Here is a 63,543-nt window from a genome sequence, read left to right on the forward strand (position 1 = left end):
TAGTGGGAGTCCTCCTAGTTTATTCTTCTTCTTCAACAGTGCTTTACTTATCTGGGGCCTCTTCCCTTTCCATATAAAGTTAGTGATTAGTTTTTCCATCTCTTTAAAGAATGTTGTTTGTATTTGGATTGGGATCGCATTGTATTTGTAGGTTGCTTTGGGTAGAATTGACATTTTCACAATGTTGAGTCTACCTATCCATGAGCATGGTATGTTTTTCCATTTATGTAGATCTTTTTTTGTTTCTTGCAAAGTGTTTTGTAGTTTTCTTTGTATAGCTCTTTTACATCCTTGATTAGATTTATTCCTAAGCATTTTATTTTTTTAGGGGCCATTATAAATGGTATTGTTTTCCTGATTTCCTTTTTGTTGTTCTCTTTATTGGTGTATAGGAATCCAACTGATTTTTGAATGTTTATCTTGTATCCTGCTACTCTACTAAATCTTTCTGCTAGTTCTAGTTGTTTTCTTGTGGAGTCTTTTGGGTTTTCTATTTATAGTATCATATCATCTGAAAATGTGGACAGTTTTATTTCTTCATATCCAATTTAGATGCCATTTATTTCTTTTTTTGTGCTTATTTATGTATCTGACATTCTTTGTTTACAGTTTATTGTTGTAGTTTAAATGAAGTTTACATTTCACTTTAGTCTCCCATACAAAAATTTATACATACATTGTTACGTGACCCTAATTGCTCTCCCCATACTGTGACAGCACACTCCTCTTTTCTACCCCTGATTCCCCGTGTCCATTCAACCAGCTACTAACCCTCTCTGCCTTTCCATCTCACCTCCAGACAGAAGCTGCCTGTTTAGTCTTTTGTATCTACTTGAGCTAAGAGGCACACTCCTCACGAGTATTACTTTATGTCCCACAGTCCAGTCCAATCCCTGTCTGAAGAGTTGGCCTCGGAAATTGTTTTAGTTCTGGAATGATAGAGAATCTGGGGGCCATGCTTTCCGGGGTTCCTCCAGTCTCATTCAGACTATTAAGTCTGGTCTTCTTACTAAAACTTGAGTTCTTCACCCCACCTTTCTCCTGCTCCATCAGGGCCTCTCTGTTTGGATGCCATTTATTTCTTTTTCTTGCCTTATTCCTCTAGCAATATCTCTTTTTTTAGATACTCATAGATTTCTTGAAGTGTTTGCCTTATTTCTTTTAGCTCCTTGTCTATGTTTTAACCCAACTGATTTTTGTGTGTTGACCTTGTATCCTGCAACTTTGCTAAATTTCTTTATTAGTTCTAGAAGTTTTTTAGTAGATTCTTTTGGATTTTCTATATATAAGATCATATTATCTGCGAATAGGTATTGTTTTACCTCTCCCTTTCCAATTTGAATACATTTTATCTCTTTTTCTTGCCTTTTTGTACTGGCTAGAACATCCAGTACAATACTGAGTAGAAGTGGTGAGAGTAAGTATCCTTGTCTAGTTCCCATTTTTAAGGAGAATGTTTTCAATCTTTCTCCATTAAGTATAATTCTGACTATTGGTTTTTCATAAATGCTCTTAATCATGTTGAGCAACTTTCCTTTTATTTCTATCTTGTTAAGTCTTTTGATCAAGAAAGGGTACTGGATTTTATGAAATGCCTTTTCTGCATCAAATGAGATGATCATGTGGTTCTTTTCCTTTGTTCTATTAATGAGTGTATTACATTTACTGATTTCCTAATGTTGAACCAACCTTGCATTTCTGGAGTAAATGCCACTTGATCATGATGTATACTTCTTTTAAAATTCTATTGAATTCTGTTTGCTAGAATTTTGTTGAATATTTTGACATGTATATTCATAAGGGATATTGGTCTGTAGTCTTTTCTTGTGGCGTCTTTGTCTGGTTTTGGTACCAGGATAATGCTGGCTCCACAGAGAGTTAAGGAGTATTTTTAATTCCTCTATTTTTTGGAAGAGTTTGAACAGGATTGGTGCTAATTCTTCCCTAAATGTTTGATGGAATTCCCCAGTGAAGCGATCTGGCCCTGAACTTTTCTCTGGAGGATTTTTATTACTGATTCAATCTCTTTGCTTGTTATATGCCTGTTGAGGTTTTCTGCTCCCTTTTGAGTCAGTTTAGGTAGGTTATGTGTCTCTAGGAATTTGTTCATTTTATCAAACATCAATTTTTTTTGGAGTACATTTGTTCATAGTATTCTGTTATGATCCTTTTTACTTCAATTGGGTCAGTTGTAATGTCTCTGCTTTCATTTATTATTTTGGTTATTTGTGTCTTCTCTCTCTTTTTCTTTGTCAACCTAGCAAGTGGTTTGTCAATTTTATTTAACTTTTCAAAGAACCAACTTCTGGATTTGTTGATTCTCTCTAGTGTTTTCCAGTTCTCTATTTCATTTATTTCTGCTCTGCTCTTCATTATTTCATTTCTTCTAGTAACTTTAGGTTTAGTTTGGGCTTCTTTTTCTAGTTCCTCAAGCTGTAGAGTTAGATTATTATTTATTTGTAATCATTTTTCTTTTTAAATGTAGGCATTTATTGCTATAAATTTTCCTTAAAGGGCCACATTTACTGTATCCCATAAGTTTTGGTATGTGTTTTCATTTTCATTTATCTCCATGTATTTTTTTTAATTTCACTCTTGATTTCTTCCTGGAACCAATAGTTATTTAATAGTACATTGTCTAATTTCCATGAATTTGTGTTTTCTGATTTTGTTTCCACTGTTAATTTCTAATATTATTCCTTTGTGGTCAGAGAAGATACTTTGTGTAATTTCAATCTTTTTAAAATTTGTTGAGACTTATGTTGTTTTCTAGCATATAGTCTATTCTGGAAAATGATCCATGTGCACAGGAGAAAAATGTATACTGTTCTAATGATGGAAGGAGTGTTCTTTATATGTCCATTAGGTCTAGTTGGTTTATAGCATTATTCAAGTCCTCTCTGTCCTTATTGATCTTCCTTTTAGATGTTCTGTCCAGAATTTGAAGTGGTGTATTGAAGTCCCCACTATTATTGTGGAGTTGTCTACTGCTCCTTTCTTATCAGTCAGTGTTTGTTTCATATATTTTGGAGCACTGATGTTAGATGCTTATATATTTATAATTGTTATGTATTCTTGATAAATTGACACTTCTATTATTATATAATGTCCTTCTTTATCTTTTATAAGAGATTCTTATTTAAAGTCTATTTTATCTGATATCAGTGTGGCCACCTCTGCTGTTTTTTGTATACCATTTGCAGAGAATATTCTTTTTCTTCTTTTTACTTTCAGTCTGTTTGTATCATTGTGTCTAAGATGTGCCTCTTGTAGGCAGCATAAGGATGGATCATGCTTTTTTTTTTTTTAATCCATTCTGTCACTGTCTTTTGAATGAGGAGTTTAGACCATTTACATTTAAGTTAATTGTGGAAAATGAAGTACCAGCTTCATTCATTTTGCTTTTTCTTGTGTGTGTGTCTTATGTCTTCTTTGTCCCATTATTTCCATATTCTTTTATTTTTTGTAATTAGCTGCTTTTTTTGTGTTGATCCTTTTTGATATCTTCCTTCTTCCCCTCTGTGTATTTTCTCAAATGATTTTCTTAGTGGTTACCACAAATATTACATTAAACAACTTACAATGGCAGCAACTTATTTCAGCTTGAGGCCAACATTTGGCATACAAATAGCAAGTAACACACAACATTAACATAGTAAAACTTTATTCCTGTTTTGTTCCTCCATCCTCCCTTTCTGTTGTTGAGTCTTCTGTTACATCCTTGTAAGTCTTATACTGGATAGGTTTAATTTGTATTTATTTCTTATGCACTTGATGTTGTATTGCTTGTGGAACCTAACTACTGAGTTTACTCCCTGAGAGTACTGTACACTTAGTCCTGTATTTGCCTATGTTGTTACTTTTATTGGAGGTTTCTCTCTTTTTTTCCCCTCTTTCCCATGTGCAGATTTGAGAATCCTCTAGTGTTCTTTCCTTTCCTTCTGAAGAACTTCCTTAAGTAATACTTGCAGAGCAGGTATGGAGTAAGAAATTCTCATAGCTTCTGTTTATTTAAGAATGTCTTGATTTCCTCCCTTATTTTTCAATAACTTTGCTGGGTAAAGAATTTTTGTTTGACAATTGTTTTCCTTCAATACTTTATATATGTCACTCAATTTTCTTCTGGTCTCCAGGGTTTCTGAGGAGAAATCCTTTATAATTGTTGTGTATTCTTGAGAAACACTTTTATTATTATATAATGTCCTTCTTTATCTTTTATAAGAGATTCTTTTGCTCTGCTCTTTATTATTTCATTTCTCCTAGTAACTTTAGGTTTAGTTTGGGCTTCTTTTTCTAGTTCCTCAAGCTGTAGAGTTAGATTATTATTTATTTGTAATCATTTTTCTTTTTAAATGATTTTAATTTAAATGATTTTAATTTAATGATTTAATTTCAATGATTTAATTTAAATGATTTTAATTCTTATGAAGGGCTATCGATATGTTATATTGTGATTTTTCTCTTGCTGGTTTCAGAATTCTCTCTTTGTCTTTGGTTTTCAACAAGTTTAATACAGTGTGTAGTGGTGTAGCCCTCTTTATATTTCTTCTGCTTGGGATTTGTCTAGCTTCTTGGATTTGCAGACTCGATTCCCTATTCAGGTCTGGGAAATTGTCTGTGATTGTCTCTTGGAAAATTACTTCTATCTCTTTTTTACTATCCTGTTGTTCTGGAATTCCAAAAATCCTAATGTTGGATTTCTTAATTGAATCCCACAATGTCATTTGGCTTTATTTGCTTTTCTCTGTTATTTTCTCTTGTTTCTTTGAAATTAGATAATTTCAGTTACCTTGTCCTCTAGTTCATTTATTCTATCTTTTGTCTGTTCTTTTGGTTATCTTAACATTATTTTTTTTCCCAGGAAGACACGGAAATTTATTTATTTCTTCCTCGAGTATTAATAGTTTTGTGAAATTTAACACGCATTTTTTAAAAAATCACTTTTTCACTTTGAACGTATCCATTTTGTACACATTCATTTTGAACAATAGTGGTAATTATAATTTGAATATATAAGGAGTTTTGGGAATGAATAAAAGGAGAGGGTTTCTCTAAAATTTCTCTATGGTGAAGTTGCTAAAATATATTTATTTTTTGTTTTAGTCTATGGTTCAATGGTGAGGCACTTTATGGAAAGTATTGCTACATTTAGAAATAGAAATCACAAAATGTTTATTGCTGGGTATGACAATGGCAGATTATTTTACTATATCAGACACTCTGGCATCTGGATAGCCTTAGCAAATAAAAAAAAAAGATATTGCACTTACATCTAAGATATGTTCATTTTTATTGTTACCAGCAGACAGGATAGCATGAACTGAGAAGGCAATCTTGAACTGAAGTAGAAAGTGATAACCTAATAACCTTAGATTGTCTTCAGAAGTTATTTGAGTATGGTTTGCATAGTCCATTTGGAATACACTGAAAAGGAGTGTCAAAGGCAAATCAAGTGCAAGACAAAATTAACAAACTCTGTTCATTCATAAACTTGAGGCAAGGGAACCCATCCGCCTTCGTTTTGTTTCAGTAGGAGTTCGGAGGTATTTAAAAGGAGGTAAGTTTTATAGAATAAGAAAGAGGAAATAGTGAGACAGTGTCTGATTGACAAGCATTCTATTGAGGTAGGATTTTCTTAAGTAGGAGAGACTTTCTAATTGGTTTTCAGATACATTTGATTTCTTTGGTTGGCTGCAAGGGGACACATAAGAAGTCTGGGGACATTTCAAAAAAGTGGCTTGTACAATGTTAGGGGCAGAGGGTTTTCTGTTGCCAGCTTTTTCCTGGAACAAGCGGGGTTCAATAGGGGGTGTTTTTATAGAAATGATCCTTATGACAGGAAGTTTCTCAGAGTATCACCTCTCTGCAAGGCTACACTTCCACTATGATTAGGAAGTGATTAATGTTCTTGTACCAATAGCATTGTGAATATTTTCACACTTTCTGGTAAGCATGATATCACAAATTCCACAAAGCCTGGCTAAACTAACACACACACACACAGACACACACACACAGACACACTCTGATATACATTCATGTAGGTGAGAACACACTTACATAAAACCCCTACCCTGATCTCTTGTACTTGAAGAGTTGTCTAACAACAAACAACTGTTTAAGTTGATTACACTGATCAGAAGACATATTTTAATGAATACCAGGCAACAAATCATAACATTATGGGATCACTAGAGTAAATCAAATTAAATAAAGAAAAGAAAAACTAATACCAAATATATCACTATAGTGCAGTCCAAATTCAGAATAACTTTCATAAATTGCAATGTATGTGTATTTTATTTTGAGAACATAGTCGTGAAGATAAAAGCAATAACTGGACTGGGCCTTGTGGGTTAGACTCTCTATTTTATCAAAACTGACCAAAGGATAATGAATAGTGGTTGAAATAGCTATTTTATAACTAGAATTCTGTAGTTATCTCTGGATGGTTATTCAGTATTGTTATCATTCGCTCAGTTTCAGGGATAAATATAATTTCCACTTTTTATTTGTATAGTTATTCTTTGGCCTGGCCAACACCCCACCACTACCACCACCTTCCTTTTATTGATATTTCCTTTTAAATGACAATCTCCTATTTCCTCATTTATTGTGTAGAAAAGTAGTGGACAGGGTCTTCTAATTTTATACAATCATAAAGAGGTTTTTAAAGTTTTTCTTATTTTTTTCATGTGTCTTTTAACATTATTTATGTGTATTTTGCAATGCATTTATTTTATTTTTATGTAGACAGCTTTATCAATATTATATTCTATCTGGATCTTGGGTCATAATTGTGTTTGATAGTCTGTCATTAAAAAAAAAAAGCAGGTCACATAGTTTAACCCGTTTTCTTCCAAGAACTTTATTGTTTTACCTTTAACATTTAGGTCTTTGATCCATTTTGAATTAGTTTTTGTGTATGGTATGAGGTATCAGTCCTGCTTCATTTTTCTGTGTGTGTAAATCCAATTTTTCCAGCACCATTTGTTGAAGAGACTGTTTCTTCCGCATTGAATGAGTTTGGCTCCCTTGCTGAAAATCAATTGGCCGTAGGTATTTGGATTTATTTCTGGATTTTCAATTATATTCCTTCAATCTATCTGTCTGTCATTGAACTAGTACCAACCTGTTTTGATTACTGTAGCAGTGTAATATGTTTTGAAGTCAGGAAGTGTGATACTTCCTATTTTGTTCTTCTTCAAAATTCCTTTGGCTTTTGGCAGTCTCTTTCCTTTCTATATAAAGTTAAGGATTAGTTTTTCCATTTCTGTAAAGAATGATGTTGGAATTTTCATCAAGATTGTGTTGAATCTATAGATTCCTTTGGGTAATATTGATATTTTCACAATATTCATTCTTTAAATCTGTAAGCACGTAGTGTCTTTCCCTTTATTTAGGTATATTTTATTCTCTTGCAGCAGTGCTTTATAATTTTCATTGTATAAATCCTTTACATACCTGGCCACAGCTACAGTAATCAAAACAGCCTGGGCTATTGTGAAAAGTGCTGCAATGAACATTGATGTACATATGTCTGTTCGTGTCACTACTTTTAGGTCCTTTGGATATATACCTAGAAGTGGAATTGCTGGATCATATGGTAACTCTATTTATAATTTTTGAGGAATTACCAAACTACTTTCCACAATAGTTGTACCATTTTACATTCACACCAGCAGTGGATAAAGGCTCTGATCTTCCCACGTCCTCATTACTTCTACTCATTTTTTTGTTGAGACTAAGTTTTGTTTTAAACCTGAAGGTGGGCATCTAAATTTCTTCCTGTGATTAGAAATGAATGACTTTGTCTGCCAGTTAAAGCCAATCAGTAGGAAAATATACCCAAGAACAGCTTTGTTCCAGCATTTATTCTATACAGCTACTTGTATCAGATTTCTAGAAAGTCAGAAGCCCTCTACCACTGGCCCCTCATAAGTAAATAAATAAATGAATAAATAAATAAAGGCAGCCCAAAGAACCTCCACAGAAAATAACTATCAGACTTTAGAGGTTGAGCTTCCTCTGGGCAGATGAAGTCCAGGTCCATCCTGAAAGCCCAATAGGCTCCGTCACTGGAAGTACATAGAGGAGCTGCCTGAGATATGACTTTAAGAAATATGTTGTTGTTGTTGTTAGGTGCTATCAAGTTGGTTTCGACTCATAGTGACCCCATGTACAACAGAAAGAAACACTGTCCTGTCTTGCGCCATCATGACACTCATTATGCTTGAGCCCATTGTTGCAGCCACTGTGTCAATCCATCTCGTTGAGGTTCTTCATCTTTCTCACTGACCCTCTACTTTACCAAGCATGATGTCCTTCTCCAGCGACTGGTCCCTCCTGATAACATGTCCAAAGTACATGAGACGAAGTCTTACCTTCTTTGCTTTCAAGGAGCTGTTGTGGCTGTATTTCTTCCAAGGAAGATTTGTTTGTTCTTCTGGAAGTCCATAGTATATTCAATATTCTTCGCTAACACCATAATTCTAAGGTGTCAATTCTTCTTTGGTCTTCCTTATTCATTGTCCAGCTTTTGCATGCATATGACGTGGTTGAAAATACTATGGCTTGGGTCAGGTGCACCTTAGTTCTCATAGTGACATCTTTGTTTTTTAACACTTGAAAGAGGACTTTTGCAGCAGATTTGCCCAATGCAATAGGTCATTTGATTTATTGACCGCTGCTTCCATGGGAGCCGATTGTGTATGGAAGTAAAAGGAAATCCTTGTCAACTTCAATAATTTCTACATTTATCATGATGTTGCTTATTAGACCAGTTGTGAGGATTTTTGTTTACTTTATGTTGAGGTGTAATCCATATTGAAGGCTGTAGTCTTGATCTGCATCAGCAAATGCTTCAATTCCTCTTCGCTTTCTGCAAGCAAGGTTTTGTCGTCTGCATATCACAGGTTGTTGATGAGTCTTCCTCCAATCCTGATGCCACGTTCTTCTTTACATTGTCCACTTTCTAGGATTATTTGCTCAGCATACAGATTGAATAAGTATTGTGAAAGGATACAACCATAACACACACTTCTCTTGACTTTAAACTATGCAGTATCCCTTTGTTCTGTTTGAACGACTGCCTCTTGGTCTATGTACAGGTTTCTCATAAGCACAATTAAGAAATATATTTAATCTTAACAATAAACACTAAGTGCTTGCTATGAGCCAGACACTGTGCCAAGTACTTAGTATACCTCATCTCATTAAAACCCTTCTAACCTGTGAGATTGGTATTACTAGTCCCATTTCACAGATGAGGGCACTAAGGCATAGGGAGTTAGGTAACTTGCTCAAGGTCGCACAGATAGGTAATGGAATAACTAGTAATTTGAAGTCAGGTTTGCCCATCTTTATAGGCCATACTCTTAAACATTATGCTCTACTGACACCAATATATTCCTCTCCAAGCTAGTGAAGCTTAGTGCTCCACAATTATAATTAGACTTTTTTGCTTTCTTCCATAGAATTTACAAATGCCCCTGGGAGGCATATGACATAGCCTTATCAGTTACTAACATCTCAATTTTTTAGCTTCAAGTACTTTCTTCATTCTTTCTTTACTTCACTCAACATTTACTGAGCACCTACTTGACACTGGGCATTGCATAGGTATTCAGAGTATAAAAATAAAAATAAGATACAAACCTACCCTGTAAGAGCTCAGAGTTTAGTGGTCTTGTGCCAATGAACAGGTTTGATTTATTGGGGGCAAGCAGGAGTATATTGAGAAGAATGACTTTCTTTTTTGTTCATTTCTGTATCCCAGCTCATAGATCAGTGATTTCCATAGAGTAGGTGCTCAGTAAATATTTGTTGAATGAATGAATGAACAAATAAATACACAGAGGTGTTCAAGTTAATGGTCACCACCCTCTCAGTTCTGCAAAGGATAAGTCCTGATAACAGATGACAAGGTAAAGAGTCTAAGGATTTAGGCTCAAGAAAAAGTGCCAAGAAATAAATTTCTTCCACAGGTCATGAGACAAACAGCCAAGCTTCCCCTTGGAGTAGCCTCATACAGTGCTAAAACAAAAAAACGAATAAAGAATTAAAAAAAAATACATTCTGTCATTCAAACACTTCTGAGACCTACATCGTATTTAATTTGCCCCTAAGCTAAGCAGCATGGTCAGTGGCGGAGTAATCGTTTAATTTCCTATCTAGGCAAAGTGATTGGCCACATAGTGGTGTAGTAGGAGATGCTATCACAATGCCAGCCTGCCACCGCATCTACCCAAGGATATGACTGCTGTCTTCCTCCCATTTTAACTTCCAGCACTGGCCTACCTTGTTGCTTGAAATTCCCACTGCTTTGGTTTAGGGTAATGGCTAAAAAGACACTATGGTCGACCAGATCAGTAAGATAGATAGACAAATTAAAAAGGAACTACCTAGATGTATGAAGCATTTGCCAAGGACATTGTGATGGGGTAAGGGTAAGGATAAGACCAGGTTCAAGTATGACATTCTAGTGATTTGGGTGAGAGCTTGGCCTAACTAGCCTCAAACATCCCACCCAGCCCAAGTATTTCAAAGCACTTTTCTTGGAACCTTCCCAGCCTGTTTTATCATCCTCATCTTAATCTCATTTTCTACCTGTAAAGTCCTAGAGCATGTACAACTCACTTTCACAGGTACTCTTATTGAGTGCTCCCAACAATCCTGTGAAGATCATAATCCAATAAATGATCTATAGGAAAAAATATTCCAAGATAAGAAAGTTCTCCAAGACTGTGTGAGTGATAGGATGGATCCTGCCATTGAAGTTTGGGGGAAGCATTATCTCTGATTAGTGTCACACACATGTATCAGGATACTTCTTGGCTACTGAAAAAGTGATTTAGCAAAGAAGTTTCGTATATTCTGCTACAGAGATGAGAATGACTATGAGAGCATCAATGGGACATACAAAATATGTAAACTTTCCCAACTATGTCACAAAGATATGCTTTCTTTCCCAAAATGAAGAAAATTATTTTTATTTCTAGAAACAGAAACACAATCATTTGTATTTAGACTTCTGCTTAACAAGGGCATAAATAAATAAAAATGCTTAATAATATTAATACCTTACATTTCTATAGTCTTGTATAGTTTACTGAGAACATTGACATGCATTATATCATGTAATCCTATTGAACTCCCTCTGAAGTAGTTAATATCCCATTTTACACTTGAGGAAACTGAAAATTAGTCGTTAAGTGACATATTTGATTTCACATAGTAAGTAGCAGGGCAAAAATTGAACCCAGGTCTTCTGACTTTTGTTCCAAAGCTTTAGCCACGACAGTTTACTGTTATTTTGAAAACCCTTTACTTCTATCTATTGGTAACAATTATATTTCCAACTCTTTAGTGAAAAGTCCGGAAAACATTATGCCATGTAACATTTCCATAAATAGCAAATCAAAGAAACTCTGCCTTCTGGAAAATATCATAAAGTGGTTCATTTTCCTATTTAAGTGGCTATTGGAATGATTTGGGAAATGAGGTCAAGGGAGGAGCAATGGTCAGTTTGGTCAATATGTTTGCTAGGACAATAGGAGCCTTTTACTATTTATGCTTTCGAAAATCAAATGCTTTGAACTAACACCAAAGTTAAACAGGTGCCGAGTTGTTGCCAAAGTCTAGTGTATGTAAACATAACATTTGTTTGAGGAGTCTTTTTCCTGAAAAAGAAAATACTTTTTACAGAATCATTAAAGCATTTCAGCAGTCAGAAGTAAGATAAATGTCTTAAACTTTTTCAAGGAATTCACAAGGCAAGACACTGTGTTATAGGTCTATGGGGAGTCATTTTCCTAGAAAATCTCCAGTGGCATTTAGCAAAAAATAATTACAGAAAACCTTGGGCCAGTCTCTTCACCACACAACCTCTGTTTTCCCATCTGTACAATACAGAATGGACTTTATTAATAATATTTAAAGGCCCTTACATCTCTGATATCCTATATTTCTTCAAAATTCAAGTATCAGGCTCACTTTCTTTGAGTATAAAAAGTACCTGGCTTTTATGCCCATCCTAATTCAATCTGAGGAGCCCAGGTGGTGAAGTGGTTAACAGCTCAGCTGCTAACTAAAAGGTCAGGAGTTTGAATCCACCAGCTGCTCCTTAGAAACCCTATGAGGCAGTTCTCCTCAGTCCTATAGGGTCGCTATGAGTTGGAATCGACTCGATGGCAACGGGTTTAATCAATTTGAAAACTCAGAAGACAGGCAGAGCTCTCTTTAGGTAAAGGTGCTGCTAACCTTGTGTCAGTTCAGGCCCTGTAATTTAATGGGGAGCACCTGTACCTTAGCTCGAGCAGCCAGGCAGCCTACCCCTGACTCACTCTTACTAACTCTGGGCAACCTAGACTTTGTTCTTTGATGTTAGTGAGCAAACAATTGGACTCACTTATATGGGACTATCATAAAGGAGAATGAATGAATGACTAGGAAGAGGCGGAAGCTGCTCAAGGGTAAAACTGTTTCAAAAAATAGTGGATTATTAATACAAATGGCTAGATGTGACTGTATGCAAAATGTATTTCATAGTTAATAGCCCTGCATTGTACTTCTGGGGAAATAAGGCTTTTATTGATTGGGTGTGGTTTTTGATATATTTTTCTCAAATGCCACCTTCCACATGGAAGAAGTGTGAATCAAAGGATCCAAGTGAGAGTAGAAGCAGATCATACTTTTTACACCTCACCTCAATATCGGCTTGTGCCTTGAAAAATCACACTCCTTTTTAAAATAGCAATGATAAGGACACTATTTTGTTCTTCTGTAATCTCCTCCATGTCCATATCCATGCTTAATGACCAGCTCATTGTTGTTGTTAAAGACCTGCCATTTCTTCCAAGAGACATAGCACTTACTTAAGCCAATATGATAAATGCTGCCGTATTATATATTTTTAATAAATGTTTTGTATTTTTTATGAAACGTGTAGACCCAGATTTTTATTTTTATGTTTAGCTAACATTTTCTCAATTTCTCTTTTAGAATCTGTATCTAATTTTTTGAGGGTTGCGCTTATTCGTTGTCAATAGCATTTATTACCAATAAAATGGTAGCCATTTGTTGATTAGAAATATATATTTTAGTAAGTATATCTTTTTAAATATTTTTTACATTGAACCACACTAAAAATAGCTTAAAGTAATTTTGCAAGTTCATTAGTTCTTTTCCCTTTAACCTTAAGTCTTGAAAAAAAGGAAAACAAAAACCTGACTCAAAGCAGATGGAGCTGTCAAGCATCACTCACACAGGTGAGCTGAATTGAGCTGATTAGCTGTTAAGTGCTTACAGCTGTTACGTTTGACTTTGAGGAAATTGTATAAAATCAGGCCTCCCTTACCAGACAAGATTTGGAACAATCATCATAAAGAACAGTCGAACTGCTATCAGAGTTATTTTTCTTGGATTTGCAAAGTAAAATTTTAAAAAATGAAATGCAAAAACATAAACTGTCTAAGACTTCTCAAATTAACAAATACAGCAGGAGAGGTTGAACAGCTTCTTGTCTTGAAAACGAGTTTATAGTGGGAAGCAATTCAACTATCTTAAAGTAAACTTAATGAAATATACAATTCCCTGTGAAATTACTAACATTTTTCTGTCTCAAATTTTTGTGACAACCTGAAATTTAAAACATCGCATCCGAAGGTGAAATCTTTCATGTTCTATACAGAATTCTGACTGTGGCAGATAGCTTGGAAAACATCCTCAGTTTAACAGCTCCATAAAGCACGTGAATGGCTAAGTTGAAAAGCAGAAAAATCCTTATAACCTTAGAATTACTTTTCTGATCATACGGTTTCATTGCATAAAAACAGAAACAAGTTTAGCAAAATGATATCTGTGGATTGCTGACTTCTGGAAAGTGACTGTCTATCATCTAAGCCACCTTGTACACCGATTGCCAGATAAACTACCACTATCAGCAGTGTTGTACCCAAATGCTTCCAACGGCTCCCTGTCGTTAGCCATGTTAGAGCGCTAAGGTTTGATTCCATAGGCCAGGCCCTCAAAGATCTAAACCTAACCCACCTAATGTAATTTACTAGCTGTATTACCTTGGGTATGTTACAAAAACTCTTCATGCTTTGCAAGGTATATGTGAGTATTAAATGAGTTAACATATGTAAGTTGCTTGGAACAAAGTAGCTGCTAAGTGTTTGCTCTTATTATTTTTCTCTCTCCCTCCTTCATACGACATTCTTCTTGTTGTTAGGTCCAGTCAAGTCGGTTCCGACTCATAGCGACCCTATGCACAACAGAACGAAACACTGCCCAGTCCTGCGCCATCCTTACAATTGTTGCTATGCTTGAGCCCATTGTTGCAGCCACTGTTTCAATCCATCTCGTTGAGGGTCTTCCTCTTTTTCGCTGACCCTCTACTTTACCAAGCATGATGTCCTTCTCCAGGAACTGAGCCCTCCTGGTAACATATATACCTAATACTATACATTAGGACCCTGGAAGTCTTGGCCCAGACTGAGGGATTTGTCAGGATCCACAGTTTTAGGAATTTAAATTGCAAAGTCAAGGTTACTGACACACTATAGGAAAAGTATAGCACTACATGTCCAAACAGTCAGTTTTCAAACCTAAGAAATCACAGTTAGAGAAAACAGATGATTGATAAATAGGGTTGATAAGCTGTAGTCCTTGGCTACCTGTTGGGTATTGGCAACCCGGGTCCATAGGTATTAATTAAAGCTAGAAGAGGTGAGAGTCCTAACCTAAAAAGAAGCAGAAACAAAGTTACTCAGAACATATCACCTTTCTTACAAACTCAGCCCCATCTTTAGTCTGCTCATTGCTCTTGGTACACCCTACTGTACCTTTGTTCATTTGATTCTGCAGTCTAACACAGACTGCCTGTTGTTTCTGTCCATTGTTTTCTTTTCCTGCCACTGTTTCTGTAATTCTGTCACTTACTAGCTGTATTACCTTGGGAAAGTTACAAAAACTTTGTGTTTCCTAAGGTGTTCTTGGGTATTAAATGAGTTAACATAACGTAAGTTGCTTAGAACAAAGTAGCTGTTTTTAAGTGTTTGCTATTATTATTTTTCTCTCTCCCTCCTACAAGGCTTCATTTAGCACTCTTCTTCTCCAGGAAGCCACATGGATCCCTCAATGCATAATATTCTTGTGCTCCTTTAAACTCCTATCAATTATGATCATTATGACTCCTTTGATGTTTAGTTTTTTGCCACTGTGGGAGATACTTCACACTGTTTTAACATTACTTGAAACTTCTAAAAAATTTATTAAAAACTTGCCTCTGCAAATAGACTATAAAATGCTTGACAACAAGAATCCTGTCTTATACTTTTTGTTCTCCCTCTGAACATATCATTGTGCAGAGTAAATGCTCAAGGAATATTTTCAAATGAATGCATCAGTAACTGGTTGCCACTGGTGGCATATTTCAGAGGTTTCACTATATAACCAAGTATTTTAAATATAAGAAAGAAGAATTTAGTATTTCTCTTTCTTTGAAGTGTAGCAGTAGTAAATGCTGGGCTGTTATGCTTTTGCTTTGAAAAGGGGGTGAGCTTATATTCTAATTACAGGTCCTCAACCTTATTTAGAGCACATTGATTCTATTTTAAACAAGCGAAGATATTTCCTAATAAGAGTAACTATTACATTTTCATGGTTGCACCAAAATTGTAAGACACTTTGATATATTCTATTGAATGAAAATTACACATGAAACAACAAAGATAAAATTTCCAGGAAAGTTCACTAAGATGTTCCATAAGTATACATGAAACCCATAATGCAATTAGAAACTCACAGAACAGGTCTTGATTGAATATTACACATTAAAATATTCATAAGAAATACTCAAAATTATGGAGTTGTCCAGGGGTTACCAATCTCTTCACATCATGGCACATGTAGACTATGATAATGCTTACAGGAGCTAAGCAGACAGGGCTCTATCCATAGTTGACTGGCCCTAGGGCTCTGGTCACTTCAAGCTTTGGCCTATCACTCTAAGGACTGTGATAATACAAATCTCAGCATACCTGTAATCCATCAAGAACACACACACCAGTCGGGAAGCTCTACTGCTTTTATAATATGAAATGTCTCAATCTGTTCTTTTCAGTACCGAATAGGGAAGAATTGTGATAAATGTGTAATGCCAGGTGCAGTTTGCATTTTGTTGTATTCCTAAGTGCAATAATCCCTGAGTCACGTAGTTTTTAAAGATATGTTATCAGATATGATAACAAAAGCACAAGCAGCAAAAGACAAAATAGATAAATGGAACCTCATAAAAATTACTTTTGTTCAAAAGGACTTTATAAAAAAAGTGAAAAGACAACTTAGATAGTGAGATAAATTTTTCAGGAACTGTATATCTGGTAAGGGTCTAATATGCAAAATGTATATAAAACTTCCACAAATTAATGACAAAAAGACAAACACCCCAATCAAAAAATGGGCAAAAGGACTTGAACAGACATTTCACCAAAGAGAATATTCAAATGGTCAACAAGTACATAAAAGTATGCTCAATGTCATCAACCATTAGAAAGATACAAATCAAGACCACAATGATATACCACTTGACTTCCACTAGGATGGTTAAGATTAAACAAGAAATTGAAATTAATAAATGTTAGTAAGAATGTGGGGAAATTGGAACCCTTATTCATTGCTGATAGTGATGCAAAATGGTATAGTCAAGAGGAAAACAGTTGGGAGTTCCTAAAAATGTTAAACATAGAATTACCATATGATCCAGCCATTCCACTCCTGGGTATATACTCAAGAGTCCTTGAAAGCAGTGACATATACTAACACATGCACACCAATGTTCATTTCAGCACTAGTCACAATAGCCAAAATGTGAAAACAACCTCAATGCCCACTAACAAATGAACGAATAAACAAAATGTGGTACATACCGTACAATGGAATACTATTCAGCCATAAAAAGAAGTGCTGATACATGCTACAACATGGAGGAACTCTGAACATTATACTGAGTGATTAAGTCAATCACAAAAGGGCAAATATTGTAAGATCTCATTTATATGAAATAAAAAGAATAGACAAATGTATAGAGACCAAAGTTTATTAGTGGTTACCAGGGGCAGGAGGGAGGTAGGAAGGGGGAACCATTATTTAGCAAGCAGTCAGTTCCTGTTTATGGTGATGGGAAATTTGGCAATGATTATGGGTGATGGTTGCACAACATGATTAATGTAATTGATATCACTAAATTGTACACCTGAAAAATGTTGAATTATATATATGTTATGTTTTATATATATATATATATATATATATTTACAACAATAAAAATAAAAGAAAAAAAAATTGTCCCTGAGTCTTGGATAGCTTTCTACCAAGGTCTGTTCCAACATCAAGAAACTAGAAAAAGAAGAGGAAAATAAATTCAAAGCAAGCAAAATGTGGAAAATAATAAAGGCAAAAGCAAAAATTAATGAAACAGAGAATAGAGAAAAACAACAAAAGCAAGTTTTGGGTCTTTGAAAAATATGAAGAAAAATAGACAAACCTCTAGGAAGACTGGAATAGATAAAAAGAGAGAAGACATAAATCACTAATATTAGGGATATCACTACAGATCCTGCAGCCATTAAAAATATAACAATGGATACTACAAATAACTTTACACTCATAAACTCAACAACTTGGAAGATAAGAACTAATTCCTCCAAAACCACAGAATACCAAAAAAAAAGGAAAACTTAACCAAGATGAAATAGATAGCCTGAATAATCATACAACCATATAGAAACTGGATTTGAAATTGAAAAGATCCCCAATGAGAAGCAACTCTATAATGGTGGAGTAAGGACCTCTAAAAATCCACTCTTTCATAAAAGGAGCAATAAAACTGGCAAAGAATTGTCACAATTAACTTTTACTTAATTCTGGAAAATGACCAAAAGCTTTCAACAATCAGAGTATTATTCAAGAAACATGGCTGAATCACAGGAGGAACAGTGAGGTCTGGAATTTTTTACTTTGCCTTATCTCCATCCCTCTCCCCCTGCTTATAGGTAACCTTGGAAAAAAAAAAAGAACATTTCATCTATGTACATTAATGTTCACAGCAGCATTGTTAATAATAGCCAAAAAGAAGTGGAAAAACCTTAAATGTCTGTCAACTTATGAATGGACAAATAAATATGGCATAGCCATACGATGCAATATTATTATACATCCATTAAAAACATGAAGGATTGACACTTCCTACAACATGAATGAACACTGAAAACATTATGCTAGTTGAAAGAAGACAATCAGAAAAGACCACATATTATGACTCAATTTATTGAAATATCCAGAATAGGCAAATTCATAGATACAGAATATTCATTAGTGTTCGTCACATGTTTGGATGGAGGGAGGGACTGGAAGTGAAGAAAAGTCATATGATCCTATCAATTGATGCAGAAAAAATATTTCACAAAATCCAACACTTATTCTTGATTAAAAAAAAAAAAACTCTCAGAAAAATAGGAATAGAGGGGAACCTCTTCAACTTGATAAAGAAAACCAAAAAAAAAAAAAAAAAAAAAAAAAAATCCAAAATATCCAAACCTGTTGCTGTCAAGTCGATTCTGACTCATAGTGACCCTATAGGACAGAGCAGAACTGCCTCATAGGGTTTCCAAAGAGCAGCTGGTGGATTTGAACTTCCGACCTTTTGGTTAGCAGCTGAGTTCTTAACTACTGTACCACCAGGGCTCCAAAAAACTTGATAAACAGCACCTATACAAACCCTGCAGATAATATCATACTTACTGGTGAAAAACTCTAAGATCATGAACAAGGCAAGGGTGTTCATGCTCACCTCTCTTATTCAGTATAGTACTGGCAGTCCTAGCCAGTGTAATGAGGCAAGAAAATAAAAAGAATAGGGATTGGAAAAGAAGTAATAAAACTGTCTCTACTTGCAGATGACATGGTAGTCTATGTAGAATCTGTAAAAACAAACATAAAGCAGCAACAAAAAACCCTCCCTGAACCAATAAGTGAGCTCAGCAAATTTGCAGGATATAAGATTAACACATAAAAGTCAATCACATTTCTCTGTACTAAAAATGAACATATAGAAACTGCAATCAAAAACACAGTATCATTTACAGTTGCTTCAAAGAAAATAAAATATTTAGGTATAAATCTAACAAGACATGTACAGGATCTGTATGTTGAAATTACAAAATACTGATGAAAGGAATATAAAACGACCTAAATAAATGGATAGACATAACACATTCATGGATTATAGGACTCAGCATATTATAAATGTCAATTATCCACTTTGGTCTGTAGGTTTAATGCAATTTCTACTTAATCTCAGCAATTTTTTTCAGATACCATAGTAAAACTCATTCTAAAATTTATACAGACAGGCAAAGAAACTAGAATAGCTAAAACTATTTTGAAAAACAATAAAGTGGGAGAAATCACTCTACCTGATGTTATGAATTAATATATAGCTGCCATAATAAGACAGTGTGATATTGATGGAATGATAGGAACATAGTTAAAGAGAACAAATAGAGAATCCAGAAATAGACCCATGCAAATGTGTCCGATTTGTTACAAAAGTACAAAATAATTCAGTGTCCGGTATTCAATAGATAAACAGAGAAAGGAATTCAACAAGTTGTGCTAAAACTTTTAAACATTTGACATTTGGACATCCATAGTTTCCCTTCCTCAAAAAAAAAAAAAAGATAAAAGAAAATAATCTCGATCTCAATCTAGACCTCATACCTTTCTCCAAAATTAACACAAATCGGATCACAGATATAAATGCAAAACATAAAAGTATAAAACTTTTAGAAAGAAATAGGAGAAATTCTTTAAGATCTAGGACTAAGCAAGGCTTTCTTAGACTAGGCAGCAAAAGCACAATTCATAAAATAAAAAAGTTATAGTTTGATCTCATAAATTAAAAAAAAAAGTTTTCTATGGAAACCCTGTATGAAGAACATGAAATGAAAAGCTATAGACTAAGAAAAAAATATTTTCAAATTACAAATCCAGCAAAGGACTATTATCTAGAAAATACATAAAGAATTTATTTTATAATTTATTTTTTTTGTTGTTGAGAATATATACAGCAGAACATACACCAATTCAACAATTTCTATATGTACAATTCAGTGACATGGATTACATTCTTTGAGTTGTGCAACCATTCTCACCCTCACAACTTATTGTAGTATAATGTCAAGGATTTTTATTATATTTAATTTAAAATTTTGTGACTTTTTTAGGATTCTTAAAAAATAAAACCAGTATACATTTCAACTAAGTAGAATGATCTTGTAATGGCAAAAGAAGATTATTGTATATATTATTTATAAATGCATACATATGTATTCAACGGATAAAGAAATGTAGGGGAACAATAAATACCAAATTCAGGATAATAGTTCCCTCTGGAGTAAACCAAAAAAAGCCCATTGTTGTCCAGTCAGTTCTGACTCCTAATGATCCTATAGGACAAAGTAGAATAGAACTGCTGCATAGGGTTTCCAAGACTGTAATCTTTAAGGAAGCAGATTGCCACATCTTTCTCCTGCAGAAAGGCTGGAGGGTTTGAACTGCCAACCATTTGGTTAGCAGCTGAGCACTTTAACCACTGCGCCACCAGGGCTCCTTCCCTCTGGAATAGGTGATAAGAATGGAGTTGTGAGGAGTACAAGGAGTGTGTCAGTCAATTGTATTTGAAATGTTTTGCTTATTTAGCTTGGTAGTGAACACATGGGTATTGATTATATTATTTTCTAGATTTTTATGCCTGAAATATTTTGTTACCAGAAAAAAAAAGGAAGAAACTGTCAAGTGAGAGACTTTGAATAAGGAGAAAGTGGGAAAGTGATACTACTTTGTCTTAATAATGGAGGATAAATCAGGCTGAACATATGTTATCCTCAGGCATGTTTTAGCATCAGCTGGGGAAGTCATCCCACTTCCACTGGGAGGCATTGTATCTTGATTAGCCAAGGACTCAGGGCAACTGCCTTGATTCTTCATCACATCTAAAAAACCAAAACAAAACAAAAAAACAAACCCATTGCCATCGAGTCAATTCCGACTCATATCACACCTAGGGGACTGCTGAATTTGGCTACATTTGACTGCCAACACTGAATTTGTTTATTCTGGTCTCCTATGTGTGCTGCTATAGCTCACAGAGCCTTTTTGAAATGTGACACTCCATCCCCACCCCCATCTCAGGAATGTTACAACTACAGAAAAGGATCATGGTAACAGGTTACAAAGATATGATATTTTTGACAATTCTTTTTCCACCTAGCATCATGTTTTTTAAAAGTATTCAACCTAGGTTTTGCAAAAGATAGCTATTTGTGTAGGAGTCAAACATAGATTTTATTAAAGAAAGACAAATACAATGTTTGTATAGGTACAACACTGAATAACTTTGCTACTTCAACTTGGGTCTTACTGAGAAACCATGCCTCTTCAAAAGATAATTTTTTTTTGGTGGTGTTTCTATAAAACAATTTTTTCTAAAATTTACAAAATTCAATACAATAGAAAACTAGTATCTCTACCAGTATTACAACTATTTACCTGTGTGGTATAGACATTGGTATAATTGGTAAGGTCACAAAATCTTTATGTAGCAAAAGAAATACAAAGACTTAATTTCAGGCAAAGTTTAAATGAAAGCAAAATACTAAAACACCAATATTTTCAAATAAATGACTATGAAAAATGGAAGACAGACTGAATTATGTGTTTAATAAAAAACATTAATTTAAACACATCAACTTTTATCTAATACAAACCAATGGATTTATTCCTTTCTTGTTTCAGTAAAATTTTGAATCGTTTGTGCCGTTTTCTACAGATAAAATATTGGATTATACACTATCATTTGCCTAAGTATGAAATCTTAAATCCAAAATCAAAATTCGGTTATCTTTTACAATAACAAAGATATGGTAATTTACAGAAAAGAAAAGTTTAATGACAACTTATTGTAGTATAATTTCAAAGGTTTTTATTATATTTAATTTTAAATATTGTTAACACTTTTACGAACTTTAAAAAATAAAACCAGTATACATTTCAACTAAGTAGAATGATCCTGTAACTATTCTCTGTACATCTGCTCACTATAACGTATGTTTACATATTAATGTGCAGTAATTTGTAAACAGGAACATTTGAAACTTTGAAAGGAAATGATACTAGTCTTTTCCCTCTAAAATTTTATTGAAACAGCATGTCAAAAGTTGGCCAGCATCACACATGTAAATAGTTGTAATACTGCATATGTTTCAAATGTTCTATGTATCTACTTGTTCTGTTTTATGTTGTCATCCAAACCATGTTTATTTGCACAGTTTTAATACAAATTATCATTTAATTGCAGACCAAACCTAAGAAGATTGAATGTATACCAAGGCATTTATATCAAAGCAACTGCCACTAATGCCTAAGCTATTCATTTGGTTTATTTTAAACTGCTCCAATAAACATGCAGAGTTACAATGAAACCAACTGGTAAACTGTAGCTGTATACCAGGATATTACTGTTATTTTGGCTAATTGAGGATTTTTCAGCACAAAGGCAGAATACCTCTAAATTAGAGCTAAAACATTGCACTTCCACTCTGTCAACTCAATTCACAAAGTACAGTACAAGCAATTAGACACCTCTAAGTATGTTCCACACATGTATAATTAATAGTGTAAGCATGGAATAGGTGTTCTTTGTAGCATCATTTTTAGGAAGGGGAGGGAGAAAAAGCAACACACTATAAGTTCTCTAAAAACTAAACTAAAACTCTACTGGTTACATATATTACAGTGTGACATCTGGAATTTATTAAACTGCATACATTCGCCCCTCAGCATCCATGGGGTATTGGTTCCAGGACCACCGTGGATACTCAAGTCCTTTATATAAAGTGGCGTAGTTATTTGCACATAACCTAGGCACATCCTTGTGTATACTTTAAATCATCTCTAGATTACTTATAATACCTAATACAATGTAAATGCTATGTAAATAGTTGTTTCATCACAATTGAAGACTTGCCTTTCTTTTCTATGAGTTTCTTGAGCTCTTCTGAGAAGCCTGATGCTGCCTCAGCATCATCGGCCAATGCGATTCTTCTGTGATCTTTAAGTTCTTTGAGGCTGTAGCAATTTACAAAGCTAGCCAGCCATCCCTTACTAGCCTTAAACTCATTCCTCTCTCTCTCCTCAACCCCCTCATACTTAGCATTTGACGGATTGCTTTGACTATTAATTGCTTTTTAGGAGCCTTTTTTTTCCCCACAGAAACAAAGGATGCGGACAACACAAACAGCGAACTAAGGAAAGGCGAGGTGAACAATGCTCAAACAAGGGGTGCTGGAGAGAGACTGAGGGTCTATGAAATGGTGGGAGGCTACAGCAGGGTATGCCTACACATCACTTCATTCGAGTGGATTTAGTGTCGTGCTTGGCCTGCGGTAAATTCAAGTTTTGTTTTTTGAAATTTCTTTTTTTTCTCTGAACATTTTCGATCTGTGGTCGGATGCAGAACAACTGTATTCAGATAAGGAAAAGACTTGTTGGTGAGGTTTAGTAAGGAGATGACAACTACCTATTCCCCTTCCGTATACACAAACAAATGACTATTCCAAGGCATCTAAAATTTTTATATGCATGTTTGTAGACTTTTGTAAAATGTATATTAAATATTTAGACAAAACATTTATTTCAGTCATGTTCTGACTCAGCACTATGCCATTAACACTTAAAAGATACATGTTACCTGCTTTATGTGCACATGATTTTCCCCAAGGTGCGTACTATATATGGTTGAGAGAACAAAAGGGAAATCTTTCATAGTGTCCAATGCAGATCCTTGTCTTTATTCACTGTTGGCACCTTGTCAAGTTGTCAGCACATAGGACTCTGATCTTTCAAAGACTCATCAATTGCTGATTCTAATTGTTCATTTCTTTGCAGTGTCACAGATCCCCTTCAGTCCCATGAAACAAGAATGAAGTCATGTCCATTCCCAGACTATATGTACAACCCATGCCTAATAGCAGTGAGATGTCATGAACATCTACCTTCATATTTTGAAGGAAATAAATCTCTTCATTTTTGTAGTACAGTAAATAAGAGCAATGATATTAATGAGTTTGAAGGCTCTAAATTATGTAACCTAAAGTTATACATTGTTTTTTTGTTATTGTGTGCTGCTGAGTGGATTCCTACTGATAGCAACCCAATAGGATGGAGTAGAACTTCTCCATAGGGTTTCCAAGGCTGTAATCTTTCGGGAAGCAGACTGCCACATCTTTATCCCATTGAGCAGCTTGTGGGTTCGAACTCTTGACCTTTTGGTTAGCAGCTGAGGGCTTAATCACCACTGTGCCCCCAGGACTCCTTAAGTTATATGTATATTAGATTTTATAAATGTAATGTCTAGAGGGTTTAGCCACTCTGTACAATGAAAAGAACTAGTTTTATTAAAGAATTTGATGGTCTAAGTTTAGTTATCTAAAGTTATATATTTGTCTTTAAAATGTAATGAATAGAGGATTTATCCACTTAGACATGTGTTCTGTAAGCAGGCTCAGGCTCAAACTCTAAGTCCTTGATTTCAGCCTGTCTAGCTGACCACAAAATAATATCTTCCTGACAAGGGACTCTGACTTCAGATCTGGGCTTGGCTAAGGGTTGTGCAAGGATGAAGTAACATTTATTTATACTCTAACTCAACATGTAAATTTTACACAGTTGATGAGAAGTTTCTTTACTCTAGGTTTATTTGGGGTAAGTCAAATGATCAGGTGAGGTTATGTATCAGATTTTCAAATTTAGTCAGCTAAATTAAGCTGTTTCTCTTTAAAAGTGGGGGAGGAAGGCATGTATTTTATGGTCAAAACGAATGGAAATAGTGGTTTTCATTAGTAGACTTGGGGTCCATTTAGTATCATTCGGATATGTTCATTTGTCAACTATTTCGTACCTTATCTAACCAGAGTGGGTTTTGATTTTTGTATATTTTTAAAGTAAGCCTATTATTTGTTTGGAGTTCCTGGGTGGTGAAAATGGTTAAGGCACTAGACTACTAACCAAAAGTTTGGAGGTTTGAGTCTACCCAGAGGTGCCTTGGCAGAAAGACCTGGCAATCTAACTCAAAAACCGTAGCCATTAAAAACATTATGGAGCACAATTCTACTCTAACACATATGGGGTAGCCAGGAGTTGGAGTTGACTCCACAGCAACTGGTTAAGGATTAATAGAATTTGATAGCATTTCGTTTTTTATTCCATAACCATAGCATCAATTTACCAAGTTACTCAAGTTTTGCGCTATCCCATTAAGGAGTAAAAAAATTCTTCAGTATACAATGGTAAGGACATTAAATATTCATTTTGCTTTAATTAGCTCTGCAGATGAGTGATTTACTCAGTGTAGGGGACTGCTTACTAGATCTCTTTGAGGTCTCTTTCAGGTCTAACTTTCTATGAAGGCTTTTTCTTGATTACTTCTTTAATTAAAAGTGTGAAATGACAGATTATAAACATTATATAAAGTAGCTTAAAATAAATTTGTAGCTTCTAGCATTTAAACTTTTCCCCTTTATATTAATCACCATTATTAGTATAGTTCAGTATTATCAGCTTAAATGGGTAATATATAGAAAAATTATCTGACACATAAAGCATGGACTATATGTACTCTGGAGCAGCTACAAAACTAAGGCCTTCTCTTAAGTAGTTATCAAAAAGTAACCCCAAAATTTTCTGGATTTTTCAGTTAAATAGTTTGTCTTGTCAATTACTAAGGTTCTCCCACATAAGCCTTCAGAATAATTTTTTTTTTAATAATCTGATATAGGAGCTGGTGTTGAAAAAAAGAAATCATAACTTACTTTAGCAGTTTAAGTTATCCAACTTCCCTCTTTTGGAGTACACAGAAATAAAGTATATTTGCTGCATTTTAATCCCTCAAAGCCTTTTATGACAAGTATCTAATTAGTCTGGGCCACAATAATATTTCATCTTTGACTAGAATACTCCATTGAAATGCAACCACATACTGTTCTATCCCTACCTCCAGGAGTAAAGGGGCATACAATTTTCAACGCATATATAGGAAGGCACATTTAGGAGGAAATAACTATTTTGAGAAAAATAAATAATAATATGCTCTTCCTAACTAGTATTGAAAAAGTTAAAAAAAAAGCAGCTTAGCAGTTTGGTTAGTTTGTCAAATGTCAAGTTGTGCTACTGTGATACGAAGGGTCTTGGCTTAATAAAATGGCTAAAGCTACCAGCATAAAAATTAAAATCTGATTAATCTTTAAGATCTATAAGTTATATCTAGGTTATACTTTACAATTCTTTTCAGTTAATTTAGAGCTTGGTGAGAGGAAAATGTTCAACTTCATAAACTAAGCTAAAGTCTTACTTATGCTACTTTTTTCTAGTCTAATTTACCATGACTAACACAAGAGTGAAATTAAACCCCACCAATTTAATGCTATTTTCATATTTACAGACTCAAATACATTCTCTCCCTTCAAATATTAATCTCTTAGTCTTCTCGGAGAACTGAAATCATTTGTTTTTGTAAACTCTGTATAAAACACCACGTTTGTCAAAGAAACAAGTAAACAAGCTTCACCTAGCAATGATCCAAAAGATAAAAGGAAATAAAAGATTAAATTTATTTATAATATTTTAGTTTTCAGTTGACCTTGTGTTTTTTTCAGGATTAAATAGTCCTTAGGCTATAAAGTTTAATGAAAATAATATTTGAAAGTTTTTGTCCTTATTTGTACCTTAAAATTGAGATTTGTAGCTGCTTCAATAGCTACTAGATAGATAATTACAATGAAGCCAGTTTCCATGAATAAAACCAAAATTCTTTCACTGTTTCCACAGGAATTAAATCTATCTTCTTTTAGTCATAGTCAATATATAAGAGGCAGTTGGTATGGTAAACTGGCTTAACTATAATTGGAGACCCGGTCACCTAGTATCAATTTTCACTGGTAGGCTATTATATCAAATAATATTTACTGAGTATCTTTGAGGCCCAAGGCCACTGTAATAAAAGACTCTTATAGTACACATTTGGTATTATAAACAACTTCTTCTTATGAACATTTGATAAGGCACTTTAAATACATAACAGAGCAATACTCTCCAGGGACGAAGCTTTTTAAACTCAATAGATATTGATCTTTCTTTGGCTACAAATAAAGAAAATATGTGATTACATGTAATTGTTTAAGAATATGAATGTGCTATTAAAGGCAATGGTTAATTGTTGGATGCAAATGAGCATAATTCCATTTGCCTTCTCTAAAAGAAACTTGACTGTGGTCATTCATTTTGATATGGTCGGCTGCGTAAGGTCTAGATGGCATAGCGAAGTTGTAACTATAAAATCCATAGGAAGGATAGAAAGAGCAACCAAGTGCCTTCTGGGCGATAGAGTTTGGGGGAAAAATGTTTCCAGGTGACTGTAATCCATACAACATTTGATTGGCAGAATTAGGTGCCTGTAGATACTGCGCACTGAAGTCTTCAGATGTACAATTTTTTGAACTGTTGGATCCCAGGGGAGATAATATGGGTATTTCCATCATGAGTGGGGCTAAAGACTGGGAATTGTTGATGCTTGATAGCCTTTCAGGAACAGGCAAGACCATAGGCTGATGTCGCCAAAAATTAGTTGGGCAAATTTTGTAGCAAAGGGGCAGGTTGATATTGTGCAGGTATGCCTCTGGACAGGGCATTCCAAGGCAGCTTGCAGGTAAGTGAAACAAAGGTGGGGAGCAAGGTGGAGAAAGCAAGGAGTTCAAAGGAGAGGGGGCCCCTCCACTAGAGGTCACTGGAGATGAGCCACTGCTTCCACCTGTGAATGACAATTCAGGTAATGAATAATGAACTTCATATTCCTGTTGAATTAGTAATCATATTCACACCATCCGCTCAGGTTCACAGTTCTTTTAGTTTCTTTGGGAAAGGACATGCTTATTCCTCTGACCAAAGTTGAATTAGTATCTCTACTACTAACACTATTAATATTAGAACTACTACTATGTATCCCGTATTGAGCATTCACTGTACTCAAGGAGTCCGCTAGGCACTTGAAACACATTTATCCAATGAATTACAAAAGAAGTCTGGTTATAATGCCACCCGGATTCAATTATATCTTACAAGTAAAACTAGATTTTTTTTAACTGTTTAAAAAATGTTTACTAACACAAGTAATTGACTAATTTGAACAAATTGGTTATTTTGGATTTATAGATAGCTTCAGTCTGATAAAAATCAGTGAACATGAAATTGATATTGTATAAGCGAAAATGGCATATTTAAAAAGATTAGCTTTTTTTTCTTATATGAAAATAATGAAGGGGGATACTTCCACGGTATACTATATGAAGAATTGAAGATAACTTTGCAGGGTAAGAAACATTGAGATGAGAATGAAAGTGTTCATGTCAATGTTGTCAGGTGATCTTTTACGGTTGCCTACCCATTGCCCTCGAGTTGATTCCAACTCATAGCAATCCTATAGGACAGAGTAGAACTGCCCCATAGGGTTTTCAATGCTATAATCTTTATGGAAGCAGACTGCCACATCTTTCTCCCATGGAGTGGCTGATGGATTCCAACTGCCGATCTTTTGGTTGGCAGATGAGCACTTAACCACTACACCACCACGGCTCCTTTTATAGTTGCCTACCATCCACTAAAATTAGGACTAATTATAAGGGTCAGGAAAATCTAGACTCTAAACTTTATTTTTGTGTTTGAATTCAGTCAAACAATTGGTTTTGACTGGATTTGATCAAAGTTTTTTTGCTTGTTTTTTGATGTTGCTGTTGTTTTTCTTAGCTATTTTGTGTAAGTAGATCTAATCTAATCCTTTATTAACAGGGCAGCAATTATCTCTATAATAAAACATTCAAAAGTCGTTTTAGAAATTGAGACCCCCCCCTTTTTTTTAGAGAATTCTGAGCATCTTTAATTAAGAAAATGTATATTTGAAAATTTTCAATTAAGTTCATCTATAGCTTTTTCATTATTACTGCATTTTAGAGTGACTTGGCTATTTTAAAAACTTGCTGCCTCGGTGCTATTATTTAATATGATACTGTCAAATAGCTATTCATATTTTTATATGCAACTCCTTAAACCACATCAATGCAGTCAATTCAATGAAATATTTCACAGAATGATTAGACTTGCTCTTTTCACATTTCAGCTGGTTGTTACCGAATCCTGTAAAAATAAACCTAACTATAATGTTAATAATTTACTCCATAATTTTTACCTCAAATTAATATTCAAAGACAAGCAACTTTAATAGAGTAAGCACAAAAGAGGTAAATAATGCCATGTTGCTTGCAAATAAAGACTCATATTTATTGTTACGTTCCTCCACCAGAAACCCTGCCTTGCCTAATTATTATTTAGTCATGAGATATGCTACCTATGTTGGGCTCAAATATTTTAAATGCTTATAACAGTTAAATTAATTTTGATGGTTTAGTATTATTTTCATTATTTATTTTTCTCACAACAAAAGGAAAATCATCGCTAAGTGATGATGTAATTTAATGGAAACCATTTTAAAATGCACTGAGAGTTTCTCACAAAATATAAAATATTCATTTCAATATCTAACATACTTGCAAATAAGGCCACACACACAACAGGCAGATTCTAATAAATATGAGGCAGTGAGATGCTGATGAACTCAAATGAGCTCTGCAGATCTCAGGGTATAAGTAAACTCAAGAAGACAGAAGTCACTTAAGTCCAAAGCTCTGCTCTCTTCCTTCATGCCAGCGAACCTCCCTTTTGCCTCTAACTTCCCTATCATAGTAAATATATGTGCCCACTTGCTTAAAAACATACATTTTCTGGCATGTGCTTATCCCCATGTGGTGGTGCAATGGTTAAGCTCTTGGCTACTAACCGAAAGGTTGGTGGTTGGAACCCACCCAGCCGTTTGCTGGAGAAAGACCTGGTGATCTGCTCCCCTAAAGATTACAGCCTAGAAAACCTTATGGGATAATTTTACTCTGTCACATGGGGTCACTGCAAAATCTATGGCACCTAGCAACAACAATATTTGGCACAAGGGTTCTGGTTGGTGATATTTCATTAACACAGAAAAATAAAACTTAAGGTTAGAAATTTACTTACTTTGTGTGTCTGCACCAAAGGTTTTAAAATCCAGAGTGAGAGAAGACCTCCATGGGTAGGTCTCTAAAAGACCATCCAATACACCCCTAAAAAAGAGATTCAACTTTCAGCAATGTCAGAATTCAATTCCTGAAAGTAATGATTTATATAAACTTCTGATTTTGTTATAGTTTTTAGGGGTGATAGTCTGAAATATTATTCTGCTATAGCTAGACTTCTGAATAAAATTCAGTCAAACTTAGGAATCTAGAATAGGCAATATCTTAAATGTAGCTGGAGGAAGGAGTGGGAGGAGGTAAGGTTTTGGAGACATAACATCTGAGTTCCATTCCTACCACCTACTAGATATGTAACAAGGCATCTGAGTGTCAGTTTCTTTAACACTTGTGAAAAGTACTTCACAAATATCAGGAATAATTGTTATTATTTTGTTTACCTGTTCCTTCCAGGATCTCTAAATCCTTTGGCAAAAGGATTCCTGTCTATTTTCAGTTTTGTAATCTATGAATTAACAAGAGATAAAGTCAGTGCTCTCAGTAATAACACTGCCATCATTGCATATAATGGTTACAACCACAAAACAGTTTGTAACTTGTAATATTGAACTTTATGTAAATGCAATCATATTGCTAAGTCAAATTTGGAATGGTTATCCCCTGGCCACCTTTGCTCTGCTGTCTTTTCTAATGAGAGTCACACAAGTCATAATCAAATTTGCCTTGATGACAATGCAACAAAACTATTAATGTTTTCAATTGTGGAAAAAACAATCCATAAAGTGCAGCTTGTCTCCATCCCACAGTTCCCTCTGGGGCCACCCCCACTTTCTTTTCCTTACCTGCTGGTTTTGGTAGGCAGTAACGGTGGTAAATTCAGTTTCTTTAAAGGAAAATGTTTTAACCCCTTCAGTGGGCAGGGACTGAATCTGGGACAGGTCAACCCTGTTGTCCTGCTCCATCACGTGCACGCGGGGCTTGTACTTGTGCATGGACTGCAGAATGATCTGGAGGTGAAATGGTCAAATGCTGCCCGCGAAACTGGCTTCCCTTCCAAACACTGCCCCACTCTCATCACCACCCCCCTAACATGAGCGCACAGAAAAGTGAGGCTAAACCAGAGACTCTCAGTTTGCCACACAGAGAGGCCCTTTCTTTGCCATTTGGCCCCAACCAGAGGACCTTAGATGTAAGGGGTTTCTGGAGAGAGGCACTGCCTTGTCACAAGGGAGCAATGATTACGTTTCCAGATGGGGCCCTTTCCTGCTTCCAAACATGGGTGATCATGTGATGTAGAAGTGTCCCTGGGATCCCATTGCCTGACATAGTCTCCCTGGGTGGTTACTGATGGGTCTGGAAGTGAGGAGCAACCTTCCGACATCCCCACCCACGCGAATCCTGGGGGTCTTCCACTTGGTCCTTTGGTGGCTGGCACAGGGCCAGGCTGGGCAAGATAGGGGGAGTGGCAACTGAGAATAAGACTAAAGGTCGATGTTACCTGAAAAGATTTTTCATGGGGCTGTGGTGTGTTTGTGTGTGTTGGGGGCGGTTTCCAGGCTGTGTTCCAGGGTTTCCCCCTTGCAACCTCCCACCACACCAGGCCACCCCACCTCCACCACACTGAAGGTGCCCATTCAACAGCGTGGGCTAAGGGAAGGCTATCAGAGTGATTGCGCAGGTGGCCTAGGTGCAAGAGAGCCCGGGAAGCATTCTCTCCTACTCTCCCAGACTAGGCGTCTTGGCTTAAACAGGTTTCTTTTCGTCCCCAAACTCCCAACCATCACCACCTATATCTCCTAGCACTCTCAGATGCCAAACAAAGCCCACGGGAGCTGTGGGTTGGCTACATTGCCCAAGCGTCCAAAGCTTGGACATTTCCTAGAAAGCACAATATACGCATCTGGGAGAAGCACAGATTGTGCTCACGCTCACGTACGTGGCCTTTGTCATCCATCTCGTTGTTGGTGAGTTTCACGCGATCGAAACTGATGATCTGCCGCATCCAGGTCTCTCCTGAGCAGGGCGAGTCCGGGTGGACATAGAGCCTAGGGGTGATGCACGTGTGGTCCGTATTCCCAGCTACCATCCACTGGGAGCTGTGGTAGACATACCTGAAAAGACATGGGGAGTGACATTAGGCACAGCTGGCCAAAGCCAGAAGCATGGGAGAAAAGCTGCAGGGTTCAGGTCCAAAGGGACTGGACTCAGCCAATGTTAGCCTGCTCATCCCAAAAGCAGAGAAGCAAACAGTTTGTTCTGCTGTTTCTCGGCCGCGGTCCCAGCAGGCTTTTGAGCTGAGCCTTCTCCCTTGCCCTCACACCCAGCCCTGATTCCAGGCAGACTGTCTCATTGGAGGGCCAGGCACCGATCTCTTGGTCCAGTGCTCACAGCTCCAGCGCTGGCGACTCCCACACATCTCCTGGAGCCCCTGAGTCAAAGCAGCCTCACAGACCCATGCCTTTGGGCTGCCTGCCCAAATGGGCCTCTTGGCTTCAGGGCAATTCAGCCCCTTTAAACTTGCTCGAAATCAAATGCTTAAGTAAAGAGGAAAGTGTACTCTCACCCTGTGGGGCCTGGCAGCCAATTCAGACGGAGAGGCTGGGGAAGAAAGAAATGACTGGCCCAGGGGTGATAACTACTGGACTGTTCTAGCCTTGAGTGGCAAATTAGGGCATTGCTCCTGGCGCCCACTGGGGCCAGGGGGCTTCAGAAGCACGGGCCCACAATGAGCTTGGGCATTTCTCCCCAAGCTCCTCCAAGCTGCCTGAGCCCATGCCCCACCCCTCTACAGTTTGCACAGCCAAGGAAAGTAGTTAGTAGGCTAGAAACCTGGGGTACATTGAAGCTCCAATTCGCGCCCGTGTTTCAGGAATAGGGGAGAAAGAGAAACAAGCCTGCTCTTCTCTCAGTCCAAACCCTAGATTTGAGCAAGATTATTCAAATCCCAAAGCCCACAGGAAAGCCGCCCCCCCCCCCCCCCCCCACCCCCGCTTGCTAGGGTTTTCAAAATAGCGCTCTCAGATTGTGAGCCCCGCTCCTCATTCCCTGCGTGGTCCTAGGCACCCTCCTATGGTCCAGTTACCTATAGCGTTTGGAATCCACCGGCACCACGTCGATGGCCACATAGTATTGCTTCCCTGGGTCCAAACCTTTTACCTTGACCCGAACAGAGGGAAACATCCGCCTGTGGAAGAGAAAATAGGGACTCACCAGGAGGCTTTCAGAGACTTTTGGAGGGGGGCAGGATCAGAGAGAAGTGCTGACTCCAATGAAAATTGAAGGGATACCTTTCCATACCAGGACAGGTTTAGGGAATTGCAATCTCTGTAAGAGGAAAAAATGTTGGTTTATATGTTTCATTGAACAAGTCCAGGATTTCTGAGTGTAGCAGAACATCCTTACTGTAAGGTAATCTAAAGGCTTTGCCTAGCCACTCCCTCACCCTACTGTAATAAAAAGCTAAAGAAGAAAAAGTAGGAGGAGAAACAATGTGCTTCATTGAGTTATCCCCTCCCCACAGTTCTGAAGTACTTTTTGTGAGGCAGATTTGGAAAAGGCTGAAATTAGAAAGACACACACACACACACAAATCACCCAACTACCACGAAAGGGGCTGCCCCACATCAAAGGGTGGCTGGGAGAAAGGCCCACCTCAAACCCCAGATGGTGGCCTAGGGGCCTGTGAGATAGGATATTGTTCACTGGTAACTGTGAGGCTTTAAAGGAGAGGCCTGACCACTGCTGAAGATGTGGGATTGGCATCTGTCAAGTGCCTGGACAGATCTAATTTTAGTCATATACTGCACAGACAGTATATGAGGTAGTGAGTTCTTGGAGTCACAGTGTATAGGAAAGGAAGACTGAGCCACTAATTTAAGCCAGGCAAGTCCTAGCCTGACTGCTTTAGGGGCAGTGGATTTCTAATGCCTGCCCAAGGGGTGGGGAATGGTGATGGAGGGTACTAAAGTGTAAAACTGGAGGCACTGCATATCATATAGTGAGGGGGTGTGTGTGAAAGATTAAGCGCCTACTGTGTGCATGGCTTGCCCCACAGCCCTTAAACAGCTTGGGTAGAGCCAAACCTGCCCGCCTTGGTAATGATCATCTCAGTCCCAATGTCATGGAATCTCTTCCACAGCTCGGATCCTTGAAGCTCCACTTGGATAGCATCTTTCTCTTCCAGACTTTCACTGCTGTTGCCGCTGCTGCCGCCGCCGCTGCCACCACCACCACAGCCAGAGAATACAGTTGCTGAAGGTTCTGTCTTGGGTCGCTTTTGTGCTGGACACAGAGACACCAAGGGTTTGAGAGAGCTTTGCAGTTCGCGCACCTCCTTGCTGGCGCCTGTATGGAGGCAGGCTGGCTTGTCCCTTCCCCAGAAATCCTAGCTATGGATACCCAACCTCCCGCCAGCATCCACTGGAGCCCCGTAATGGAGAAAGAGTGGTCCAGGTCTCACCCTGAGAAAGACGCAGCTCTTCAGATTTGCCCATCCTCGTTTCTCCTGGACAATTTCTGTCTGGGAGACTGGATCCCCCAGGAATCTGAGGACTTGCATTCATTCCTACCCCAAGGGGCAGCCACCCCTCTAGCTCTCTGGGCTTCTTGGAGTTCGGGGAGCCTCACTTCTCCACAAGTGTGTGGGGACTCTCCACGGCAAATGAACTGCAGAACTCCAGACTTAGAGGCACAGAAACCTCCTTTGCAGCCAGATGGTCTAGGTGTCCCCTGGCCCCTAATGCGGCAGCCCTGCTAGGCCAGGACATCATGGGGCAGGGCAAGCTGCCCACCCGCAGCGCTGTGGGTCAGTCGGAGAGAGCCCTGAACCCTGCACGTGCAGCCGGAGGACCCAGGGCAATGGGGCTGTGTGAGGTACTTACCAGGCTGTTCACTCTTCTTGCCTGCTTCGCAGCACCTCCTCTCCTCCTCTCCACCCTCTTTTTCCTGAAGCTTAGGCTGGAATTCTTCTCTTGGGTCTTGAAGTTTTCTTTTGTTGGGTCTCCCTACCAAGGCTTGCACTGAGAAGGCAAGCGCTCGGGAGCTCAAAGCCATCCCTATAGAAAGCGAAGGGAAAGTGCACAGCACAAGTTTTAACCTGAGTATGGGGGAGGGGAGAAGAGGGAGGAAGGGAGGGTGCAGGAGATAGGGGAGGGAGGGAAAGCTGAAAAATCCCCAAATCAAAAAAGCTAAACAAAACAACAACAACAAAAAAAAAAAAACGATTTCTGGGTATGGATATATATGTATATGTTTTTTCTTTCCTTTCTTTGAATATACAGAATGAAAGGAAAGAAAGATCAAACTGGAACCTAACTTCTCCAGAATCTCCTTTCCTTTTGCCGTCTCTTCACCCCCAGTGGACGTATGTGGACCATCAGTCCTGAAATCCCTGCTTCCAAGACCTGGCAGAGCTTGCAGAGATCGGCAATCTAGGGCCTTTTAGGGAGCAGACCTGCCGCCAATAGCGGCCCAGGCCACTCGGATTGGGAGATAATGTTGCACCCGGCTGAGTGAATACAGGCTGGTTGCAGCCTCCATTGTTTGTTTTGGAAACTATTGGAAGCATAAAAAACACCCTGAGTGACACTTCAGAGTCTGACTGCGGAGCAGGGCGGTGGAAAGGAAGGAGAGAGGAGGAGAGGGAGACAACACTGACTATAATACAAGGTTACTGTTTTACATTAAATCGTAAAACTAAAAAACATGCGACATAATTGCTCCCTAGGGGCCACTTTTCTAACAAAAGTGCAAATATTATTTAAGCAGAACCAGAGACGTGTATCTGGGCCTCTTGCTTTCCAATAAAGACACCAGAGAAAGGTAGAGGAGACCAAGTTTTCTGGGCAGGTTCGCTCTTCAATAGGGGTCTCAAACTGGATGTGAGGTACTGCCAGTTTGTCCTCTGTCTCTGGATGCAGAGGCACAGGGAGGGCAGGAGCTCCACCTGCCCCCAGATGGTCACTATCAAAGATCAGAGAGTACTTGGACCTTCAAGCCCTGTTCCTACTGTATCCCAATATTCATACACACAGACTTCTCTTACTTACATGACTTAATCAGCAAACAGAGCCTAAGGACTCCAGGGTTACAAGCAAGCCACCAACAGGTCCTTTGACAACTGTAAAATGTTGGGCTCAAATAATTGATTCCAGTGTCTCCTGGAATATCTTCTTGGGCTGGGTTTTACTTTTTCTTAAAATAGATAAAGGCAAGTTCTTCTTGTCAGATAGAGACTTGTCTACTGCGTCCAAAAAGCGTTTCTGAGATCAGACATGAGATGTTTGCCTGTGTGCATGTGATTTGGTCACCCCTTTTCATCAGAAATAAGAAATCAGATGCCTCAGGGCATTTTTCAGGCTGCATATTCAGTAATGACATGTACACTTTTCCAGAAAGATTCTCCTGTTTTCCTCTGGCGCATTGAGAGCATTTAAAGCCAATTCAGTTTTGTTTAAAATAGGATGGGATTTGAATTAACTGGTAGTATCTGTGTATTGGAGTTTGAGAGGAACAGACTTCTGTGGTCTTTTAATTTCAGCTACTTAGATACAAGGCTGCCTGCCTGTATTTTCTGTGTGATGGAGGTGGTAGCAGTGGGGGAGGAGGTCAACATTCAGCTGGTGCCTTGGGAGGAGATTTTCAGGCAACTGGGCACGGCTTGCTTGGCTACTCCAGAACTCTGATGATCTCATATAAGTGTTAGTTATGACCTGAATGCTGCTGAAGGGTTTGATTAAATAACCAGTTATCTACTGCTCACCATGCAGAGCTGGGAAAGACACCATCCCTACCCTAGAGGGGCAGAGCAAAGCTCACAGGGCAAGGCCAACTCCAGTGTACAAGACATGTGGTCTGGAAAACAATCAGGTCTGGATGTTATCTTGGCCACATCTCCCTGGGCATTTGTTTCTTTCTGGAGTCATTAGAAAAATGGGAATATTAATGCATTAGTCCATGTTCTCTTACTCAGAATATATATATATATATAATCCATTGCATGTTCTTAGCTTAAAGCACAGCCCAGAAACAGAAAAGTGAAGAGTTCATGTGTTAATTTTAGAATGTTAGTCACCATGTAGTGCTTGCATTAGTGTCTCTTAATATAGGCATTTTCTTGTATTTGAACTCTGGCTCACTTTATTGCTAAAAGACAGGTACCTTGGATAACAAGGGAAGGCTTTGCTTGGCAGGTTTTTTGTTTTGTTTTTGCCAGATTTCTGTAAAAATAAGACAAAATATGGTTGTTGCAATATTTGTTCTACTATTTCCGACTATCTTCTATATGTGATTTTTTTAAATTAAGGAAATAGTATTTCTTGGGATATAAGTTCTTTTCTTAGAAGAAACTTCTTCCTCAATATTTATTGCATGCAAGTAATTTAGACTTTTTTTTTGTAATCTAAACTTCCATCCTCATTTAATTATCTATATGATGACATCATTGGGAGAAATGTAGCTAAGCTCTCCCTTATGTGTGCTAGACTACGGTGTAGCTAATTCCTGTTAACTTGTATTTGAGAGAAAATTTATCACATGCCTCAGAACCAACTGCAATCTGTTCAACTGCTGAAGCACCAGGCTATCAGGTACTAGCGGTCTGAGGGACATACGCTCATACTAGCAATTCATTCTCTACAGGTATATGTCTCTTTTGAGCATTTTCTTTATTTCAGCCAACGACACCCAGAAACCCTTATAAGAGACTCTTCAACCCATGCAGGGACAGTGGAACATGCAGAGAGAGCTTCTGGGACCCACAGTTACCCACATTAGAAAGATATATTTTTTTTAAGTTTGACAATTGGAAAATCCTTAGAGTCAAGTGTTGGCTTTGAATTGCCTGAAAAAGGTTATAACCGGGACACAGTGAGCATCTGTAAGTTAAAGGAAAAATAATTTTGTGATTAACACAAATCAAATATATTCACTATCTATGGGGATACAGAAGAGATGAAAGCACCTTAAGTGATATGTTTTTTATTAGAGCTCTTGTGGAATATGAAACCTGAACCTGCTTTAAGGATATAGAAAGCAATTTGCATCCCTAATAAAAATCCCAATATTTTATTAATGGCTATAAGTAGGCATGTTTACTAATACATGCACAAAACAAAGTAGGCCCTGAAAATGCTGCTTCTGGTAATGTAAATGCGGAAATAGATGTTCAGAATTAAGTTAACATGTTTGAAAATTCCAATTCCTACTTTTAATTTATAAGGGAAGGAATGAAACAAATGAAATTAAATAAATCAGTAAGCGTTTCAAATATATATGTGTATATATATATATATATGTATGTGTATATGTATGTATGTATGCAGAGAGAGAGGGACAAAATATATAAAATAAAATACTTTGAGACTTGTTGGATGCCTAGTGCCTCTTTTTGTCAGAGAAGCACAAGCAACTTCATGATAAAGACTTTTCCCTCCAATTGTCATTTTTCTTTGTCTCCTTTGATTCTCATCCCCTCCCCGCCTCGCCACACTTAAGATATTTTGGCCTAGTTGCAAGTGTAAGATCAGCTGCTGGTGACCAGTTTTGCCATTACTTGGGAAAGGTCTACCTGGAAAGAAGCCCACACAGAGGAAAGCAGAGTCAAGAAATGCATACGTCATTTGAATATCTGAATTCAATTTTGCCTGAACTAAGTTACATGAACAATAAGTTATCGTTTTTTTTTTTTTTTTTTTTTGCTGAAGTGAATTTCAGCTAAGTTTCTGTCATTTGAATCAATAGAATCTCAACAAATGCACTCATCTTGATAAAAATTTGCAAGATCACCATCTTCTAGTTCATCTTATTCTAGTTCTTCTTCCTAGCCTTCTGATCCTCTGTCTTCTGCAATACTATTGGGTCTGTGAATTATATGCTATAGACGATCCCAGAATCATAAACTCTGAAAGCAAATTTGACTTTCTACGTGAATTCCTAGGACTATAATAATAAAAGGAATATGTTTCAAGCAGTACAGCATGTTGGAAGGCAGACTTTGGATTCAAATTGATCTGATTCAAATTCTGACTGCTACTTTCTATCTAGCTGAACTTACACAAGTCTTTCTGACATTCAGTTTATTTTTCAGCTCCTAAGATTTTACATCTACTAATACCTTCATCATAGTGCATGTTTTTGAGTGTGTGTGTGTGAGTGTGTATCTGGGAATTTGTAAATAATTTATGTAGACTGCTTAGCACAAGAGCTGGACCATAGTAAGCATTCACAACTGTTTTTATCATTAAAGAGATGATGGTGGTTAATTTGAAGAATGTGCTAATGTTTGTATTGAGTATACAGCTATAAATCCTTTGTGAACAGACACTAGAAGGAGAAAAATGTTTGCCAACATTGGCACCCTCAACTTTTGGTTAAATTCTAAAGCAGATTCAAAATGTAAGAAGACTTCAGGGAAATCACCTTTCTTAAACCGATGTGAGAACTATTTTATAATTAGTGAACTAAATCAAAATATTTCATTTCAGTTTCAAAAGTAACATTAAGTTTTTGTTTATGGGGATAGAAAATTTGGAAGTGGATACTGGTGATGGTTGCACAACATGATTGATGGAATTGGTTTTACTGAATTATACCTGTGAAAAAATGTTGAATTGGCAAATGTCATGTTATTTGTATTTTTAGAACAATTAAAGAAAAGAAGTCCATGAGAAACATGTCTGATAGAATACATACTCTGATTTTATCAACATGATCTTTGGAAAGATAATTTTGATATTTTACCAGTGCAATGTAAGTGTATGTTCTTCCTCTTACAGTAAGCATATAAAATTTACTAATGACAGGCCCCTGGCACACAGAACTCTTCTCACTCCAGGAAATTGAGGGAACTGGTCTAATTAATATTAAAAGTAATTTTCACAGTGAATATCTCAACTTCCAGTTAGCTTAATTCAACATAATCTCTTAAGAAGTCCGTGCCTTTTTGAATCTAGCAATTGAGTTATGCATGCCAAACTTTGTCACCCTTGTTCCTGGTGTGGAGTGGGGGAAGAGCCAGTAGGGAGACATATTCTTATCTGTACTTATTGTGTTCCCATGGGGAGGCTTGAAAAGCTAAATGCTTACCATTGCTAAAACATTAACTGAAGGAAAATTTATTCCTTTGGATTTAATCATGTGCTCATACTGCTATCAAATGGTGAAGGCCTTCTTGTGATAATAATTACAAGATTAGGCTTGGGTCCTTTATGTTTCTCATTTTCACTGAAGTAAATCACAGGCATGCAACTATTTTTCCCAATTTTATACTCAACTTACAGCTTATAGCTGGTAGATTTTTAAAATATTTTACATATAGGAGTTTCCCCCGCAATGATTACGAGGATAATTTTGGGCACAGTAGATGAATAAATAAAAAAGAAATAATAAAATGAATGTGCTCAGATGTGGTCCTAACCTATAGAGACCTGGGTAATTGGCAGAATAGGCATTCCACAGCCACTTTTCAGCTGCTGACCCCATTATCCCTACCCCAAAACCTCATGTGATGGAAGGAGTTGTACAGAAGCTACCAAACTACCCTACAACAACCTCTCTCCTTGGCATTCCTTTAACCACCTGGTGCCTTGTGTAGTCTCCTTCTCTAGTTTGAAGATAGGTGTGTATAATGTACATGTTTGTGTGTGTGGGGGGGGGGGTTAAAATTGCAGTATCTGAACCCGAGGTCTGGTGAGAAAAAGCAGGAAGAAATAAAATAAGAAGGTGTCTTTTGGGACATCCTGCTGCTCCCTCATTCCTTTCCTGGGGGAGGGGGAGGCCCTGTGTTTTTGAGTCTCAGTCCTCCTTCTGAGGGTGAGAGACTGAAGCCAAGGGAGCACAAGGAGAACTCAGAAGGCTTCTTGCTCAGTGATCTGAAGCTCCTTGGGGAACAGCCTGGGAAGAAATCACAGTAGATCATAGCCCTTGGCCAGAGCCACTTCAAGCACTGTGCACCTGCCACCCAGCTCAGTACCCTTCTCTCCAGTCAGTTCACACTGGCCATACTCCTCACCTTCCCCTGATGCAGGAATGACTCTTTCCCTGTCTGCTTCCTGGCTCTCTAAAGGAGCACTGGAGACACTGCCAACAGCCCCTAGGCCTGGGAGCCTTCCAGAAGCATCTCTACCCAGGAGAGGGGACATGGCAGAGATACCTTTGGGTACCACTGCATACCCCCAACAGACAGGCCAAGTCTATCCTTTATTCATTTTGAATAGTATTCACCACATTCCACTGAGGGTCCCTAAAGGAAGAGTGATTTTGGGATCCCCATCACAAAGCCCCCAACTGAAGGAAAATAAAACCAACAACTGCAGCTGGACCTCCCTAACTTTAGTGACTTGCCTAGTAATAGAAAACAGAGGAGATGGATGCTGAGGAGAACCCTTGCTCCCAAGGCCCCAAAGAAAACCCACAGCCTGGTCAGTATGGCAGAAGCTTTACCTGGGAGGTAAGAGGTGGTGGGGTCACTGTGGCAAGAGGCCAGGCCAGCCCTGTGGCCATAAAGTCTCTCCTGAACTGTTCTCACCAGCTTCTCTCCAGAACTCAGGGAAGAGCGGCCTGGAGCCAGGTCACAAGAGAACACAGCTTTCTGGCCTCTCCCAGCTGAAGCAGCATTTGCTACTCCTGGGATGGCCCTGGCCCAAGCCTTCTCCCACGCAGAAGAACTGCCTTGAATCAAGGCCAGTGGTGAAGGCGCAATGATAGCCTGTGACTGTGGTCCTCAGGGCTGCAAGGCTGTGGGCACCCAGTCTCCTTCCTCAGCCTCCTTCAGGAGTCTTGCCCATCCATGCCCTATTCTGAGCTGCTGGTGAATGCTCCTCAAGGAAAAATGTCTCTGAAACAGGCGGAATAACCTTACAAGTTGAATTTGCCCAGCTCTCTCTATAGCACTTGCAGTAGGAAATCCCCTTTCAGTCATCATTCAACAGCAATGCAGCAGCTCCACTGGCTGGACTCAGCTTGGTCAGCTCTACTCCTGGTAGCCCATTTTAAGTGGCCCATTCAGCTTCAGGGAGCCCACTCAGGTGGCCCTGCCTGATCAGAGCTCTGGGCAGTACAGAGACTCTGGGAGGCCATGATTCCTCCTTAACGCCCTATGCAGAACACATTCAAACCTTACACTTGCCAAAGGAAATAATTTTTGTTTATTCATGGGGAACCCCAGGGATGCCTTGGTTGCCTGATTTTCCTGATGCAGAATAGAACACATTTTGTTTTCACTTGTTCCCAGGCCAGCTCAGAGAGAATTGAAAAGGGCTAATCTGACAAGCCATGTGACTTTACTAACCCCAATTGACTCATAGGGACTTAACAATCAACGCTTATTTTATCCTCTCGTGGAAAGACCCAGAGAAGAGAGTCCTTATCAGTGTGGTTTAATTGGAAGAATGTTCAAAGACTCCTGCCCTCCAATAGCTGCTGCAGGGAGCACCATACCTTCCAAAGAATGCAGGAAACTCTAACCTTTAGGGCATTTTGCTACCATGCAGAGAGAAGAAGCAGAGGCCTCCAAATGAAACCCCTGAGTCAGATAATTAACATGCACAAGAATCCAGTGTGGGAAAACAGTGGTCAAGGAGGGGCCACGCATTGTTTATCAAAATTGGACACGAAATTGTGACGGTGCAATGGGTCAACAGTCTATAAATGCATTCCTGAATTCCTGAGGTTTCCAACTCACAGTCAACCACATATAAATCTCACATTTTTCTTGACCATTTCCTGTGAAAGTTATCATTGTTTAAAGAAGACTACACTTTTTCTAAAATCATTTTCTGGAGAATATTTTCTTTTCTCTCAAGGAGAGTAAAAGAGTAATTTTATTTTTTGTTTATTACTTTTCATTTTATTTCGATTTTTAAATCCTAAAATGTCGATTTAATGAACAATTCTGGCCATTTTTGAAGGGAACTCAGAAGCAGGATTTTCAACAGTCCATTCTTTACCACCTAAAAGAAGAATGTGTGTGTGTGTGTGTGTGTGTTGGGGAGGGGAATGAGGTGTGTTTCTTCCAGCACTGGAGGACCACTTGAATTTTGAAACACTGACAAATCTGTTTCTGGTCCTCATTTCATGTTGGGAAATGTGTTTCCTATTGAAATTGGGCTATTCACTTTTGGTGATATTTAAAACAGGGCCTGACTGAGTTGAGTGGATATTTGGTTAACCATGAAGGAAATAGCTCTTGATCAGGCAGGCAATTACCTACCAAATCTGATCACTTACCAAGCAAAACAAAGGAATTTTTAGCTATTTTTCTTCCACAGTAATGAGCAGAGCAATTATTTATGAATGAAAAAGGCTTTTCTGTGTGGACACTTGGCAACCAGGAGTGCTCAGTGGGGAGCACATGGTGGACCAGGACTCCCAAGGCAAACCTATCTTCTTCTAAGAACTAAGGCTGGGTGTCCTCTATGTGTGTCTCTGTGTTTGTATGTGTGCTGGGGGAGTGCAAGTGTGGGCAAGACCTTGAGGTGGTAAGGTCACTGTCCACTGCAGCAGTAGAGGCTTGTGGCTACACTATCAACAATCCCACCCTGGGCAAACCAGGAAACCTTTGTCCTCCTCACTCCCTCCGCTGTCCACTGTGAACTCAGTAATGCTCAGATTCAGGCCAGGGTCAGCCAGCTGATCCTTCACTTCTAGCCCTGGGGTGAGGGCTTCAGAAAGACCTGGCTCTGACACTCCACAGAGTCAGGCAGCTAGCCAGGGTACAAGAGTCTCCCAGAAACCGGCTTCATTGCACTGGTGGAGGAATCTCTGCCTTTCTAGACATCATAGAGATGGTCAAGATGGGGTCAAATTTTGAGATTCCAAACCTACAGTCTGCCAGTGGATTCCTACTCAAAACTACCCCATAGGGTTTCTATACCCCATAGGGTTTCTAAAGCTGTAAATCTCTACAGAAGCAGACTGCCACATCTTTCTCCCTTGGAGCCCCTGGTGGTTTCGAACCACAACACTTTGGGTTAGCAGTTGATGGTTTTAACTACTGTTCCACCAGGGCTCCTTTGACATTCCAAAGAGGCCCCCATTTTTCCCCCATCACCTCAGCATGTGCACTTAAGTCCCTGGCTTCTACCAAAACTGACCTGGGGAAGCGGTCTGATAGAAGAGAACTATGGCTTGGCTTCCCACAGTTCAGGTGCTCTTGGCAGCTCTCTGGGGAGAAGCCAGGCAAAGGTGCAGGGTTTCTAACAATAACCAGTGCTTTTTTAAAAAAAGCTTATTTGTTAATGCTTTGTTTGCATTATTTTATTTAATCCTCACAGTAGTCTTATAATATGAAGTAGATAATTTAATTCCTCCATTATCCAGATGATTGGAGCCCTGGTGGCACAGTGGTTAAGAGCTTGGCCACTAAACGAAAGGTCAGCAGTTCAAATCCGCCAGCCACTCCTTGGGAACCTTATGGGGCAGTTCTACTCTGTCCTATAGGGTCACTATGAGCCAGAATAGACTTGAGGGCAACGGGTTTGGTTGTATTATCCAGATGAGTTAATCAAAGCTCAGAGAGAGAGTGCATGAACCATAAAGCCAGTTGGCAAACTCTAGCACTGTGTGACACTTCATGGCCACTGCTCAGGAATCCAAAAGTAATGAATTTCTAAACCTTCTGCCACCATTACATAGCCCTCCCCCTCCCTAGCTCCCAGAGGTGATCCACGCACATAGAGGCTGTGGAGGTCCCTTGGTGGGTGTGAGGTGGCAAGTACCAGCTGCAGCTTTTTGTGGCCACAGGTGCCATCCTGTTGCCCGTGATCCTTTGTCTTCAGTCTCCCTGGTGCTGCCCTCCCTGTCTCTCCATAACTCTCTAGCTTCCCATTGCACCCTACCCCGACCCTGCAAATCCACATAGCCTGGCAGTGTGTGCAGCCAGCGGTGTAGAGCATGAATCTTAACTCAGTAAATCAGGTTGCAAGTGGCAGCCCTGTGAGCCAAGATGTTCTCCAAAGTTTGGGGAGAAGCTGCTGTCATTAACCAGGGCCTTCCAAAGCCCCTTCCTATAATGGAAAAGCCTTGTCTGGGTAAAACAGGCCTCTTCACAAACAACACCTTAGAAAATCAAAGCACAAAAGGCACTTTCTGGTTTTCTCCTCTGAGTCCCTATTACCCAGTCATATCTCATCATACAACCTGTGGTTCAGCTTCCCACCACCTTCCTGGCCCAGGAAGACCTTTGAATGATCACCATCTATGGTGCCATTGATTTATTAAGAATTTAACTTTGTGAGACCAAGAACGTTTCAGACCTTGTTCATCCTGCTAGAATGTAACAAAATGCCAGTCATGTTTTTAAATAAGGAGATTTATTCAGTTTATTTTTAGCATTCTCAGTTTATTTCTCACATTAACTGAAAATGAATGGAATAGTATGGGCTAAATTTTCAGACAGCATTCTCTCTTTTACTAGCACAATTACTTAATTGTACCCAGACTGCCACTTGCCTCTATTTTCAAAAATAACCAGCCAGTTGCCAAAGTATGTCAGAGTAGATCAGCAGGCCTTTCTTCTGAGGTATCTCTAGGTGGACTCAAACTTTCAACTTTTTGGTCAGCTAATTGCATTAACCCTTTACAACACACAAGGACTCTCTGAAAATTAGGTTAAATAAATGATCTTATTACATTTGTTTGCCTTTTAAGCATCATTAAAGAAATCTTTGGGCATTTGCCAAGAATTCCTTTGAAATTGAAAGCAAATGTGACAAAGCAAGTACTGTTTTCACTGTATTAAACCTTAAGCAGCCACCACTTTAGGGAAACACAATATACTTTTCCACTCAAGACTCTGAATAAGACCAACTGTTTAACTGAGATGATATAATGTTGAAAATATAGCATTCTAATCTATGAGATTTTATGGTGCATGAAGTATATAACTTGTTTGAAATAAAGTTTTCTAAATTAACATTCTACTTTTTCAACACTTTTATTTCTTGACACTTATTGTGTTGAATAAAATGTTTATGCTTTAAAAAAAACTTAGGCTTTATCCTCTGTACGATCTTAAAACACATGGCCTGGATTCAAATATCCAGTGAAAAGTGTTTACACAATGACATAAATATATATTTCACATCAATTGACATTTTTATATTTAAAAGCCATGTCTACTTGATGAAAGACATAGATCTATTCTGTTTATGGACTTCCTAACAACTGAAACATATTGAACAACAGATTCAATTGATTGAGAAGAACTTGGTCACAAGGAGAAACCAACTCTTTGCTTCCAGGCGATTCCGACTCACAGCAACCCTTTAGGACAGAGTAGAACTGCCCCACAGGATTTCCAAAGCTGTAATCTTTACTGACTCAGACTGCCACACCTTTCTCCCATGGAACAGCTGGCGGGTTCAAACTGCCAACCTTTGGGTTAACAGCCAAGCACTTAACCACTGTGCCACACGGGGTCCTTGTCACAAAATGACCTCATCAAAATAAATAAAAAAAAGTTGACTCTGTTACTACAGTGAAGTAACATTTATTGCAACCAATGGAGGAATTGTGGGAATTTTAAAATTGAAAAAAAAACAAAACTTCAAAATGGAAAATATACTGAAGTCTACAAAAGCTAGCTATACTTCAAAGTACTTAGTATAGTGTATGTAGTGATCTCTCATTGGAGGAAAAAGGACTTTCTTAAATAGTAGAAGGTGTTGTTTTTGTTGTTTGCTACCCTGGAGTTGATTCCCAGTCATAGCGACATTATGTATAACAGAACGAAATGTTGCCAGGTCCTGCACCATCCTCACAATCATTGCTATGTTTGAGCCCATTGTTGTAGCCACTGTGTCAAAGTGTCAAAGCAGAAGGTACTTAATGATAATGTTAAGTATAATGTTACTAAATAATACTGCCTTACATTTCCTTGGTTTCTGATTTTCCCCTAATTCTTGTTGTTTTTGTTCTTAGGTGCTATCTAGTCGATTCTGATTCATAATGATGCTATGTACAACAGAAGAAAACACTGCACAGTCCTTTATCATCCTCACAATCATGGCTATGCTTGAGCCCATTATTGCAGCCACTGTGTCAATCTATTCTCGTTGAGGGTCTTCCTCTTTTTCTCTGACCCTGTCTCTATTTTACCAAGCATGATGTTCTTCTCCAGGGACTGGTCCCTCCTGATAACATGTCCCAAGTACATGAGACAAAGTCTCAACATCCTTACTTCCAAGGAGCACTCTGGCTATACTTCTTCCAAGACAGACTTGTTCGTTCTTCTGGCAGTCCATGGTGTATATTCAATATTCTTTGCCAACACCATAATTCAAAGGCATCATTTTTTCTTCGATCTTCCTTATTCACTGTCTGGTTTCCACATGCATAAGAGGCGATTGAAAATACCGTGGCTTGGGTCAAGCACACCTTAGTCCTCAAGGTGACGTCTTTTGATTTTCAACACTTTAAAGAGTTCCTTTGCAGCATGTTTGCCAAATGTAATGTGTTGTTTGATTTCTTGACTGTTGCTTCTATGGGCGTTGATTGTGGATCCAAGTAAAATGAAACCCTTGATAACTTTTGTATTTTCTCCATTTATCATGATGTTGCTTATTGGTCCAGTTGTGAGGATTTTTTGCCTTTATGTTGAGGTGTTATTTGATGAGTTTTTTTTTTTAATTCATTGCTATTATTTACTTGGTTTTAATTTTGTCATTGTGTTCATCCTGAAAATAAAACAAGAACATTTTTCATTATATCATCCTAATGTCATTTTTTAGTTTGTAAACTAATTATGTCCCCCCTTACCAAAGGTGTAATTAAAACACACATAGCAAACATGGCTGTCATTATAGTGGCATACAATTACAAATTTAATATTAAGAAGAAAAGCAGAAAACACCAGAAAGATGTTTACCTGTGTTTTACTCGCTATGGAAATGCATTCGACTGTGTGAGGTCATAATAAATTATGGATAACATTTTAGAGAACGGGAATTCCAGAACACTTAATTGTGCTCATGTCAAACCTGTAGCTAGATCAAGAGGCAGTCCTTCAAACAGAACAAGGGGATACTGCATGGTTTAAAATCAGTCAAGGTATGCATCATGGTTGTATCCTTTCACCATATTAATTCAATCTGTATGCTGAGCAAATAATCCTAGAAGCTGGACTATATGAAGAAGAATGGGACATCAGGATTGAAGGAAGAGTCATTAACATCCTGTATTATGCAGATGACACAACCTTGCTTGCTGAAAGCGAAGAGGACTTGAAGCACTTACTGAGGAAAATCAAAGACTACAGCCTTCAGTATGGATTACACCTCAACAAAAAGAATACAAAAATGCTCACAACCAGATCAATAAGCAACATCATGATAAACGGAGAAAATATTGAAGTTGTCAAGGATTTCATTTTACTTGGATCTACAATCAACTCCTATGGAAACAGCAGTCAAGAAATCAAACGACATAGTGCATTGGGTAATTCTGATACAAAAGACCTCTTTAAAGTGTTAAAAAGTGAAGATGTCATTTTGAGGACTAAGGTGCACCTGATCCAAGCCATGGCATTTTCATGCTCCTCATAAGCATGCAAATGCTGGACAATGAATAAGGATGACTGAAGAAGAGTTGATGCCTTTGAATTATGGTGTTGGCGAAGAATATTGAATATACTATGGACTTCCAGAAGAGCAAAAAAATCTGTCTTGGAAGAAGTACAGCCCGAATCCTCCTTAGAGGCAAGGATGGTGAGACTTCATCTCACGTACTATGGACATATTATCAGGAAGGACCAGTCCCTGGAGAAGGACATCATGCTTGGTAAAGTAGAGGGTCAGCAGAAAAGAAGAAGACCCTCAATGAGATGGAATGACACAGTGGCAGCAACAACAGGCTCAAGTATAACAACGATTGTGAGTATGATGCAGGACTGGGCAGTGTTTCCTTCGGTTGTACAGATAGTTGCTATGAGTTGGAACTGACTCGATGACACCTAACAACAACAACCTATTTCATTTATGAATTTTTTTTCCCTTCTCATGGATACTGATAGAACCCAGCTGAGACACCTTTATCTTTAAGATGATATATTTTTTTAAAGTATGTAAAATAATCATTTATTTCTTTATCACAACACATTTCAGAAATTTGGACAGAGATCAACCAAATCATTTTAATTTTCTATGATGAAAAATAAACACAACGAAAAAAGATAACTGAGATCATATAATAAAGATATTTTTTAAATGAATGTAGATTTATATGATACACTGGACTACATTTTCTATTGAATTGGGGGAAAGTTAATACATTATAAGTTGGTTCAGATCATTATTGTATTTTTAATCTCACTGAGTTAAATTAGTCTTATGCTCTGGTCAGTAAACAAAAAATATACAATAAAGTCCAAACTTAATTGAATTTTATTTGAAACTGTTATTTATGTTTTTAAAGGAAGCATTTCATTTTCCCACTTATTAATTTAAATAATGTTTTAATTATGTATTATTTTTCATAAGATTAACTGCAAATGAGGCTCCAAAGCATAACTAAACTCAGCAGTCAGGAGATTGGATATTTCTGTAATTTTATTAACTGTTTCTTTCTTACAGTAACAAAAAAAACGTGTCTAGCTGTTAGGTCAATCAATGCATCTTGATTGCATGTTTGATCAATTTCAGACTGTAGCAGTTCCTAAAAATTTTCAATTTCTTCAACTTTGGCATTAGTGTTTGGTGCGTAAATTTGAATAATAGTTTGTATTAACTGGTCTTCCTTGTAGGTGTATAAATATTATCTGATCACTGACAGCATTGTACTTCAGAATAGATCTTGAAATGTTCTTTTTGACGATGAATACAATGTGTTCCACTTCAGTTGGTTGTTCCCAGCATAGTAGACCATATGATTGTCTGACACAAAATGGCCAATAACAGTCCATTTAAACCTACTAATGACTAGAATGGAGCCCTGGTGGTGTAGTGATTAAGAGCTTGGCTGCTAACTAAAATGTCAGCAGTTTGAATTCACCAGCAGCTTCTTAGAAACCCTTTGGGGGGCATTTCTACTCTGTCCTATAGTGTCACTATGAATTTGAATTGACTCGACAGAAAAGGGTACGGGTAATGACTAGAATATCCATTGTCAAGTGTTCCATTTTGTTTTGATGATTTCTGATTTTCCTTGATTCATATTTCCTACATTCCATGCTCTGATTACTAATGGGTATTCGTAGCTGTTACTTATTAGTTTGAGTCCTGCTACATCAGCCAATGTAGGTCCTGAAACTTTTACTCCATCCAAGTCATTAAAGTCAACTCTACTTAGAGGAGGCAGCACTTTTCCAGTCATATTTTGAGTGCCTTCCAACCTTAGGGGTTCATTTTCTAGTACTACATCAGACAGTGTTCTATTGTTATCCACAAGGTACTGAAGGAAGAATTTCAAGCTGCACTGAAGGCATTGGCAAAAAATACAAGGCTCCAGGAATTGATGGAATACCAACTGAGATCCTTCAACAAACGGATGCAACCCTGGAAACACTCATCTATACCAAGAAATTTGGAAGACAGCTACGTGGCAAACCTACTGGAGAAGATCCATATTTGTGCTAATTCCAAAGAAATGTGATCCAAGGGAATGCAGAAATTATCAATCATTTATATCACATGCAAACAAAATTTTACTGAAGATAATTTAAAAAATGACTGCAACTATACATTGACAGGGAAATGCCAGAAATTCAAGCCAGATTCACAAAAGGACATAGAACGAGGGATATCATTGCTAATGTCAGATGAATCTTGGCTGAAAGCAGAGCATACCATAAAGATGTTTACCTATGTTTTATTGACTATGCAAAGACATTTGACCATGTGGCTCATAACAAACTGTGGATAGCATTGCGAAGAAAGGGAATTCCAGAACACATAATTGTGCTCATGGGAACCTGTAGATAGATCGAGAAGCAGCTATTCAAACAGAACAAGGAGCTATTGTCTCTTTTAAAATTGGAAAAGGTATGCATCAGGGTTGTATCTTTTCATCATAAGTATTCAGTCTATATGATAATCAAATAATACGAGAAGCTGGACTAAATGAAGAAGAATGCAGTATCAGGATTGAAGGAAGACTCATTGACAACCTGCCATACGCAGAAGAAGCAACCTTGCTTGCCAAAAGCGAGGACTACTTGAAGCAATTAATGATGAAGATCAAAGACTACAGCCTTCAGTATGTATTATACATCAACATAAAGAAAACAAAAATCTCCACAACTTGACCAATAAGCAACATCATGATAAATGGAGAGAATATTGAATTTGTCAATGATTTCATTTTACTTGGATAAACAATCAATGCTCATGGAAGCAGCAGTCAAGAAATCAAAGGAGATATTACATTTGGAGGATCTGTTGCAAAATACCTCTTTAAAATCTTGAAAAGAAAGAAAGATGTCACTTTGATGATTAAGGTTTGCCTAACCCAAGCTATGGTATTTTTAATAGCCTCACATGCTTGCAAAAGCTGGACAGTGAAAAAGGAAGACTGAAGAAGAGCCAATGCATTTTAATTGTGGTATTGGTGAAGACTATTGTATATACCACGGACTGCCAGAAGAACGAACAAATCAGTGTTGTAGGAAGTACATTCAGAATGTTGCTTAGAAGTAAGGATGGAAAGACTTTGTCTCACTTACTTTGGACATGTTACCAGGAAGGATCAATTCCTTAAGAGGGACATCATTCTTGGTAGAGTCAGCAAAAAAGAGGAAGATCGTCAACAGGATGGATTGACATATTGGCTACAGCAGCGGGCTCAAACACATCCACTATTGTGAGGATGGTGCAGAACCTTGGTAACGTTTCATTGTATCATACATAGGGTCGCTATGAGTCAGAGCAGACTGGACAGCACCTAACAACAACAGCTTTTAAGTAAAATTTCTGCTTGACAAATCACCTTTATTTAATTTGGCAAGTGACATTGTTATCTCTTATGTTTTCATCTTATTATATACCTTAGCTTTATACAGAATTAGGAGCCCTGGTGGTGCAGTGGTTAAGAGCTCAGCTACTAACCAAAAGGTCAGCATTTTAAATCCACCAGCCACTCCTTGGAAACACTATGGGGCACTTCTACTCTGACCTATAAGGTCTCTATGAGTCGAAATTGACTTGATGGCAATGGGTTTGGTTTTGTTATACAATATTACAGTTATGAATTTGATACTAACACATTTCCCACTATAAAATGCACTGTCATTAACCCAATCCATTTTTGAATAATTACTTAAAAGGCAGATCAGAAAACATGTGAACACCTGACAAAATTGTTTGTTCCCCACACTGTGTCACTATGGTTTTGTACTTAATTATAGAAAAGAACTATGTTTTCCTTAGTAAGTACTCCAGTGAGTAAAGTGTAGCATTGGAATTAAAGCATGGTAGTTAAGAGAACTGACTTAAGAGTCAGACAGATCTAGGTTAGAGTTTTGGATCTACACTTATTATCTGATAACCTTGAACAAATTCCTCTGTTTTTCTGAGCCTCAGTTTCCTCATCTATAAAATATAATCCTGCTGACATGACTCATGGCGATCCCATGTGTGTCAGAGTAAAACTATGCTCCATAGGGTTTTCAACTGCTGATTTTTCAGAAGTAGATAACCAGTCCTTCCTTTAGAAGTGCCTCTGGGTGGACTCAAACATTCAACCTTTTGGTTAGCAGCTGAGTATGGCATCACCTAGGAACTCCCTATAAAATATGAATTAAATCAATTGCTATCTCATAGGGTTTCTGTAAGAATGAAATAGTGCATGCCTGCAGCTTTCATTGAACACTCATTAACAACCACCACCACAACAATAACAGTACACATTGTCTTATATCAGTAGTTCGAAGAAAATTCCTGAGTTGAGACCATTTAAATTATTAAGATTATTTAAAATTAAAGTTCGGATTGTTTTATAATTATTATCTATACTGTAATCCCACCCTGGTTTAAAATAAAATTAAAATATTTTATTCATGAAATGTACATACTTTGATTAGAAACGAAAGCTAACATAGTACAGTATAATTTACAAAATCCCAAACCACGCACTCTGATTTCATTTCCCACACATTTTTTGAACTTTTTAATTTTGAAATAGTTGTGGATTCATCTGAAGTTGTAAGAAATACTACAGAGAAATCCTGTGTGATCTTCACTCAGTTTCTCCCAATGGTAACATCTTGTAAAACTATAGTACAGTATCACAACCAGGATATTGACATTGATACAATTCACTAATCTTGCTCACATTTCACCAGTTTTTCATATGCTTATTTGAGTGTGTGCATGCATGTGTGTATTTATTCTATGCAATTTTATCACATGTGTAAATTTGTGTGATCACCACCACAGTCAAGATAAAAAACAGTTCGGTCAGCACGAAAGGATCCCTCGTGCTGCCATTTTATAACTACACACACACGGCTGTCTTTATTGTACATATTCCTTCTTCTTTTGGTCCATTGGCCAGGTGAAATAGGCTCTATGTATTCAGCCCCTCCTCCCATAAATAGAATATACAGTATTAACCTTTTGGGATTATCTTTTTTTCTTTCAGCTGCATTCCCTGGAAATTCACCCAGATTGTTGAGTGCATCAACTTCCATTTCAGTGCACCTTGGGTAAAGGTATTGTTCATAAAAAGGGTATGTCATTAGAAAATGAAAGTTTGGAATTGAGCAAAAATCACTGTTAGAAGTAGAGTTAAAGTTTGTTTCAGCATACCATGATTTCAAATCTATATGCAAAATGTGTAGTGGCTATCTTCCATATAAATAGAATTGATTTACAAATATGCACAATGATTATTAGGACATGTTTGAATACATGTTGTTGAGCATTGTTTAACACAGAATATAAAATTGAAATTAAAAAATCATAAAGGTGTGAAGTGATATTCCAAGTCTAATATTTTGTGATTTTATCTTAAATATCTTTAAATAAAAAGCAACTTTTATTTAAAAAATAAAAATTTGTTTGAAATTGTGCTTACTAATTGCTTGAACCAAAATCTATTACAACAAAATATCCCTCTGTTAATCGAAATTTAAGGCTTATTTTACACGCACCATTATCAATCGAAGAGAAGATAGAAATTTAGTGTAGTAACTTTGTGTTATTAAACATAGTAGAACTAGTCTAGAAGCAATATAAGAATGTGTACTTGTAATTGGCAAAGGCAATAGCTAAAAGATTTTTATATTGAAGGATCTAATCGTAATTCACTAAAATGCAATGACTTATGTTAATCTATTTTAAATATCTGTCATTTACAAACACATGGTTAAAATGCTTTGACATAGATAGCTTTGTCTATTTAGATTAAATTATTTCTTAATAACAAATTAAAACATTTTAAAGACAAATATTTTATTTCAAAATGTCTCAAAGATTAAGCAAACATTGGCAAAAATGTCTAGTAGTTTATTCTGATTCTTGTGAGATAGTTTTCCTCTGTGTTCTCAAATTTTGCCTCCCTAAGCACAACTTTAATTTCACCTTCAAGTTTATTTTCCCATAATGGACTTTTATGAACTTCTGGTTTCTTATTTATATATCATACATGCTTAAGTATGGAACTGTGGCTCCTAAAAAGCAAGATTAAATCTGAAGTGAAGTCTACCCTGAAAATCTAGGAAAAGCCATGTGCTAACGTGTATAAAATGAAAACAGATTTCTGAATAAATCTAGTCTTCCTTTCATGTTTTGGTTACTCTCTTCTGACTGTACCATATTGTGGAGGAAATTGTTTCAGTAAATTCCATTTCTTCCTTCCTTTCCATCCTATTCCACAGGTGTCTATTGAACTTTGAGGATTTTGCTTTATACCCCTGCTATTATTTCCAAGTTTTGTTTTAAATCCCTATGGATTAGTGAATGATGATCATTTGAGTAAGAAGTTCTTTGCTTATTTGATACAGGTTACTCTTTAAAAATGAATATAATATAAAGTTAGTGATTATTTTAAGAGATTGCCTCCCATTTTTGGTCATTTTATGTAGCTGAACTATCCATCAAGCTTTGGAGTAATATATGCCTTGGCATATATCTCTACTAACCAATTTATACATAATGTAAAATATGAACAAAAAGGGTCTATATCTTCTGTCTCGTTGGCAGAAATCAAAACAAATTAAAATAAAACAAAATAAAAAAATTCTATCATTTTGTAAACAGAAAGTAAAATATTCAAAACCTGTGTTGAATAATGTTAAGACATGAGAATCTGTATTGTGCCTATTCCTTCTTAGAATCCATTGACCATGTGAAATAGGCTGTATGCATTACTGGACCAATGTCAGCTATTTTAGTAATCTAACAATATACTTTCAGTGAAAATGTCAAGTTTAATCCAAAAGAAAAGCTTAAATTTTTTGCCTTACTGTTTCCAGTTATCAGATGAAACATTTTCTTTTAGTTTGCATATGAAGCTTAGTTTTCTGAGAATAACTGTTATTTATCTCTGTGCCTTCAAATCCTATATGTAAACAAAAGTTCTTTCAATACTTCACAAGCTCCATATATTTGTGTGTTTATGCACATATGTGTGTGTATATGTGTGTATAAATGTTTTCAAACGTGCAAATTTCTTCTATGGAAAAAAAATCCTTTGCTGCATCTGTCCAGATAGAGATAGAGATAGAGATACAGACATACATGTGTGTGTGTGTGTTATATCAACTAAGTAAATGCTCAGTATATTCGTTTTTGGTAGGATCATGCATAGAGTATTTTCTGAGAGCTATATTAGACCCAGAAGATATCTGCTCATATACACAAATTGTTTTTATTTTATGAATTCAGCAGAAGTTCAAAAATATTCAATCCTTATGGAAATATAGATTTTTATTTTGGGGAGTTTTTTTTTTTTTTAATGTAGGCTTCATTGATTATTTTATAAATAAACCTTACCTTATGACAGCATTTTGTAGTCCTAGTAGAGGTTTGAAAAATATAATGAAAATTGTAGTAATGATATTTCATTTTTTTCCTCTCTAGCAAATCAAATTTCTTTGTACTATCTTTCACTATTTGTTAATTCTGACTGCCCAATAACCACTGTTGTTTACTTTCATAATTTGTTCTTTCTATTCCTAGGAGGCTTTCAGTCATTTGGAAAGCACCCAGTGTATGTCTTCTGTATGCTAGGCTTGGTGATGAGGCACATGAGAGTCTGTGGGAAAATCCCTTATTCACATTGAACTTCTATGACTTCATATGCTGAATGTGGATAATAATACTACCTACCTCTCAGATTGAAAGGAATTTAACACATACTAATCTCTTTCGGAGCCCTGGAGGCAAAAAGGTTAAGAGCTTATCTGCTAACCAAGAGGTTGGGAGTTTGAATCCACCAGCTGCTCCTTGGAAACCCTATGGGACAGTTCTACTCTACAGTCCTATAAGGTCGCTGTGAGTCGGAATTGACTTAGTGGCAATGGGTTTGGGTTTTTTTTTTTTTAATCCCTTTCATGTTCTCCACTTCTTTGCTGGAATATTGTTGGAGAATGCTGTCCTAAAACTGAGCAGGTGTAGTCTAATTCAAGTTTTTGTGCTTGAGCCTCTTAGGTTTGACGACAGTTCAGCAATCTTATTTTACATTCCTCATCTACTCCCTGGCTCATGTTTCACAACTACCATCTTCTTTCCCCAAACCCTGTTTCCTTTTTCCATTCTTCAAGATGATGACGTCAAATCTTTCTTTATTAAGCATACAGATAATTTTTTTCGTCTACCCCATTTTCACCTAAAAATGTCATTTTGTGTGCATCAATTTTCACATCCTTCCTTCTTGTACCTCTCTTTAATCTGTGTTCTTGTCCTCATCTTCTCTTGCCCTAAAAGCCCATCTTCTTACATTTATTCTGACTCTTCAACCACATTCAGTTTTTCTTTTCTTTTAGCTCCTTTCTACTCTGCTTTCATATAAGCACATATTTTACCTCGTTTCAAAGACTCTTGCTTGATTTTGCTATCCTTGTTAATTACTGTTCCAGCATTTCTCATCTTTTAATTGCCAATGCTCTTTGAATGAGTTATCTATACACAGCACCTTTCTTTCCTTGCTACTGACTGTAATAAATCTCTAATTTCCTTCTCCAGTTTTTCACAGAAATGGTGTACCTTTTAGCAAAATCAAATGCTCAAGTCCTGAATCTATTTTCTTTCTTTTTCCTTAATTTAATGTTTGAATAGGTAATGGAAACACATAGTACAAAAATCAATACTTTATAAAAATGCATACACACACACACACACACACACACACACACACACATATATATACACACACAGAGTTCTCATTTCACACTCCTATTCTCATCAATCACAGTTACTCTTCTCACACCCAACATGGGATATTACTTTTGGTAATTTTTTGAGCATCCTTCCAGTATTTCTTTATGGAAATACAAACAAACATGAATATTCTTATTTTATTCCCATTTTGCACAAAAGATAGCATACTATATACTTTTTGCTCTGTATTTTTTTTTCGCATAATATATCTTTGCAATACATAGTTGAATTGGCAAAAGTTGTATGATACATTTACAATAATGAAAAAAAATAGCTGCTGAGGCTGCTTATACAACCAAACATCTCATGGGATTTGGTTCCTTGGTTTGGAGGTTTAGGGTCATGGTTTCATGGGACATCCCAGTTAATTGGCCTAATAAAGTGTTTCTGTTCTCTTAGTTTGTTGTGTAGTGCCTGGAGTTTTAAAATGTTTCAAGCAGCCAGCCAAAGCACAACAATTGGTCTCTATTCACCTGGAGCAATAGAGGAAGAAGGAGATTCAGGAATAGAAGGAGGAAATGTAATGTGTGACTAATTGTCTTTATGAGCAACTGCCTCCTTTGCCATGAGACCAGAAGAACTGGATGGTGCCCTGCTACTATCACTGAACATTTTGATCAATGATTCTAGAGAAGAATCCTGATCACAAGGGGGGAAATGGAGACAAGTATTTCAAATTCTCATAGAATTCATAATTTCTGGAGCCATGGAGGCTGGATGAACCCCTGAAATTATTGCCCTGAGATAACCTTTAAATCTTAAAACTTTACTCAAAAATATCCCCTGAGGTCTTCTTAAAACCAAATAATAGTTTAGCTTGTCTGCCTTGAGCACTGTGCTCTTTTAAGATCTATCTATATGGAATCAAGTTGACAACAGCAGCTCAAAAGATTTGATAGGAAACTTAGGAGACAGTGAGTTTGTTAATGGAGGAGGAACAATTCAGAAAAGGAGGATGAGGATAGTTGCACAGTTGAAGAATGTAATCAGTGTCACAGAATTGTACATGTAGAAATTGTTGAATTGGTTTATGTTCTGCTGTGTATATTCTCAACAACAATAAAAATAAAATAAATTATTTTAAAAACCTTATTTTTACTCACATTGTTCTCATGTGTATTTGACATTATATCTGGAATTTCTAGTTTGTTAAAATGGTCTGAGTTAGTATTATACTAATTTAATTATTTAACATTTATACTATTTCCTTGTCTGGTAGGGTTGGTGGCAGACACCTAGTTGTTCTTTCTTTTCATCATTTTCTTGGCTATTTTTTAAGATAGAATTTATTTATTACAGCAGTTTTAGGTTTAGAAAAAAAAATGTTCAGAAGTACAGTGAGTTTCCGTACGTTCTCTGCACTCCATGCACACTGTTAATATAGACAATAGAGCACACAAGTGGCACAGTCAGGGAAACCTCTTAGGCATAACTAAACTGCTCACGGGATGAAGTTCCCAGGCTTGAAGGCAAAGGACCGTAGACTCGGGGGACATCGACGTTAATTGGCACAACATAGTTCTTAAAGACAGTGTTATTATTAACATCTTGCATTTATGCGGGGTGTTTATTATAACTGATAAACTAATCTTGATAATTACTATTTCTTATTATGCTTTAGGTGAAAGTTTACAGAGCAAATTAGTTTCTCATTAAAAAATTTATACACAAATTGTTTCGTGACATTGGCTGCAATCCTGCATTGTGTCAGCACTCTCCCCCTTTCCCTTTCCACCCTGGTTTCTCTGGTTCCATTCCTCTAGTTTTCCTGTCCCTTCCCACATTCTCATCTTTATTTTGGGGCAGGTATTGCCCATTTGATCTCCTATACTTGATTGATCTAAGAAACACATTCCTTAAGTGTGGTATTGTTGTTTTATAGACCTGCCTAATCAATCTTTGGCTGAAAGGTGAACTTTGGGAGTGGCTTCAACTCTGAGTTAGAAAGGTGTCAGGGGGCCATAGTCTTGGGAGTTCCTCCAGTCTCTGTCAGACCAGTAAGTCTGGTCTTTATTGTGAATTTGATGTTTTGTTCTACATTTTTCTCCTGCTCTGTCCATGACCCTCTGTTGTAATCCCAGTCAGAGTGGTGGGTGGTGGTAGCTGGGCACCATATAGTTCTTCTGGTCTCAGGGTTGATTAGTCTGTGGTTCATGTGGCCCATTAGTCCTTTGGACTAATAGCTCCCCTGAGTCTTTGGTTTTTTTTCACTCTCCTTTGCTCAGGAAAAGAAGAGATGGATAGTTGTACCTTAGATGGCTGCTCGCAAACTTTTAGGACCCCAGACACTACTCACCAAAGTATGATGTAGAACACTGTCTTTAAGAACTATGTTGTGCCAATTAACATAGATGTCCCCCAAGTCTATGGTCCTTTGCCTTCAAGCCTGGGAACTTCATCCCGTGAGGTGTTTAGTTATGCCTAAGAGGTTTCCCTGACTGTGCCACTTGTGTGCTCTATTGTCTATATTAATATATGAGGAGTATCTGCCATCATATACTTAGAAATATTTACCACCAAACCTGTATCTGCTGGTGGGTGTGCTATCTTATCCTGTCCCTCATCTCTTGGCATATCTATCTATCAATCTGTGTGTCCAGTCCTATATTATTGTTTATTGCCTCTGTTATTGAAGGATTGTCTATGCTATAGTAGTTACCATAGTTGTCCTTTATTCCTGCATTACTCTTAGTGTCCTCTCTTGCCTTTGTCATGTTGTGCTGACTTCTCCCATAATGTGCATTGCCTTTCTCTTCATCAATATTAACACTTATCTACTATCTCTCTGGTAATTTTCCCTCCCTTCCGTTCCCATCCCTGGTAACCATCAAAGAGGTTTTGTTTTTTTCTTTCTCTATGTGTAAACTTTTTGTTGTTACTTTATAATAGTGGTCTCATACAATATTTGTCTTTTTGCAATTGACTTATTTCACCCAACCTAATGCCCTCCAGATTCATCCATGTTGTGAGATGTTTCATGAATTCATCATTATACTTTATTTTTGCTTAATATTCCTTTGTGTGTACCACAGTTTGTTAATTCATTCATCTGTTGATGGACACTTAGGTTGTGTCCACCTTTTTGCTATTGTGAATAATGCTGCAATGAACATGTGTGTGCATATGTCTATTTGTGTCATAGCTCTTATTTCTTTAGGGTATATACCTAGCAGTGGGATTGCTGGATCATATTGTGTTTCTATTTCTAGCTTTTTGAGGAATCGCCATACTGTTTTCCATGGTGGTTGTACCATTTTACATTCCCATCAGCAGTGAATAAGAGTTCCAATCTGCCCACATCCTCACCAGTACTTGTTATTTCTGTTTTACTATTTTTTTTTAATTACTGCCTGTAATGTTAGGGTGAGATGATATCTTATTATAGTTTTGATTTGCATCTCTCTAACTGCTAATGATGGAAAGCATTTCTTCATATGTTTGTTAGCAGCCTGAATGTCTTCTTTGGTGAAGTGTCTGTTCATATGCTCTGCCCATTTTTTAACTGGATTATTTGTCTCTTTTTGTTGAGGTGTTGAAGTTTTCTATAAAGATTGGACCCTTGTCAGATACGTAGTAGCCAACAATTTTTTCCCTATCTGTAGGTTCTCTTTTTACTCTTTTGGAGAAGTCTTTTGTTGAGCGTAAGTGTTTACTTTTTGGGAGGTCCCATTTATCTATTTCATCTTCTTCTGTGTGTGCATTTTTAGCTATGTTTGGTATTCTATTTATGCCACATATTAGGGCTCCTAACATTGCCCTTAATTTTTCCTCCATGGTCTTTATAATTTTAGGTTTTATATTTAGGTCTTTGATCCATTTTGAGTTGGTTTTTGTGTATGGTGTGAGGTATGGGTCTTGTTTCATTTTTCTACAGATAGATATCCAATTTTGCCAGCAACTTTGGTGAAGAGACTCTCTTCCCCATTCAGTAAACTTCGGTCCTTTGTAGAAGATCAGCTGTCCATAGATGGATGGATTTACATCTGTGTTCTCAATTCTGTTCTGTTGGTCTGTGTGTCTGTTGTTGTACCAGTATCAGGCTCTTTTGACTACAGTGGCTGTATAATAGGTTCTGATATCAGATAGTGTGAGATCTCCTACTATGTTTTTCTTTTTTAGTAAAGCTTTATTTATTCAGGGCCTCTTTCCCTTCCATGTAAAGTTAGTGATTAGTTTTTCCATCTCTGTGAAGAATGCTGTGGGGATTTGGATCAGTATTGCATTATATCTATATATCGCTTTGGGTAGTATCGATATTTTCATAACGTTAAGTCTTCCTATCCAAGAGCATGGTGTGCTTTTCCATTTATGTGAATTTCTTTTGTTTTCTTGCAGTAGTGTTTTGTAATTTTCTTTTTATAAGTCTTTTACCTCCCTGGTTAGATTTATTCCTAAGTGTCTTAGTCATCTAGTGCTGCTATAACAGAAATACCGCAAGTGGATGGTTTTAACAAAGACAAGTTTATTTCCTCACCATCAAAGTAGGCTAAAAGTCCAAATTCAGGGAGTCAGCTCCAGAGAAAGGTTTTCTCTCTCTGTTGGCCTTCTCATCAATGTTCCCCCAGACTAGCAGCTTCTCCGCACAGGGACCCCAGGTACAAAGGACATGCTCGGCTCCTGGGACTGCTTTTTTGGTGGTATGAGGTTCCCGATTCTCTGCTTGCTTCCCTTTCCTTTTATCTCTTGTAAGGTAAGAGGTGGTGCAGGCCACACCCGAGGGAAACTCCCTTTACACTGGATCAGGGATGTGACCTGGGTAAGGGTGGGGTTACAATCCCACCCTAATCCTCTTTAACATAAAATTACAATCACAAAATGGAGGCCAACCACACAATTCTGGGAATCATGGCCCAGCCAAATTGATACACACATTTTTGGGGGGACATAATTCAAACCATGACACTAAGTATTTTATCCTTTGGGGGGCTATTGTAAATGGTATTGTTTTCCTAATTTCCTTTTCACAGTTCTCTTTGTTGATTTAGAGGAATCCAACTGACTTTTGTATGTTGATCTTGTATCCCACCACTTTGCTGAATGCTTCTATTAGCTCCAGTAGCTTTCTTGTGGGGTCCTTTGGATTTTCTACGTATAGGAGAATATCATCTGTGAATAGGGATCGTTTTACTCCTTTCTTACAAATACAGATGCTATTTATTTTCTTTTCTTGCCTTGTTGCTCTCACTAGGACTTCCAATGCAGTGCTGAATAAGAGTAGTGACAAAGGGCATCCTTGTCCAGTTCCTGTTCTTAGGGGAAATTCTTTCAGATTCTCTCCTTTGAGAATAATGTTGGTTGCTGGTTTTGTATAAGTTCCCTTTATTATGTTGAGGAGTTTCCTTTCTATTCCTATTTTGCTGAGAGTTTTTTTTTTTTTATCAGGAATGGGTGTTGGGCTTTATCAAATGCTTTTCTGCATCAATTGATATGATCATGTGATTTTTTTCTCTTGTTTTATTTATGTGTAGGACACTAATTGATTTTCTAATGTTGTACCAACCTTGCAAGCCTGGTAAGAATCCGACTCGGTTGTGGTGTTTTTTTTTTTTTTTTTTTTTTTTGATATGCTGTTGAATTCTGTTGGTAGAATTTTGTTGAAAATTTTTGCATCTATATTCAGACGGGATATTTGTCTGTAGTTTTCATTTTTTTACTGATGTCTTTGCCTGGCTTTTCTATTAAGGTAGTGCTGCCTTTGTAGACTGAATTCAGGAGTATTACTCCCTTTTCTATGTTCTGGAATAGTTTGAGTAGAATTGGTGTCTACTTTTCTCTGAAAGTTTGGTAGAATTCTCCAGTAAAGTTGTCTGGACTGGGACTTTTTTTGTTCTTCTTACTGGGAGGTTTTTTCTTTTTTAATGACCCCTTACATTTCTTCTTTTTTTAATTGTACTTCAGGTGAAGGTTTACATAACAAATAGTTTCTCATTAAACAGTAGTACACATATTGTTTGATGAGATTGGTTAATCAACCCCATGACATGTCAACCCTTTCCCTTCTCAAC

General features: G+C 37.3%; 1 protein-coding gene across 1 annotated transcript; it reads right to left on the bottom strand.

Moving 5' to 3' along the window:
• Nucleotides 1–27,314: 27,314 nt before the first annotated feature.
• TBX22 (T-box transcription factor 22) lies at nucleotides 27,315–35,282 on the bottom strand. Its single transcript, XM_004378908.1, has 8 exons — nucleotides 35,111–35,282; nucleotides 34,313–34,511; nucleotides 33,313–33,414; nucleotides 32,167–32,341; nucleotides 31,073–31,237; nucleotides 30,671–30,735; nucleotides 30,235–30,320; nucleotides 27,315–27,925 (listed from the first exon to the last, which is right to left on the bottom strand). The coding sequence occupies exons 1-8, from the start codon at nucleotides 35,280–35,282 to the stop codon at nucleotides 27,315–27,317; spliced, it is 1,575 nt and encodes a 524-aa protein (XP_004378965.1).
• Between the last annotated feature and the right edge of the window lie 28,261 nt (nucleotides 35,283–63,543).

This window comes from Trichechus manatus, unplaced genomic scaffold (assembly GCF_000243295.1).
Source record: "Trichechus manatus latirostris isolate Lorelei unplaced genomic scaffold, TriManLat1.0 scaffold00060, whole genome shotgun sequence".
In the NCBI taxonomy this organism is placed as follows: domain Eukaryota; kingdom Metazoa; phylum Chordata; class Mammalia; order Sirenia; family Trichechidae; genus Trichechus; species Trichechus manatus.

Excerpts from the sequence above, each read along its gene's own strand:
- TBX22 (XM_004378908.1), bottom strand. The coding sequence starts at position 35,282 with ATGGCTTTGAGCTCCCGAGCGCTTGCCTTCTCAGTGCAAGCCTTGGTA. Across the intron at positions 33,415-34,312 it reads ATCATTACCAAGGCGGGCAG|GCGGATGTTTCCCTCTGTTC; the intron begins GTTTGGCTCTAC and ends TCTCTTCCACAG. Across the intron at positions 30,736-31,072 it reads CTGCCTACCAAAACCAGCAG|ATTACAAAACTGAAAATAGA; the intron begins GTAAGGAAAAGA and ends GTTAATTCATAG.